This window comes from Lepus europaeus, chromosome 15 (genome assembly GCF_033115175.1).
Source record: "Lepus europaeus isolate LE1 chromosome 15, mLepTim1.pri, whole genome shotgun sequence".
NCBI classification, from domain to species: domain Eukaryota; kingdom Metazoa; phylum Chordata; class Mammalia; order Lagomorpha; family Leporidae; genus Lepus; species Lepus europaeus.
The window spans coordinates 50,816,848-50,888,936 of NC_084841.1; the positions used below are offsets into that span (position 1 = coordinate 50,816,848).

At 39.1% G+C, this 72,089-nt stretch overlaps 1 protein-coding gene across 1 annotated transcript; it reads right to left on the reverse strand.

Moving 5' to 3' along the window:
- Nucleotides 1-1,826: 1,826 nt before the first annotated feature.
- LOC133774290 (epimerase family protein SDR39U1-like) lies at nucleotides 1,827-32,107 on the reverse strand. The gene is given in 3 exon segments (XM_062211936.1): nucleotides 1,827-2,484; nucleotides 2,487-2,824; nucleotides 32,094-32,107. Coding segments are annotated over 3 exon segments (909 nt in total). The 3' UTR covers nucleotides 1,827-1,927.
- Between the last annotated feature and the right edge of the window lie 39,982 nt (nucleotides 32,108-72,089).

Below are 72,089 nucleotides of genomic sequence, written 5' to 3' on the forward strand. Positions count from 1 at the left end.
TGCTTGCCCAGAGCCTGAACTTTACTGGTCCATGAAAATCAGAGACATGAGATAGAGTTTAATGCACAGCAAGGCTTGACCAAGTAGTATACATCTACATAAAGCTGAGACTCCTGAAGAATATGCTTTCAGTACATAAAGCTCATTGTATATACAGAGGATTTAAAAGGCAACAGGTAGAAAAAATTATGATATAGAATTAGAAATAAATAATACCCATAATGCAACATAGTAAAAGCTGACAGAAATATGAAAGAAATGTTGATAATCTAAATATGCTTCCATTCCTCCATTTTCTAATATTAATAAAGACAATAGCTCTCAGATTCAACATTATCAGTATACATCTACTACTAAAAGTTAAAATGGAGAACCTTATGCAGCTATGAGGTATAATTGTAGAACAAAATAGACTAGGAGAATAAACTATAAAATAGCCAGAAACATTACTGAAAATTATGATTATTAAACAGAAACAAACTTTTCTGCAATAGCAGTGAAAGCCAGAAGACATGGCAATGATAATTCCCAAAGCTCAGAGAGAATAAACTCTAATTTTATTTTGTGAAAAAACTCCATCTGAAAATGAGCAAAACATGAAGACCTAATCAAATTTTATAAATGCAGCATGGGTATAATCACAAATGCAAATTTTCCTTTTGTGTTTATTCCTCTCTTTTCTCTTTTGCATATTAATTACATTTTTTACCCCTAATTTTGTTTTCCTCACTCTGAGATATATTTAAAAAAATGCATGTTACATCCTCCCATGTAATAGTATTTTCATTCACTTTTCCTTGTATTCCTAAGAGTTTTATTTTCTTCTCAGCTTTGTTTGGAGTCGTATGGATTTATAATTGATGTTTTTATTAAAGTAGTATACTGTGTTATATTTCTATATTTTAATGTCTTTCACCTTAAAAATCCAATTTCTTTGTCTGTTTATTGGTCCATTCTCCTGGTGTATTGCTTCATTCAAAAACCTTCAGTATATCTTGAGAAAGTATTTTTCAGTAATGTTCTATACTAATTTACCTCAATTTTTGAAACACTCTACTTGAAGTTATTTAGCTTTCATCATTTTTTAAAAATTCTTAGAATTGAGCTAAAAAAAGCTTACATGCAGTAAGAAATACAGCTTTAAAAACAAATTTCATTACTTTATTTCTCTTTTTGAGCCCACAACAAAGAGCATAGAATGTCAATCATGTCACATCTAAAATTTATTTCCTAATTAGTTAAAAAAAAGTACCACCACCCTGGGAGGCAGTGCTGATGGCCACAAACGTGGGAGACCAGGCTGCGGCATGGCCAAGCCCTGACTATCGCTGGCATTTGGGGAGTGAACGAGTGGATGGGAGGTCCCTCTCAGTCCATCTCTTTCTCCCTCTCCCTTTCTCTCTCTCTCTTCAAATACAAATGAAAATAAAAAATGTTTTTAGAATGCCGAATGCACCCCAGGCTCTCTGCTTACCTGGGCACGGATGTCCCGGAGCTGTGTTCTTCAGGGCTCCCTGGATGCAGCCAGCCCACAGCTGTGGCCTGGAGCTGCGGAGCTGGTAGTCAGCGTGGGGCTCCAGGTCGGGGCGGGGGGAGGCTGGCCGGAAGCCCCCAGCTCCACTGGCAGCTTCGCTGTGCAGCACTCAGCAGGTTCCCCCGACCCCAAGCCTCAGCGCCTCCCCGAGTGGGCACAAGAGGACTGCTTGCCCCCTGAGCTGCGAGTCCGCAGGAGCCAACGAACAGGCAGGATCAGGGCTGGGTCGCAGGAGCAGAAGGCTGGTTGCGGTGGGGGCACCGGAAAATAAAAAAAAAAAAAAAAAAAGTAGAGGAGTACTGGGCCTGTAGCATACTGAGCCCAGGTGGATTATGTGGCCAGGAAGCCTTTGCTCGGGGACAGGCCCTTCAGCCCCTGCCATGAGCCTCCCACTTAGGCTACGACTTCCTTCAAGGCAGCCCCGAGCTCTGGGAAGGAATACTGGTAGCCAGCAGCCAGTGTCCGCCGCGGGACCACCTTCTGGCCCTCCAGTAGCATAATGGCACGTTCTCGCCCAAAGATAGCTTGCACCACAATACTGGGCAGAGGGATGAAGGCCGGGCGGCCAAGGGCAGTGCCCAAGGCCTGGGCAAACTCCGCATTGGTAGTGGTAGAGGCTGGGGCTACTCCATTCAGGACTCCCTGCACGTGGTCTGCTTCCAGGGCATAGGCCACGATTCCTGTCAGGTCCCCAATGTGTATCCAAGGGAAGAACTGATGGCCTGAGCCGATGGGGCCCCCCAGGCCCAGGCGGAAGGGCAGCAGCATGTGGCCAATGGCACCACCACCACGGCCCAGCACAACTCCAGAGCGCACCACCACCTGGCGTGTAGAGTGTCCAGGAAGCCTGGCTGCAGCTTCCCACTTGGCTACGAGCTTGGAGAAAAAGTCAAAATCCCCTCCTGGGCTGTCTTCATCATACTCTGCAGTCTGGCTGGGCTGGTAGTAAGACCTGTGACTAAGACCCAGGCCTGGGGGCGTTGTGGGGCCTCGCTGATGGCTTTAGCCAGTATCTTCGTGGTCTCCAGGCGGCTGCTGACAACCTCTTCCTGGAAGGCTTCATTCCACCTTCGGAGAGGGTTGAGGATGTTCGCTCCGGCCAGGTTGACCACGGCGTCGCAGCTGGGCAGCTCGGACTGGGCGAGCGCGTCCCAGGTGATCCGGCCGGGACCCCGCTGTCGGGAGACCAGCGTCACTTCGTGGCCCCGGGCTCTTAGCAGCTGGGCTAGGGCTGTCCCGATGAAGCCCGTCCTGCCACCCGGTTCGTCTCTCCGAAGGCGGCCGAGACTGCTTTGCGCATGCGTATTTCATTCCATCCCGCTTTCCATTTAAGCGGACCTCTCGAGATTGGGCGTGGCTCTTCCCGGTGACCCGGAAGAACTTCTGAAGATAAGTTGTGTCTGTCGCTGGAAGGTGAGGGTGGCACTGTGGCGGACGTGGCGGGACAATTAGACCGTGGGGCGGGGGTAGGGGAAGGCTGCTGAAGAGGGAAGATTCTCCAAATGATGTGTCTCCCAGATGCACTTCCTTCAGGTCTCCAGTGAAATGTCTGTCTTCCTCAATGTTATTTTACAAGCATATTTAAAACCAATTTTTTCTTCACCTCTAGATCTTCCTATCACTTTTGTCCTACATCCTGCTTTATGATTCATACCACTTATTATCTAATGTGTTACACATGTACTTGTTTGCTGCCTGTCTCCCCTCGCCAGAATGCAGTCTCCACAATGGCAGGGGTTTTATTTGCCTTGTTTCTTGAGAACCGAGAAACAGTGACCGTGTCGTGATTGCGTTGGGCCCTTGCTGGCGAGGGTCCGACAAGTGGTGCCGTGACTCGGATAGCTGGACCGGTCGCTGGAAGCAGGGGGCTTCCCAACCGATTTGGATGCCAGAAAGGAGGATTCGACTCCTCGCAAAAATCCCTGACGAACCCTTCCCAGTGGAAACGACAACAGACTCATCGACAATAGAAAGTGACTAGCTTACAAGTGACGAAGAGACTGTTTCTTTGCCTATTGATAGTCCTATTGATTGCCTTCCTCCTAATCAGCACGGTCATCCTGGCAGTAGTCAGGAGTCAGCCACGCACTAACCTAGTGATCCGACAGGCTATGCTTGCTATGTATCGCTCTGACCCTCAGCGACAGATATGGCTTGGCATGATGGAGCAGTAGCCAAAGACGGGTAATCACTAGCGAGTGCCCCTAGCAACCTAAGACAGAACTTGGGACATGCTTTGCAATGTTTCGATGACGGGTAAGCAGGTGGCGCGTCGCTGGGAACCTAAGACGGGCATGACTCCACGCCATAAATAACAAAAAAGGGGAGCTGTGGAGAACCGCAGGCTGGCCACCTGTGAGAACCTCCTCATCTGCATAGCTTGCAGCAATCGGTCGACCACAAGGCCCATGAAAACAGCCAGGTAAAACAGATGAAACAGAATGGACTCTGCATAAACAACTAGGAGGAACCGGGTGAAACAGATGAACTTTCGACCTGAGACTATACGCGCCCTTTCATCTGATTGGACGATACCAGCGTGAACTGCACGTGAAGAGAGCCGCTATTGGCTGTGGAGCGGATGCTCCACGGGACTTGGGGTATAAAGGGACATTGGGAATTGGGCTTGGAGTGCCTCCTTCTTTTCTTCTCTCCCCCCCCCCCACCCCGCCACTCTTTCCTTCTGCCCCCACAATTAAAAGTTCCTTGAGAACCGAGAAAAAAAAGAAATTATCTGTCCACTCAGTGTATTTTGTTTTTTACCTTCATGACATTTGAGCCTATTCATTTAATTTTCTAAAATTTTCCTCACTTCTGTTGGAATATATCATGTCTGTTACCATCCTTGTTATCAACACTTCTCAGTCCAGGTGATCCAAGTGCAGTTGCGTGCTATCACTCTCACAAGAGACTTTAAGATCTTCAATTGCTGCATAGGTAAGCTTTCTTTCCAAGTTAGGAGGTGTGTCTTTGCCTGTGACTGCCGCAATTGGTTGAGTGAATCTAACTGCTGTATTCAGTATTAGGAAGCAATGGATACAGTCCATATTTTCCATAATTCAGTGGATTTTAGTTGCTGACACCTTTCCATTTTTTGGAACCAAAGCATTTGGGAGATAAGCTATAGTTTCCATCCTTGGGTTTCTGAGTTATCTTTCTACCTTTTTGAAGAAGTCCCTCATTTGCCCTTAAGGTGATCTGACTTGGATTTTCAGCAACAACATAAAAGAGACTTACCTGGAATAAGTTTTATTCTAAAGGCATTTTTTTTTCCATGCTGTTTTGACTAAGCTTTCAATTTATTTCCCTTTTCTTCCATTCCAATTGTTAGGTAGTTCTATCCTAAATATTTTGCACTATCAATTTGATTCACCTCGCAAGAAATGCTTAATATCGAGCCTATTCACTCAGATTACTTTTTTACTTCAATTCTACAAATTCAACCCCTATTACTTACTGAAGCTCTGATTTTGGGAAAAATTCCTTTTCATTTTTACTAATTTTTTTAAACCAAATGAGATGACTTTCAGTTACACATAAGGTCTGTTCCAACCAGCTGGATCTTCATGTCTACATTTATTAGTGATTAAAATGCCAGGAAAGCATTTAATTATCTCTCAAGAAATCTAGGTAAATGCTAATGATGGACTGAGTTATGGTCATGCTATCAGAGACACAGATATACAGCAGAATTAAAAGCAAAACAATAACTGCCCACGTAGCCATGGTAACTCATCATTGTGAGAGATTTAGACAGCTGATTATGCACATTTCCCTCTCTTAATTAGAAGTAGGAACTTTCTTCCAGATAATTTTAAACAGCAAATATTTCCAACACCTCTTTGTCCCTGACACATATCTGTGGAAACAAGAATACATTTTCTTTAAGATTTCTAAAATATTACCCAACTATTTGATGTAACATTTCACAAAGTGAGATTTGTGGGCTTCCAGTTTAGGGATTGATGTATAGCACTTATTCAAGTCATTTAAAATATTTTCAGTGTCCTGTTCCGATTTTTGGAATTAAATGTTCAGACTCCTTGTTTATTTTTTGTTTTTATTTTTGCTTGTGTTTGTTTTTACTAAGAGCCCCTGGTGATCCTTCTGCACATGAAAGTTAGAGCCAACTGTCTGAGCTCAACATTGTGTTCCCACTTATTATCTGAGAAACATTGTTCAACTGCATATTTCCTTACAAGTGAAAAACAAGAAAATCTAAACAGGTCACTTAGCATGATTAGATGTCTAATGCTATACAACGATCAACAGATAGCAATGCTTAAAAATGTTATTGCAGTGAAATATTGAAAGCAGTAGTCAGTAAATACCATCAGTTTGTAGACAAGCCCCATCAACTGGCATTTCAAAATACCAGTAGTAAAATTACAATGAGTACACTGGTGATAATATTGACAGAACCCTAAACAAAGACAAGATTTAATGTTCTGGGGCCAAATGGCCTTTAATGGCATGATAGGGTCTGAGAATTTTACTGTCAGTGCCTGAACTGGCCATTGGAGCTGCCAGTCCACAGTGGCAGAAATAGGCTCTGCCAGCTGTCAACTCAAAACGTATGCCCTTTACCTCTGCTAACAGATCCCAGTCTTATTTGATGAGAAAAATTACCCAACTGAGAAACTATATCCCCCAGTCTTCAGTATGCCACCTTTTTCCTATTTTCTTTGCCTTTGAATTCCTAACACTAGCTGGAGGCTAGGTAGCAGCACGTGTCTTGTGACCAAGAAATAGCACTAACGGTGGTAACAGGCACATGTTAGGGTGGCAGAAAGGGAACATAGGGAGAGTTTAACAGTCACTGTTGCAGTAGTTACAGCATCTTTCTTGGTTCCCTGGCAAGTGAGGAAAGTAATTTCATATTTGATTAACTAACAGTGCTTGTATTATTCTCACTTGGCTTGAATATAATCTGTAGCTAACAGAATTTGGAACTTTTAGAAAGCTTTTATAATGATGACATTCCTCACATAGTTTACTAGAAACACATTTGAAACAAGTGTCTTTACCCCACTCTGCTCAAAAAGAGTACATTTGGTTTCATAGATAGTATAGTTCACTCCTATATGTGAGCTCTATACCTAAGAAAGAAAAATTAAATGATAAAATGGAATTATTCTTGAACAAAACAGCCACTCATCAAATCAGTACATTTTTACATATAGATACTATAAAAAAGTCAAGGGAAAATGGAATTAAAGGATAAACAGCATGAAAAGATTTTAGAAATCCAAGCATAGTTGTTGTTGTTGTTGTTTTTTAAATGTAAGCATGCATGGGAACTTGAACTTTGTGAAATATCTAAATAGGCTCTGTGTAAGATCAATCCTATACTGAAGTATGAAAAATTTTATCTATTTCTCACTCAGAAAATATAAGAAAAAACCATTAAAAGCCAAAATCAATCTTACAGAAAGGCTTTACGATTTCATTGTTTATTAAAATAATATTAGATAATAAGTAAAATAATGGAACCATTGGCAAATGAGAAAAAATGAACTGAACGTTGTCATGTGTAAATATTTTTCTCTTTATAAAATTATACAAAACATTAGCACTGCATTTATGTTTTTTCCTAAAAATTATACCAATGTGTTAAATCTAAATGTATGACAAAATGAAATGTTTGCAACAATTAATTCATTTCACAACTTGCTATTCACCTAACCAAATTGTAGTTACTATTTAGAGTACCCCTATTATATGTTAGACATTGGGCTAAGCACTTCATGTACTATCTCTAGTCTTCATGATTATGAACCAAACATCAGTGTACTTACTGATTTAGGAAGGCTTGCATGAGAGTAATAATTCACAAAGAGACATAAATATACATTTGAGTTTCTAACTCAAATGTAAAATTTCCCTTTAATCTAATTTTGATTTACCATTTAGAATGACTGTCACAAATAATTATCAGTTTACAGTCAATTTTCTTTTCTAGGCTGACCCACTTTGTGTACCCCAGGGAAAAATTCACATTATTGCTGATCAAGAAGTACTACAGCAGTGATAAATAATAATTGGAGATTACCTAGGGATAAAAATAGTTCTGTTTTTCAGAAAGAAAAGTCTACAATAATTCTGTTTTTATGGAAAAGATTAAGAGGTATAATTTTCCATTAAATGTCTGGAAGATTCCACAAGTGCAGTCTTCCAGACTAAATGCTTATTGTTGAGATGTAATTAATTATTGATTAAATTTGTTTGATAGTGGTATTTTATTCAAATTATTCATCTTAGTTGTGTGAATTTTGAGAGCTTCCTTCAATTAATTTTTCTGTTTTTGTCTAAGTTATCAAAGTGTTGAACAAAGAGCTATTCTTTACTATAGCTTTTCTTTATTATAATTTTGATGTCTACAGAATTAATAACAAATGTTTCATTTTCATTGCTGATTTTAGTAACTTGTGCCTTCTCTCATTCATCATGGTTAACCTGTGTATAGTTTCAAAAGGTAAACTGATCTTTTGTTTTTATTATTTTTATGTTATATAATTTTTCTTACTATAATGCTACATATGTTAAGATAAGGTTTTCTTAAATACATTTTATTAATTTCTGCTATAAAAATGCATGTTTTGTAATCTTGTTATTAAAACTTTGTTTTTGTTTTCCTAGTAGTCTCTGGGCTATAACCCTCAAAAGAGTTTGTAAGTCTTTTTTGCCCTCAATTTATGTGAGACAGCAAGATCAGGGGTTGCTCCAGCTGGCCACTTGCCTGTCCACTAGGTTAGACCAAATCTAGCAGAGTAGTTTCCCCAGGCTAGGCCTTTTCTAGGGAGAATTTGACTCTTTGGGCCTATTACAAATGGTTTTGCTGTGGCAAACCTGAGGGGAATTCTCTGCAAATTTCCTTTTAGAACCTAGTGGGATACCTGGAGGTAAATCTCACCAAAGTGTGCTGGTCATCCTAAAATGTACCACTCTGGAATTGTTAATCCCAAGGGAGAGCATGGTGAAACCTCCTGCAGTCAGTTACTGCCTAAGTGTCTAGCACTTGCTGGTACTAGCAAGGGGCTTCTGCCAGGAAACTAGGTTCTTCTGTATTCACCCATCTCTCCAGCTTTCAATTCATATTTATCCTTGTGACAGCAATTCTCTGGCTGATTTAAGATTTGCTAATTTTCACTTTCATTGCTTTTTTTTTTTCTATTGTTTTAGTAACAGCAGTTGTGACTTACAAAGCCTCAATCTGTTAGAGAAGAACTCTCCAGTTCACTTTTATGCATTTCCATTTCCACTTACCTATGATTTTATTTTTTGACCAAGTCAATTTTATGGCAAAATATTACCTTAGTGCTTTTATTTATATAGATTGGCTACTGGGACTGGCTATTTTAATTTTTTCCCATTTGTTGTTCTTGCCTATCATCCATAAAGACAAGCAGATATATACTGCTATAAAATTAGGTGAAAAAGCAGGTCAGACTTGAAGGAATCAAAACAAACATATTCCACTGAATAGATTTATAGCAGAAAATGGAAAAAAATAGTATTTGACTTGAGGCTAATAAATAGTATTTGATTTGAGGCTAATAAAACTAAAAAAATAACTTGTGAAAGAGAAAAAAAATTCTTAGAAAAAATCTAATGTTTGTACAACAGAGAAAATTTGAAAATGCTGAAATAAAATCTATAATATAGGAAGGTAATAGATACTGGATACAATACTACATGAACTTTCTGAGGAAGAAGAGACACTTAAGAAAGGACAAAGAGAATAGCATCCTGAAAAATCAGAAAAACAATTATGATCCTAAAATACAAATAGTAGATACCAACGGAAGGCCAAATAACAACAAATGGCATAAAGACCAACCAATAAATAAATTTATTTTTCCCATGTTTGGACATTTTTTAATCTCCAGCCTGAGAGAATTCATAAAGAACCTTTTTGTTGTGATGAAACATAGTTGCCCCCAAAAAATAAGCCCACAAAACTAGCCAAGTTTTCCACTAACTTTTTTAGCATAAGGAAATCTTCTAGTCTGAAGGAAGCAAAAAATTAGAATTCTTACAGAATAGAAAAAAAAGGTATTATTGGTCTTAAATTATCAGTTATCCTAGATTCCAGATCAGAGGAGGGGTGATTGCAGAAGCTTGAAATGAAAAATATGCAATAGGTAAGAGAAAGATGAAAGTTTTTTAAATATGCCAGCTATTAAGAGTCACGTGTTTAACATCCTTCAGCACAGGATGTAGAAATCTGCAGGTGAAAAATGCATAATCCCAAAGTCAATTCAGGAAGAAAAAAACTGGTTTGAAAAAATTGGCATACAACAACAAAACACTGAGCAGAAATAAGAAAAAGAAACATAATGGGGCACTTGCTACATATCAGGGAGAACAGGTATCTTTGGGAATACCGATTCATTTAAGCCTCATCAAAAATCCTATGACATGGTTACTGATATGCTCTCTTTTTACATAGAAGTGACCTACAGAGATGTAAAATACTAGTTATAGCATTAATTCACATTGGACAACACATTAAGGACAGAGATCCCACATGAGGAGTAAGTACACAGTGACTCCTGTTGCTGACTTAACAATTTGACACTCTTGTTTATGGTGTCAGTAATCTCCCTAGGCGCTTGTCATGAGCTGCCAAGGCTATGGAAGCTTTTTGAGTTCACCGGCTTCTTATTCCGACAGGGTCATAGTCAAAGTGGAAGTTCTCTCCTCCCTTCAGAGAAAGGTACCTCCTTCTTTGATGGCCCATTCTTTCCACTGGGATCTCACTCCCAGAGATCTTTCATTTAGGTCTTTTTTTTTCCCAGAATGCCTTGGCTTTCCATGCCTAAAATACTCTCATGGGCTCTTCAGCCATATCCAAATGCCTTAAGGGCTGATTCTGAGGCCAGAGTGCTATTTAGGACATCTGCCATTCTGTGTGTTTGCTGTGTAGCCCGCTTTCCATGTTTTTATTCTATCAGTTAGTATTAGCAGACACTAGTCTTGTTTATGTGATCCCTTTGACTCTTAGACCTATCATTATTACCAAATTTTTGAGGGTTTCTTCCATTTTCTTTTTCAAGCCAATCTCATAACTTCAGTTACTATCTGTATGCTGATAAGTCCCAAATGTATTAGTCAAAATTTATCCTCTGAGTTTCATATGTAGGTATGCAAATAATCACTCAACAAATGTCAATGCATTCTCCTGGAAGTCACACACACAGGAATTTCAAAATCACTACCTCAAAGGAGAACATATTACCTCCCCACCTTCAAACCCCTAACTTTTCTAATTTCCCTTGACTCAGACAACAGTATCAACATTCACCTAGAATGCTATTATTAGAGAGAGTTAAATGATTTCACCTATAGATGTCTGGCATGTAATTTTGTTACAAATTTTAGCAAACAGTTTGGGCTTCTTCTTAATGGTGTATATTCTTATTTCTCTTCATTTTGTTTTATTATATTTTAGGCTTTTTAGAACAACATTTTATGTTGAGGGCAAGGAGTGACAGAAACCTTAACTTTTCAAAATTTAGTAGTAATGCTTCAAAAGTCTTACCATTAATTGTATTACTATATGCTTTTGGTTTACATTTATTTCCAGTTTGTTCATATTTTTAAGAAATACATCAGGGATGTGCAAATCAAAACCATGGTGAGATCATTTGGTTGCTATTATCAAAAAGACAAATCATAATAACGTCTGGTGAAGCTGTAGAGAAAACAGAACATTAAAATCATCTGGTGAAGCTGTAGAGAAAACAGAACGTTAAAATCACAAAAGATATCTGAGTGCTGGTGCGTATTTAAGGAAAAGAGAATTTTTTTTTTGACAGGCAGAAGGGACAGTGAGAAAGAGAAACAGAGAGAAAGGTCTTCCTTTTCTGTTGGTTCACCCTTCAATGGCCGCTGGGGCCAGCTTGCTGTGGCTAGCGCACTGCGGCTGGCATACCACACTAATCTGAAGCCAGGAGCCAGGTGCCTCTCTTGGTCTCCCATGCGAGTGCAGGGCCCAAGCACTTGGGCCATCCTCCACTGCCCTCCCGGGCCACAGCAGAGAGCTGGACTGGAAGAGGAGCAACTGGGACACAACCGGCGCCCCTACCCGGACTAGAACCTGGGTTGCTGGTGCTACAGGCGGAGGATTAGCCTTGTTGAGCCGTGGCGCCAGCCAAAAAAGAGAACTCTTATACACACTCTTGGTAGTAACATAAATTAGTGCCAGCCTTTGTGGAGCAGCCTCAGAGAACTAAAAATAGAACCAACAATATATACTAGCTGTCCCGCTATGGGTTATATAATCCAAGAAGAGTAATATTAGCATGGTGAAGAGGTATCTGCACTCCCATATTTACTGCATCATTATTCAAACAGGTATGGGCTGAAAACAACCTAAATGTTCACCAGCTGATTCATGAATAAACAACATGGTACATAAATACAATGGAATACTATTCAGTCATAAAAGGATGAAATCCAGTCATTAGCAACAACATGGATGGAATTAGAAGTCACTCATTTCAGTGAAATAAGGCAGAGAAAGTGCTGAGTGATCTCGCTTATATGTGACTTCTAAAAATGTTGATCTCATAGAAGTTGAGAATATAGGCCGGCGCCGTGGCTCAACAGGCTAATCCTCCGCCTTGCGGCGCCGGCACACCGGGTTCTAGTCCCGGTCGGGGCACCGATCCTGTCCCAGTTGCCCCTCTTCCAGGCCAGCTCTCTGCTGTGGCCAGGGAGTGCAGTGGAGGATGGCCCAAGTCCTTGGGCCCTGCACCCCATGGGAGACCAGGAGAAGCACCTGGCTCCTGCCATCGGAACAGCGCGGTGCGCCGGCCGCAGCGCGCCTACCGCGGCGGCCATTGGAGGGTGAACCAACGGCAAAAGGAAGACCTTTCTCTCTGTCTCTCTCTCACTGTCCACTCTGCCTGTCAAAAAAAAAAAAAAAAAAAAAAAAAAAAGAAGTTGAGAATATAATAGTAGCTAAAAGAGAATGGGCAGAACAGGTAGAGATATGGATGGGAAAAGGTTAACAGGTTCTAAATTATAGTCAGGCAAGAAAATGAAATTAGAGTTTTTTTGCACAGTAAGGTGATTATAGACAATGGTTATATACAGGATTATTTAACAAAAAGGAAAGGATTTTGAATACACTCACCATAAAGAAGTGATAAAGTTTTGAGGAGCTAGATATGCGCACTCTTATTTGGACACTACCCAATATATACATGTATCAACACATCAGATGGTACCCCAAAATTATGCACAAATGTATGCATCAGAAATTCAAAAAATTAAATCAACACATATTCACTTTATGGAATAATTTTTCAGTTTTTATGTGTATGATTTGAAATTTTTTCTCATTTAATATGTGAATAAGTTAAGTTATACTTTCCAAAATTATGAAATATCTTGATTTCTAGGATACTTTCATTTTGGACTTAAAATAAAATGACTAACCAAGTGATTTATAACAAAAGAAGGCACCAAAAAAGAAAACTTGGGATGCACCCACAAAGATACTTAAGGTTTGTCTCAAAATGTCCACAGCAGTTTTCACTATCAGATGGAACTGGAAAAATGTCTAAAAGTTTTGAGGAAAATAAAATGTGGCCAAAGAATGACACTGCTGGTGAATTGCCATTCATTTACAAAGGGATATGAATTCTCAAGTGTGTGAGAATTCTGGTGACATATACTGTCGATACAACCTATCAAAAAAAGATGAAAAAGTTCATGCTTAAAACAAACTTACTAGAAAATAATCAAAATAAACTACTCAAAAAATGAAAAGACTGTTTTGTCAAAATTTGGCTATTTCACATTATGAGGATAAATAAAGGATTTTAAAGAAATAAAAAGCCATAATTTTTATGATTTATGGCAAATTGATATTTTCAAATTTAAGAGAAATCAAGTAATACTGTTTTATTATTTTATATTAGTTTCTATTGTAAGAACAAAGCATAGACTTCAAATTTTCACATACTCAGAACATTAAAATGAGCAAAAAGATTATAGAGAAAATGATAGAAAATAAAGCAATGAATAAGGAAACGAACATCTTACAGTGACATAGTATAGGATGGTGCTCAAATGGTATAAAGAATTGAGATACAATTTTATGATATTTGCAATAGGTGTTATATAAAGCAGTAACTTAGTGATAGCTTAAAGAGTAGCTTAAACAAGTCAATACCACTTGCCCCAATTTCAGAATATTTATCTTAACTTCACTTGGCTTTATTATTCTCCCCCAAAAGTGACATATATATACAAGGGTATTTCTAAATGTTCATGGAAAGATGGACTTAAAATACATGTTGGGAAGGGAGAGAGAGAAAGCAGAGGGAGAGTAAGAGGATATTTGTCTGATCCATTTGAGTATGTTTCAGTGTTCTGATTTATCCCTAAATCCATCATAGGTATTTACTAACAAGAACATTCTTTTTCACAATACAGTGAAATTGCCTAAATCATGAAACTTAGCACAGGCACAATGGAGTCATCCTATGAACAGTGCATTGTCGATCCTGTCAACTGCACCAATAATGTCCTTATAAAATGATTTTTCCTCAGTTTCCAAGATTCAGTCTCGTGTCTCTTTTATGAATCTTCTTTTAATGTGGTATAGTTCTACAATCTTTGGGCTTATTTTAAGGATTTTTTTCAAGAGCATACAAGTCAGCTATTAAACTTGTTCATGACCTAGTCGAAGAAGACCGAGGATTAACAATGGAAACAGCAGTCAACACCAGTATTATTTCTACAGGTTCAACACATATGATTCTGAATGAAAAATTAAAGTAGAGCAAACATCCTGTTCACAAATGACAAAACTCTTGTGCCTAGGTGGTTTGCATGCAAGAGCAAAGCTGTAAATGGAAGTTTTCTTTTTCTTTCTTTCTTTCTTTCTTTCTTTCTTTCTTTCTTTCTTTCTTTCTTTCTTTCTTTCTTTCTTTCTTTCTCTTTCTTTCTCTTTCTTTCTTTCTCTCTTTCTTTCTCTCTTTCTCTCTTTCTCTCTTTCTTTCTCTCTTTCTCTCTTTCTCTCTTTTTCTTTCTTTCTTGACAGGCAGAGTGGGCAGTAAGAGAGAGAGACAGAGAGAAAGGTCTTCTTTTTCTGTTGGTTCACCCCACAGTGGCTGCCGCAGCTGGCGCACCATGCTAATCTGAGGCCAGGAGCCAGGTGCCTCTCCTGGTCTCCTATGCGGGTGCAGGGCCCAAGCACTTGGACCATCCTTCACTGCCTTTCTGGGCCACAGCAGAGAGCTGGACTGGAAGAGGAGCAACCGGGACAGAATCTGGTGCCCCGACAGGGACTAGAACCCGGGGTGCTGGTGCCACAGGCAGAGGATTAGCCTATTGAGCCACAGTGCCGGCCTGGAAAGTTTCAATGAGATCAAAATGCTGAGAAATTTCTTTGAAGAAATGGAAAAGAAATGAAACATGGCTCCACCAGCATAACTCTAAAGAAAAAGCACAACCAAAGCAATGGCTACCAAGAAGAGGAATTGGTCCAGTCAAACCAAAAGTACACCGGATAAGAGCAAAGGTCAGCTTCTTGGGGTGCTCAAAGCGCTTTCCTTGTTCACATTTTGGAGGGCCAAAAAGCGATAACATCTGCCTGTTAACAGAGAGTTTGTAGCCAAATAATTAGCAGAAAAATGACCAAGAAGAATTCACTCAGGTCTTCATCTTGACAATGCTTCTGCTCATTACTCTCATCAAAACCAGCATTTTTTTAGAGCTTCAAAGTAAATCATGAGGCATTCACCCCAGTCCTAATTTAGTTTCTTTTGCTGTTTTTGTTTTGCTTTATTTCCTAATCCTAAATCTTTAAAGGAAACCCATTTCTCTTCAAAAAATAATATAAAAGAGACTGCATTGTAATGGTTAAATTCTTGTGAACCCTAGATCTTTAGAAACAGGCTATATAGCTGATGTCATCACTTACAAAATGTCTTGAACCTCATGGAGCATCTACTGAAAAATAAAATTTACACTTTTATCTTTTACTTATATTTTTCCATGAATTATTAAAAGTCCCTTTGTATTTATAAAAGTGTATTCAATCATTTTCTTACATACAGTAATTTATTCTTGTCACCAATATTTCTACTTTCTGGGACTTACTGATAATTACAATATAATCAGATATTTGATAAAGTTTTATGAATCTTCCTATGCTTCTGAGTAAAATACACTTTCTCAATCATCAGAATGTAAATACATATTCATAGGACTATCTTTTATGAAGGCTTTTCAAGACACTCAGGTTTGGGGGACCGGTGCTATGGCACAGCAGGTTAATACCCTGGCCTGAAATGAAGGCATCCCATATGTATGCCAGTTCTAGTCCCGGTTGCTCCTCTTCTGATCCAGCTCTCTGCTGTGGCCTAGGAAAACAGTAGAAGATGGCCCAAGTCCTTTGGCCCCTGCATGCACATGGGAGATCCAGAAGAAGCACCTGCTTCCTGGCTTCAGATCAGCGCAGCTCCGGCCGTTGCAGCCAATTGGGGAGTAAACCATTGGATGGAAGAACTCTCTCTTGCTCGCCCCTCCTCTCTCTGTATAACTCTGACTTTCAAATAAATACACCATAAATCTTTTTTTTTTTAATTTTTTTGACAGGCAGAGTGGACAGTGAGAGAGAGAGACAGAGAGAAAGGTCTTCTTTTGCCGTTGGTTCACCCTCCAATGGCCGCTGCGGCCGGCGCGTTGCGGCTGGTGCACAGCGCTGATCCGATGGCGGTAGCCAGGTGCTTATCCTGGTCTCCCATGGGGTGCAGGGCCCAAGGACTTGGGCCATCCTCCACTGCACTCCCTGGCCACAGCAGAGAGCTGGCCTGGAAGAGGGGCAACCGGGACAGAATCCGGCGCCCCAACCGGTACTAGATCCCGGTGTGCTGGCGCCACAAGGAGGAAGATTAGCCTAGTGAGCTGCGGCGCCGGCCTATATCATAAATCTTTTAAAAAAAAGATACTCAGCTTTCTTCTTTTCCACTTTTTTGTACCTTATTTAAAATCTACCTTACTTATCATAGTGTATCTATCTATATCTATATCTATATCTACATCAATATCTATATCTGTATCTATTTCTGTGTGTCTTTCAGGATCTTAAATTTCCTCTAGTTTCCCTTTTCTTTCATCATTTAGTCTCCAAAGGATACTGTTCTCTCTCTTTTTGTCCCCTCCACTCTCAGAAGCATTGTCTTTCAAGACTAACAATTTCAGTTCCATTAACTTTTAGATTCCTTTGGAATAGAATGCTTTCTAAGCTATAAGGATTGCTCTTCAGTATTTTTTTTTTTTTTTGCAAGGAGAGTATATATCTGCTTCAGAAGGTGATTGTAGTTCTTTACTGTGACACACATCTCCTAGACCTATCTAATCCTTCCTAGAGGGTTGTAAGAGGAGGTCTATACATAACTCTACTAAAATTGGTATTTACCTTTCTAAGAAAAAGTTATTTAAAATTTGTTTTATTTCTCTCTCATACTTCGGACTTGGTATCTGAAAGCTATATGGATAGATTCAGAGTTATGTAGCTGCTGCTTTTTTAGCTACAACCCATTAAAACTTAAAGGGCTATTATCAAATGTCATGGCCACTTCAGAAACATCGTTCTTAGTTCTTCTTGGTAATTTAATTTCAAAAACAATTGAGGCAACTTCTGGTCTGTGAGAATAATCTATCATATTTTTACAAAGGAAGCATATTTTCTAGTACTTAAAGAAGACATGCATACAGATCAGTTGGAAACATTTTAACTTCATTAAATGAAAGGAAAAAAAAGAAACTGGATATACTGGAGGCAAAAGCACCATTTTTTATTCTATAACCCTGAATTAGTATTTTCTGGTTGACAAGTAGGCAATTTTTGTGGATCCTGACCTCCCAGATTAATAGTAAGATTCAAGGTCCAAATACTCTTCTCTGGAATTTATATTGAGTTCATACTGCTTAATTCATAATGTGTTCTTTTCCACAAAGACTGAGGGAAAAGGAAAGCAATAAAATTTTAGAACAATCTTATTTTACTTGACAAATTTTTCGTCAAGCTTATAAAGAGTGTAATAGTGATTAATAATGGGACAACCTTGTCAAAAGTTTCCTTGAATTTATTATAAAATGTTTTCCTGAGGAATGTAGACCAACTATTTGTCATTTAGAGAATCTACTACATACATAGATGCTTACAAAATAACAGAGTCTTTGCTTTTTGTGAAAGGGCAAATGATTTATTTTTATCTATATGTCATCATAGTCAGAGTTAATAAGGTTAAACAGGTTTATCTAGATAGTTACATAGTTATAGCAGATTGTAAATAAATACATGGGCAAAATGTCTTTATCTGTAGCTTCCAGAAGTGGACAACTCTATTATTTCTGATTTTTCTCCATAACCTCCCCTCAGCTTCAAGGAATTGTTCAAAGTATTAGGTATGAATTTGTATAGATTCTAGGGCTTCCTTTTTCCTGGCTAACATGAAAAAACAGTGAGCTCTCCTATACAAATGTATGTCAAATAACACCAAAATTATATACCAGATAATATATTTAAATAGGCTGAGTGATTCCAACGAGGCTCCTTAATGAATCATGATGAAAACTAAACTATATGAATATTTAAACTTCACAGAGACTGTTTAATCTGGAAAACCATGAAATATCTCCAACTGGCAATATCATATTTACCCGGGAAGGGTGAGAATTTTAGAGTATAAAGACTGTATTTTTCCAAGTACCTGGTGTATTTTCAAGTCCCCTATAATATTTTAACCATGAACAGATTTAATGCAATCTGTAAATACAATATCTGTATTTCATTTTTATGCATTTTGATTCATTTTCACCTTCCAAAATTTCCATCATCAAGAACCCCTAGTTCTAAAAATTAAGGATTTGGAAAAGCAGTTTTCCTTGGCACAAATAGAACATAAATAGCCTAGACTTTAAATCACTAATTTGCGTATTTGTCAAGGTCTCAATAGGAAACAGGGTACTTTTAGTATATGTGCCGCTGAAGCGAGCACTACAGAAGGTACTTTTTTTTTTTAACTTTAATTTAATGAATATAAATTTCCAATGTACAGCTTATGGATTACAATGGCTTCCCTCTCCCATAACTTCCCTCCCACCCGAAACCCTCCCCTCTCCTGCTCCCTCTCCCCTTCCATTCAAATCAAGATTCATTTTCAATTCTCTTTATATACAGAAGATCAATTTAGTATATATATATATATATATATATACATATATTTTATTTTATTTTTTGACAGGCAGAGTGGACAGTGAGAGAGAGAGAGACAGAGAGAAAGGTCTTCCTTTGCCGTTGGTTCACCCTCCAATGGCGCACTGCACTGATCTGAAGGCAGGAGCCAGGTGATTCTCCTGGTCTCCCATGGGGTGCAGGGCCCAAGCACTTGGGCCATCCTCCACTGCACTCCCTGGCCACAGCAGAGAGCTGGCCTGGAAGAGGGGCAACCAGGACAGAATCTGGCGCCCCGACTGGGACTAGAACCCGGGGTGCCGGCGCCACAAAGGAGAGGATCAGCCTAGTGGGCCCAATTATAGTATATATTAAGTAAAGATTTCAGCAGTTTGCACCCACATTGAAACACAAAGTGAAACATACTGTTTGAGTACTAGTTATAGCATTACATCACAATGTACAGCACATTAAGGACAGAGATCCCACATGAGGAGCAAGTGCACAGTGGCTCCTGTTGTTGACCCAACAAATTGACACTCTAGTTTATGGTGCCAGTAACCACCCTAGGCTCTCGTCATGAGTTGCCACAGTTATGGAAGCCTTCCAAGTTTGCCGACTCTGATCATATTGAGACAAGGTCATAAAAGACAGGGTGAGGATAGTAACGAATGATCCTAAGAGTGGCATTAACGAAGTCTGAACAATTATACAGCATTAAGTGGGGAAGAGGATCATCAGTACACACAGGTTGGGAGTAGAGCCATTGGTGGTAGAGTAGAGGTTATGATTACGAAGGAATGAGGTCCAAGTGCACTAGACAGGGTCTAGAACAAAGGACAGAGTCATTATTAGAGGAGCTACGAAAGGTGCTGTCTAAGCTACAATTAAGTTTTCTGATTGAGAGGCAAATAGAACCTGACAGAAGGGGCTTGATAATAATCTGGTGGGCTTTAGGCCTTGTAAGTTAAGAGGCCCAGACCTATCTATCTCTTCACATGGGGTACATCCTAAGGGAGGTGTGAACCTCCTAGGGGAAGGCACTCTGTTGACTTTCATTACTTGGCTGGCCTGGGAGGAGAGCTGGCCAGGTAAAGGCAGGTGGCATCTCTAACAAGAAATTTACAGTTCTGCCTTCAATGTTGCTGACCCTACTTGACCATACCCTCAGCTGCTGTGGTCACTTTGGAAGTTGGGCTGAGTGAAGGACTTTTCAGCTTAGAGCCAATAAGATCTGTGGCTCTGACCTGGTCGTCCTTCGACTCCAGGGTAGCTCCATTTGCAGTGATCCAACTCTTGGCAGAGCTGCCAGGGCTCTTCACAAGCTGACTTCTGCTGAAGCCCAGGCTTACCACATTGAAAGCCACTGCAGTAGACTGGCCTGTTGGGTCTCCTTGAGGGCAGATCACTGTACAGATCAGCCATTAATAGGCCTGCCACCCATTGCTTCTGATGCCTAGCTTTCTTTTCCTCCTGGTTTGTGTTAAAGCAGACCAGAGGATGCAAGTCAAGGGAGTGCCTGTGTCCCATCTCTAATCTTCGGTGGCCTGAACTAAAAGTCTATAGTCACAGGCATGTTCTGTATTAGTTTTCTAAGGTAGACAATGCCCATGAGGATAATTATATTCTCACTTAAAAACTTTCTTTCCCTTTGGTCTGAAAGGGATTTTTTTTCTACTTACTGTTTACTTCGCTGATGGCAAAGTAAATCTAGCTATGAGATTATGATTTAAGCTCTTATTTTGGCTATGCTATTACAGAAAAATGTTAGCCACCTCTTTTATAAGGTCTAAAGATTAAATTGTGCATCCTACAGATTCCTTCATAATAGAATTACTTTCCTACCTTGAGGACAGAAGGTACTTTTAAGTAGGAACTCCTTTACAAAGCTGTGGAAAGTGTTCAGGGAAACCCACAAGGGATTATTAGAAACCAGAGCCTAACAACAGCCATCAGCATCCCCAGATCTGACTGGGCATGGCCATGTCACAGTTATTAGAATTCCCAAAATGGTTTTAACGCAAGAGAAGGTGTGCCAGACTGAATGGTGAATCTCCCAGGATGAACATGGCTATTGCAATCATATCCCTGGCAGAGAGGGAACCAGCGGAATAAATGCACCTAGTTCATTCGCTGTCCTTCTGCCCAGAATCCGGAATGAAGGGAATTGAGGGATGTCTTTCATCATGGTCAGCTTACTTAAGCACAAATCAGGATACAGACTGGTAGAGAACAGATCCTGAGAATCCAAAATGGGGAATACACAGCACAACAGGACATGAGAGGACAGCCCCTTTTATGGCTCCATTATTTTTCTCAGAAACATATTTCATGAATTTTTAAAATAAAGATTTCACTATCGAACATAACTGTTTTGAATCTTAACTCTACTCCATAATAGCTATAAAACCTTGCAAATGTTACTCTGATGCTGCTAAATTTAAGCTTAATCATCAAGAACAGAGGGTAATACCCTAGTATAACCAAATGTGTAATCAGTACTCTTCCTTTGTTTTAGTAGAAGCCCCAAATGTGGGATGTGAGAGTCATTGCCAGATTTTCCCATATCCTAAAGCAGGGTTTGTGACCCCTACATAAGAACTTCCACAGGAGATCAGCTAAACTGGTTTTGTGACCTTTAAATCTTCATTAGCCTTGAGAAATTAAAAAGGAGCAACATATGAAAGGGAGCGTTCTCTGGAGAGAAATGTTGGTTTTCTGTATATCTTTCCTCCCACCACAGGGGTTGGACAGAAACAGACTGTGTTCCCCCCTAACATCAGACAAGGAGAGCTTGAAAGGATCCACACGAGGTTGGCATGCACCTTGAAGTTTAGGGAGCGTAAGGTCTGGCATAGTTCATTGTGGCTAGGCCATCAGGAAATCAACTACAGATGAAGAAACCTGCACTTGGAATGAACTGAATTTGTGCCAATAGTGAGAAAAAGAATGTGTGTGTACTGCTTAGGACCAGATGTGGGTTTCTTTGGAATAAGCCAGCCTGGAGCTATTTTGAATTCCGTTAAACAAGCCACTGCCTTGAGCAGTTATGTGGATTTTTGGATGCTGAGTGCTTGAGGAGGAATTAAAATTGCCTGCTGGTGAAAGACATTGCCTCCATCATGTGGAAAGGCAGTTCAATTTTCCAATTTTCCCAGAGGAGGGAATCTGAGAAACTCAGAGTATCACGCGCGCGCACACACACACACACACACGCATACACACAGTCAGCTTTGAACATCTCAAAAACCCAAGAAGAATTAATGCCAATAATAATTACATTAGTCAAATGAACTCTTTCTTTTAATACACTTCCTTCTAATTCTAAAATCTTTAGGTCTCAGGATTTGCCAGCTTTATGGTAAGATACTCTTAATTTTTTAAACACACAAACAAAATTTGTGTTCTGAACTAATGGTACATCAATAGAATGTAAGGGTTAAAGTAGATCTATGGAAACATTCTAAGTTTTGTCCGGCATCTGCCCAACCTTGTCTTCCTCTCTTGTCAGTTTTTCAAGGGGTTGCTCCTCATACATCCTAGTTTTTGTTTAATGAGTCCATAGTCATGGTATTAATGTCAGTACATAATTTACAGACTGGTCACATTCCTTGGTAATGGCTTCTAATACTTTGGCTCTCTAACTGGATTCCTTTACTCACTCTTACCCTTGTTGTTGTCCATCTCTAGATCAGCTATAATTCTACCACAATTTTTGTAGGGTAGGAAGAGTAAGGGCACTATGGAATATGGATGTCTTATACTTCCACTCTCCATCCCATCAAACACAAGAAAATTCCAGAGGATTACTCCAGCGGGATTCTACAACAATTTGCCAGTACCCGGAATATCTACATATGTGCTAAAGAGGACTTCTGTAATCAGAAAGAGATAAACAATAAATGAACCATTATTTGATAGAAAAAAAAGGAAGCAAAGTGAAATAAATAAAAAAATCCAGTGAATCTAAAAACATCCCAAAATTCTTTTTACTTCCTCACTTTCTTGAGTTCTCACAACTGGAAACCATCTCCAACTGCTTTTGACATTCTACATAATTCTTTATGCTAGAAGCCATTGATAGGATGACAGGCCATCTCTGTGACATAAACACACATAAACATAAAGGGCAATAGATTTTTGGTTTGACATGTTACAAAAACACTGAACTTCAGTGGCTGTCAAGTGTCATCTGAGCTTACGTAACGAGCCCCTTAGAAGTCTTACAGGACCATCCTGCAGTATTAGTAAAGCTATAAATATTCTGTTAGATTGCTCTATTTTTATAATGTTTGGTTAAACTATTTTTGATTTATTTAGGAATCTGGAATAACTCTTTATATTTCCACAGCATAACTGGCAATTAACAAAGAAGCTCAAATTATTTCATTACATGTATGACAGAATGATGTGACATGATAGTCCTCAAAATCTTCATTTGAATCACAGCAGTCACATTTCAATTTATATCTCTCATGCTAGTGAACAACTCTCTTTTCTTAGCTCTAAGTATTCTCTGCCTAGTAACTAAACTTCCTAGAACACCGGAGTTATTCTCCTCTATAATTCTTCCTCCTTTCACCTTTTGGCATTCTTCATCTTCCTCTGCACAAGGAAATTAAGTAATAATAACATCTCAGGGGAAATAGTGGAAAAGTTATTGGAGTTCTTTGTTAATAAAGTATTTGACACAAGGAAGCCCTCAACCGCTGAAATTTCTAGAATTTTATTTAGAGTATAAACATCTAGATTAGACTCCTGTCACTATATTTAAGACCCTTGTCAATATTTATTAAATGGCCAATGAAGTGAAAACTAGCTTATTAAGTAAGTGATTTATTCCAGTTGAATTACATCGATGACTCTGCTGTAATTAGGAATTGAACTAGATGAAGGAAGTTTATAAGAATCTTAGAACTGGAAATACAGACCTAGACTTGGCTCCCAATACTTTAGGAGCCCAAGTGTTTCTTTCAGATTATAAGGGCACATATTTGACAGCAAACACATCATATATAATTTTCTGAGATTATTTGATTTTGAGGAAAATAAGTTGAAAAGCAGATTATACTATACCAAAATGGCCAAAACAATACTTTCCATCCCACAAGCTCTTTTTAATTATGACCATGCCATTCTTCAAATAAGAGGTGGAAGAGTTCATTTTCTTCTTAAATTTGGGCTGTCTAAAAGGATGGTATTTGGGACAATTGATAAAGCACCGTTCAGATAAAGCACTGTCAGAGTGCTCAGGGTTGAGTCCTGACTCTGCTTCCAATCCAACTTCCTATGAATGTGCATCTGGGGAGGTAGACAATGATACCTCAAGTACCTGGATACTTACCAGCCATATAGAAGATCAAGATGGAATTCCTGACTCCTGGCTTCTTCCAGGTCCAGTACTGGCTGTTGTGGGCATTTGTGGAGTGAACTAGCAGATGGAAGACCTCTCTCTGCCTATCTGTTTGTTTGTTTCTCACTATCTTTAAATATAAATACATAGATAATTCAACTTGTGCTGCCTTAGTCACTTGGATGAACAATGGACTGAAGTGAAAGTAATGGTTTAAGTTTGTGAAACATCCCTTCCTAGGGCACTTTATCTAAATTTTATTCTGTTATTACAAAAAGCCCAAGCTACATGGACTTCTATATGTGTTCCATTTAGCCATAACTGAGCCTCCATCTGATAGTAGCAACTGCCTCATAAAATGCAGCCTAAGATAACTGTGTCCCAAACATCTTACTGTAACTATGTGAGAGGCACCAAACAAAAATAACCCAACTCATTTCAGTGAACCCAAAGAACAATGAGAACTATTCTGTTTTAAGCCATTGAACTTTGAGGTGGCTTCTTGTTTAGCAATAGTTAACTAAAACATGTGGTTAAGGAGTAAGATTTTTCTTCTTATTCTATTTTTTAAATTCAGTATGCACCATGGGGACATGAATTTCATTTGAATGACATCTAAATTATTTTCAATATTCTGGTTGGGATTTATATATTCTGGAAGTTGTTGCTTTCTGATCTTTCTGATAAAGGCTTATCCCTCATTTACTATTTTTTTCTTTTGTGTTGCATCATAATATTTCAAACTATAAATGTGAAAGCAATATATTTTCTGACAGCTCTTTCTGTCCTAGATGGGATTTGGAAAACTATCATTTGCTTTACTATTTAAAAAATTTCGACTTTCTTTGAAATTGCTTCCATTTTGTAATTTTTTTTTTTAGTCTACACTGCTGCTACAATTCCTTACTAGATATCACCTCTGGAAAATGTAGCAACAATAGAGAGGTAAACCGTAAGGGAACTTTTTTGACATTTTAATATAGATAATGTACAACATGTTCAAAAACTACCATGATCTAATAGATATGTCCATTGTTCTACCCTGAGAGTACTCAAAATTATTTTATTTACAAGAGTAATAGAAGCAATCATTTTATCTGTCGATTTATACACATGTACCCACCCATGCTCAAATTTATACACATCTCCAAAAATACTGTACAGTTTAAACTACAAGTTATGATAAAGGGATCAACTGTTCCTGCCCTTACCAATTTCAACAGTGGGTATTAATATTCACTTATTGATAGAAGAAAGTGGCACTTCAATTATAGTTTCAGGTGTATTTTTTGTACTTTTCTAAGAAGAAGATCAAAAGTTTCTTTTCAGTATCTCTTGACCATTTGTAGGTTTCCTGTATTCATGGGAATTCTCCTTAAACAAGTAGTTTCAAAGTTTTGAAGTTTATATTTGAATATAGTCTGAAAATTGGGTTACATAGAGAAGCACAATAATATTTCCTTGAGTTTTATTTTATTTTGAAAAACAGAGGCTGGAGAAAGAGGAAGAGACAGAAACAAAGAAAGAGATGTTCCATTTACTGGTTCACTCCCTAAATAGCCACAAAGGCCAGAGCTTGGGCCAGGCTGAAGCAGGACCCTGGAACTCCAACGAGACCTCCAATGTGGGTGGCAGGGTCCACCAAGTACATGGACCATTCTCTGTGCTGGCATTTCAGGCCATGGCTTAACTCATTGTGTCACCCCCCCAAATGCCAATCCCCCGAAATCACGATTTTTACCTAAGAATAAAGTAGGCTAGGTGACAGTCCTCAAAATCTCTGTCCCATCATGCTTCCTCGTAGACTGAGCTATAGAGAATACCATTTCTGGAGAGAAGGTTCGAAGATGAAATAAGGCAGACACCAATTTGTAGCATACAAAATGTAGCATCATTTTTATTAAATTGGATCCTAATGTAGGTACTACTGCATAGAATTTTGCACGTGACTCAAGTCTCTAATCAGTTTACTTCAAGTAAATCAAATGTGAAAGTGTAGGTGGGCCTCACTTCACTGGTTGAAAGACCTTAAAATAGCAGAGTACTCCCCTGCAGGGAGGGATACTCTCCTCTGGTCAAGACACTTCAATGGGCCAGTGTTGTGGTATAGTGGGTGAAGCTGCCGCCTGCAATTCTGCATCCTATATAGGGGCCAGTTCCCTGCTAATGGACTGAGAAAGCAGCAGGTGACCCAAGCATTTGGGCCCCTGCCCTCACATTGGAAACCCAGATGAAAATCCTGGCTTCAGCCTGGTTCAGCCCCAGGCATTGCAGCCATCTGGGGAGTGAATGACCAGATTGAAGATATCTATCTTTGTACATACCTCTCTCTTTCTCCCCCTACGTGTGTGTGTGTGTGTGTCTGTGACTACATTTTAAATAAATCTTGAAAATTGAAGAAAAAAAGAAGCATCAGCTTCAGCTTGTGTTTGGGGTTCCAGCTGGCTTATGATCTCATATATGGTCCTCAAAGGTTTTTTGGCTAGCACAACTGCCTAAGTGAATTTCCTTTAATAAATCCATCATCAATACCTTTATCTAATCTGTCTTAGTATCCATAGCCCTACCTATGTCTCCCTCCGGATCTACTGATCTGGATGAGCTCTGACTGAAAACAAAATTTGATATTGGAAATTGTTCCAAGAGACTAAATCTTAAGGGCATATTTTGTGAATTGGTTCTTGGTTTTCTGGAATTGATGCTCTTATTCAAGGAGATTTAAGAGCAAAATGACCTTGTTTCTGGTGATGAAGAAGACATAGGAAGTTCGTGACAGAAGCGTTTTAATTATGGACTATGGAGATATGTAACTGAGTAAATCAGGAAAATGAGACTCTGGGTGAGCACTTTCTAACTGACACGACTGTGGTCAGAGGAAGGGGTAGAAAGCTTTTTGTGATGGTGGGGAGTTGGTTTCAGCTGTGCTGGAGAAAGGTAAAGAAAATGGAACTCAGGGCCTTGAATTCCCAGCTCTAACTTTTTATCCATAAGTTGAACTTTTCTAGCACTTCGCCGAGGCATAAGTAATAACCATGGAGGAGTGGCTTCAATGACCACAACCTCTCAAACTGGTGCATTGCATTCTTTTCCAGCCCACATAGAAGGATCACGATGAGCTCCCTACAATCTTGAGGAAGACTCGAGGTCTGGTTTGTAGTACTCTGTGTGAGCTGGAGGGACTACATGAAAGTCAGTAGCAAACACTGCAGCCTCACTCGAAGAGTGATGGTGAAGGTGATCTCCCCATAGGACATGCCATCAAGTAACGCATGTGGTTTTCCATTTTGTGTGCAAGTAGAGATACCTAGAAGAATAAGTCTGTACTGCTTTATAAACTGCCCTCGTCCATTTGGGCTGCTGTAACAAAATATCATATACTGGGTGGTAGAAACATAAACAGCAGAAAACTATTTCTCAGTTTTTGAGGCTAGGAAGTCCAGGACCATGGTGTCACTAGTCTAATGAGAGTCCATCTCCTGATTCACATGTGGTGCCTCCTCACTTTTTTCTTACATGGAAAAGGGGTTAATGAGTTCTGTTGGAGCTATTTCATAAAAGCACTAACACCATTCACAAGGGCTCCATTTTCTTAATGTACTCACCTCTTAAAAGCCCACTCCCCGCTTAAAATCATCATCTTTGTGATTAGTATTTATAAATTTTGGTGGAACATAAATATTTAGACCATAGCATGAAATGTCAGTGGTTTGGTTGAATGATCAAGTCTTTAGAAGGAATACAATTGGAAAACCACTAATACGGAGATTTAGAGAAGGATACACAGAAAGACTTATCAACTGGCCAAAAGAATTTGAAGGTATTTGTGTCCCGTATGAATGTCCATAGTTAGGTGACTGTGGCAGGAAAAGATTTACATTTTAAAAAAGTGGATGGCATGACCTGTTCTTTGAACATCAGTCAAATCCTTTCCTCAGTGACTTGTGGTATTGCCTAATGGTCTCATGCTTAAAATGGCCACATGGAAGGGATGGAAGTCATGATGGGATCAGCAACAGATACTCATGGACCAAGGCCAAACTCCACAGCCACTGCTGATCAGCCAGGTACTTGGTAGCAGATTGATTACATTTGTCCTCTTCCATGATGGTAAGAAAGCAATTATTATAAAAACAAACATTGAATTCAAATGTATATTTGTTTTCTATCCCAGGGATGCTTTTAACAAAACTACTACACATGGATTTATAAAATATTTTATCCACTGATATGTTATTTTGAACCCTGATGGACATGCTATATAAACTTTCAGCCTGCTTGTTTTCATATGAAAAGCTGTTAGTTTTTATATGCTTCAAGATATTTAAAGTGTAAGTGAATTATCAGTTCTTAAGCTAATTAAATAGGTCTCTAATATTCTCCTACCAGTATTGGCTGAGTCAGGTGTCAACTTGTTGTGATTCCTCCAACACTGAATCAGCAAAGAAATGGATAAAAGCAATCTAAAAAGGTTTCTCAAACTTCCAACTTTTATGAAGAAAAAGTTTTCTGTGTAAATTTTTCTCTCTGCTGTTACACATTAAGGGTCTTCTAGAAGCTCATAGAATATTTATATTATGAAAAATTGCACAGATTTCAGCAATTTTTGCAAATTAACAAGCTTACATGTTAATGCCATTTTCCATGCAGTTTTTGAGGTATCCTCATAGTCCTTCCTTTTATTCCTGTAATGGATTGAACTGCACACTCCATCTTCAATCATACATGGAAGAGCTAAGCCCCTGTGTCTCCTAAGTTGCCTTAGTTGACTTTTATTAGAAAAGAAGATCATTGCAGATGTAATTAGTTAAGGTGAGGTCATGCTGGCATAAGATGGGCCCCTGAGACAAGGTGACCAGTGTTCTAAAAAGGGGAAATTTGGACGCAGGCAGGCACACAGGGAAACTGCCATGTGACGATAAAGGCAGGTGACGTTCTACAAACCAAGGAGCATGAAATTGATCGGCAACCCCAGGGAGTCAGGTGATCAACAAGGAAGAGTTTCTTCCTCATGACCTTCCGGACTTCCAGTCTCCAGCACTGTGAGGTCACACATTTCTGTTGTTTAAGCTCTGTTTGCAGTGCTTTGTCACAACACCCCTATAGAGGCCCGAGCAAGGGAAAGTACTTGACCTCTAGTTTCAAGGGTTCCACAAAGTAAACTCATCAATGAACCAATGAACAACCCTGTTGTTAAATACTTGGCATTCAGATCTCACAGAACATAATCTCTAAGTAACTGTTCTCATGAATGACATAATTCAGACTTGAGGAAAACGCATCTCCACATCTCTTTCATGTATTTTGGAAAGAAAAAGTAACTGTCCAAATGAAAAGTTTGTGAGTTCTATGGACAAAGAGCATTGAGAGGTAGAATTACTTAGGTTAAAGCGAAGAAAAGATGAGGACTTATCAAAACACTTTTCTCAGCTTCGGTGTAGCAAATTTTAAACATATGCTTATTTTTGTTTTCTTTCATGCTCTATGTATGGTTCCAGATGTATGCATTTAAGAAAAAAGTGTCAAAATAATTTCAAATACAAAATCAAGTAGGAAAGTTAATATTTACTAAACAGGAGAAAGGAAATCATAGCAAATTACATATAACAAGGTACACATATAACAAATATTAATATATGTTTCATATTTAAATGTATTTAAATTTAAAAATATTAAATATATTTTGTTTATTAACTAACTGCCTAACACAATTCTATAATACATTTATTCTTGGGGCTGGCATTATGGCATTGTGGGTAATGCCATTGCACAAATTCCGGCATTTCGTATGAATTGTCCTGACTGCTCCACTTCCAATACAGCTCCCTGGAATGGGCTGGGAAAGCAGTGGAAGTACTTGGGCTCCTGAACCCATGTGAAAGACCTGAAAGAAACTCCTGGCTTTGGCTTCACCCAGCCCCTGCCTTTGCGGCCATCTAGGGAGTGACCAGAGGATAGAATATCTCTCTCTCTCATCCCCCTCCTCTGAACTTTCAAATAAATCAGTAAATCTTAAGAAAATTTTTAAAAATGTTTTCAATTTTTACTTTTGTCTGTTTGCATTTTTAAGCAACTCTGACAACACACCTGGAAAATTATAGAAAATATTTAAATCACTGTCTGATGGAGTTAAACATCTAAAAGAAGTGTTCAGAGAATAGCTTCTTTCATATTGATAATATAATTGAATGCTAAGATTATAAAATTTGAGAAAATTTCCATCACTTTCATATTCAAGTGATAAGTTTTTAAGATATTCAAATGTTTCTTATATATGAATTGGTCTTAAATTTTCAATCAACAATGTTTACTGACGTATTTGCCTCACACCTTCTTTAGAAATTCTTATGAGTCTTATATCATTAAAAACTAAACTGCCATTGGTTATATCAATGTTCATTAATCATGAAATTGTTGTTCTTTCTATCAAACAGTTAAGAAAATCTTGGAGATAAAAAATAATTTATGGAAACAGAACAGTTCTCACATAAATAAAAATTGTTTTTTTTTAATATTTTTTAATTTATTTATTTGACAGAGACAGTGAGAGAGAAAAGAGACAGAGAGAAAGGTCTTCCTTCTGCTGGTTCACTCCCCAAATGGCCTCTATGGCCAGAGCTACGCCCATCTGAAGCCAGGAGCCAGGTGCTTCCTCCTGGTCTCCCATGCGGGAGCAGGGCCCAAGCACTTGGGCCATCCTCTACTGCCCTCCCGGGCCACAGCAGAGAGCTGGACTGGAAGAGGAGCAACTGGGACTAGAACCCGGCACTCATATGGGATGCTGGCGCCATAGGCAGATGATTAACCAAGTGAGCTATGGTGCTGGCCCCACAAACTGTGTTTTTCATTAGTGTTTGTTTTCCTTTTTTCATGTGGTCCTGTTTGTGAATATTCTGATTTTTAAGAAATCATTAGGCCGGCACCGTGGCTCAGCAGGCTAATCCTCTGCCTCCGGCGCCGGCATCCTGGGTTCTAGTCCCGGCCAGGGCGCCAGATTCTGTCCTGGTTACTCCTCTTCCAGTCTAGCTCTCTGCTGTGGCCCGGGAAGGCAGTAGAGGATGGTCCAAGTGCTTGGGCCCTGCACCCGCATGGGAGACCAGGAGGAAGCACCTGGCTCTTATCTTCAGATCGGCGCAGCGTGCTGGCCGTAGCGGCCATTTGGGGGGGGGGGGTGCACCAACGGAAGGAAGACATTTCTCTCTGTCTCTCTCACTGTCTAACTCTTCCTGTCCAAAAAAAAAAAAAAAAAAAAAAAAAAAAGAGAGAGAGAAATCATTATACTTTTTGTTGTCATTTTATTATCTTTATTTATTTGGCAATAATAATTCTCTTTATAATCAATATTTCTACCATCAGAATTTTAATTTCTCTTGTGCTATAATAAAAAGTTTGATGTACTTTAATTTTCTTTCTATATTCTTTATGTTTCCTTGTTTGATGTCTATTTTTAATACACAAATTTTTATATAATCAAAAAATCTGTAAGAACCTATAGTTGTTTGGACATTTTGGCAACTTAGTGACACTGAAGTAGTCATTGTTAACGTTGGTGAAAGGTAGATACAGAAATGCTATCAATCTTCAGATAATATTTACTCTTCTCTGCTCCAAATCCAGCTCTTCCTAAGACTGTGTGCTCGGGACCGACACTGTGACATAGCGAGTAAAGCCGCTGCCTGTAGTGCCAGCATCCCATATGATGCTAGTGCTAGTCCCAGCTGCTCCACGTCCCATCCAGCTCTCTGCAATGGCCTCTGAAGATGGCCTAAGTCCTGGGCCCCTGCAGCCACGTGGGAGACCCAGAGGAAGCTTCTGGCTTTGTATTGGCTCAGCTACAGCTGTTGTGGCCAACTGGGGAGTGAACCAGCAGATGGAAGACTTCTCTCTCTTTCTCTGCCTCTCCTTTCTCTATGTAACTCTGACTTTCAAATAAATAAATAAATCTTTAAAACACACAAAAAAAGATTGTATGCTCTGTTGACGAAAACAGGCCCACTACTCAATACCTCAGAGCAGCCATAGTCACAAAGAACCTCCCAGAATCCTCTACACCAGTCCCCTTCAGAATCCCACTTGAGTAGCTATGTTCTTCATTTTCAGATTTGTTCACCTGTACCAAGTATGGTAGGTGACTTTTACTTATCTTTTCATTTCCATTTTTTGGCCATTAGTTCTCTAGCAATTCCAAAAATCATGTAAGTTCTAAGTCCTATAATGAATTCCACATTCCAAATATGCACAGTATTTCTTCCCTGATTAAACTATGACTAGTATATAAAGTGAAGAAATTATGATATAAACAAGGTCAAATGTTTTTGTAAATTAATCTTTTTTGTAAATGTTTTATAAATTTTAAGCTATATACTTTTGTAATCAGATTTTTGTCCTACCTACTTTGACTTACTGATAAATATGCATAGTAATTTTCTCTTTGAAAAACTTCCAACATAGGAAACTATTCTGTGTTAGTGATATTTTCACATGTCATTTCATTAGGAAATTTTACACCTCATCAAGATGCATTGCATCATATATGCTAACATGCAATCCACATGTAAGATGCATAAAGCTAATTTTTATGCAGGAAGATATACTATTCAGTACTGCTACTGGTTTGGACTGTACACATAGCAAAGTGCTAATGCATCTCTTTCACATCTATTCTCAATAAATGGTGAAGAATTCTGACTGAACTTACACAGTGTGTATTTATGTATATTCCTGTTAATACAGAATATATAAATTAACTTGTTTCAATGGGATCTAAATCTTGCATTTTCATATATTTTATAAAACCTATCACTTGAAGAATTTTCAAAGAATTGGCTTAGCACACTTCTAAGTCTCTTTCTTTTTCTTTGTTCACATGTTCCTGAGACAGGTGTCATAGGAGACCTTCATTTCCCAATACTACCTCTGGCCCCTTCCTTGTATAGGCATGAAGTTATGAGAGTCAGCATGAACATTAGTGGCATTCTGAGAAGCTATGCTGACACTAGGAAACTAAGAGATTGCTTCACTGGGTATGGGCGTGTTCTGTGGCCCACTCCATATAAATGCCAGAAACCCCAAGGAAGCTTGTTCTCATCTCAACAATTAGCCACACTGCTCTTGAGACAACACATGGCAAGCCCCAGCTCTCAGCTCCATCTCAGGAAGCGGGCTGAAAAACAAGTGCAAGATCTTCTGCCAGCAGGACGGTGGCAGGAAAATGACCCAGCAACAGGCTCAAGCCATAAAAACCACGCCTCTTTCTTGCTGACAAGTTACAATTGCCACGACAAACTACAAAGATGACCACATAGGAGATAAAAGAGGGAGATCCTTAAGTCCCGGCACTTGCTGCCTATTTCCTAGAAAGAAGATGGATATTTGGCCTGGATAGTAACGTACATTAGCCTAACCCCAAAAAGGAGGAGCCAGAACACACAGCACAGCTTTGTATGTGGAGCAGCCTACTCTTCGTCACATTCTTTCATAAAAACCTCTTGCTTTCATTTCGCTATCTTGCAGCTTTCTATTTAGGTATTTTCTAACTGACTTCAAACCCGAGGACCTCCTGAGGTCGTGGTGGCCCACACAGAGCCCCTGCTCTTCATAACAACTGTTAATGCCTAACGATGTCCCTATTAAATATTGCTATAGGATTCCCATCTTTCATACGTCTAGCTGATTATGTATTTCTTCTTTCTTTCTTTCTTTCTTTCTTTCTTTCTTTCTTTCTTTCTTTCTTTCTTTCTTTCTTTCTTTCTTTCTTTCTTTCTTTCTCTTTTGACAGGCAGAGTTAGACAATGACAGAGAGAGAGTGAAAAGTCTTCCTTCCATTGGTTCACCACCCAAATGACCTCTACAGCTGGCATTGTGCTGATCCGAAGCCAGGAGTCAGGTCTTCCTCCTGGTCTCCCATGAATGTGCAGGGCCCAAGCACTTGGGCCATGCTCCACTGCCTTCCCGGGCCACAGCAGAGAGTTGGACTGGAAGAGGAGCAACCAGGACGAGAACTGGCGCCCCGACAGGGGCTAGAACCTGGAGTGCTGACACCAGAAAAACATTTTAATTAATATAAAAGGATTATTTTTTTCATTAACCATTTCTGTGAGGAATCTCCAAGGTACCTAGGCTACCATATTTTGAGAACTGGACAGCTCGGCTCTGTTTAAACACATCTAATGTGTATTGGTTGGCTAGATACACATGGTTCCGTGCTAGGATGGCCAATGGGAAATTAAAGCCTCCAAGAGTACAGAGTATAAAATAGATCTTAAATAAGTTCATATTGACAAGCGTCTGTGAAAGATCAGTAAGAGCAGTAAATTAAATGCTAGAGGCCAGGATTAAATACCGTTTTGTACATTTAATCTAGCTCAAAGTTACTGATTGAATGCACAGCTGGAAGGGTTCCCCTGGGATTTCTACATCTAGAAAAACATTGCCCAAATGCAGCCACTGGATTTTTATGGTATGAATCATTTCTTTCAGGCATCAGAGAATTACTGCCAAGTTCCCTATCAAACAGGATAGCTAAAGAGCAATGGTTTCCCATCATGCATTAGGGAAATCACAAGAAAGGAACTCAGGCTCCAGGCGTAGTGTAGTAGAGATCAGCTGCATAAACAGCCTTGCTCAGAACTCCTCTGAACTAAGAAGCAAGTCTCTCTAGAACTGCTCCTCTCCACTTTACAAATCAGGGAAGATCATTTGGTTTAAATTTACCAAGACTGTTTTGTAAATGTGCAAATCAAACTGGTCATATTCAGTCAATATACAGGAATACAAATGCTTGATGCCTATAATTGCTTAAAATTGTTTTTGTTTGTATACTGATAGGAAGCAGTAAATTTTAAGAAAAATTCAAACCTATTTTAATACATTTGAGCTAATCAAATTGTATGCCCCTTTGTGTCATGAAAAATATTTACAAGTCTTGCTTCAATTTCTTTACCAGTGAATGTGATAAAAATATATGCAAAACATCAAAACAATTTTATAAAAGCATTATATGTTAATATGGTGCCACATTCATGTCTCTCAAAACTGAGTGTTGAGATTTTTCAATAAAATGCAAATTGGCTTACAAATCAAAAATACTTATTTTAAAATTAGCAAAAGAAATAGACATTCATACATAGATGCACACACACAAAATCAGATATAACAGAGAGGAGCATGAGCATATATGAAAAGTATTAAGTGGAGGCTGGCGCTGTGGCATAGCTGGTAAAGCTGCCATCTGCAGTGCCGGCATCCTATACGGACACCAGGTCAAGTTCCGGCTGCTCCACTTCTGATCCAGCTCTCTGCTATGGCCTGGGAAAGCAGTAGAAGATGGCCCAAGTCCTTGGGTCCCTGCACCCACGTGGGAGACCCAGAAAAAGCTCCTGGCTCCAGATCGTGCAGCTCCAGCTGTTGCGGCCAATGGGGAAGCGAGCCAGCAGATGGAAGACCTCTCTCTTTTTCTCTGCCTCTCTTTCTCGCTCTGTGTAACTGATTTTCAGGCAAATAAATAAATCTTTAAAAAAAGTATTAAGTGTTTAGTGTCACAGAAACTTAAATTAAAACTCAGTGATATTTCTTAACCACCACAATGATTAAACTTAAAAAAACATTGATAACACCAAGTGTTGGAGATGAGCAGCTGTAACTGTCATACATTTTTATGAGAGCATAAAATTGGAGAACTTCTTGAAGTTATTTATAAAGTTGAATGCAAGTATACTCTATCAACTAGTAATATCACTACTAAGTAATTATCCAAAACAAAGGACAGCTTATCTACAAAGATATGTTTGCAGAAATGTTCTGAGTCTCATATATAATAACCAAAAAATGGGAACAGCCTAACTGTCCACCAGCAACTGAATGCATAAGAAACTTTAGTGTATTCATACAATGGAATGCTACCCAGCAATAAAAAATATACATATACACAGATACACTTAATAACAAGTCTGAACCTTTCTCAACTGAGTGAGAGAAGCTGGATAGAAAAGATTACATACTTTTTTGTTCAATCTATACGAATTCCTAGAACAGATAAAATTTCCCTAATATGATGGGATACATAAGGGACTGTCTCTGGGTAGAGGAATTGGACAGAAAAAAAATGGTACAGGTAGGTTCTCTGGGGCAATGGAATTGTTCAGTATCTTATTTGGATGGTGGTTACATGGAGGCGATGACCTTCAAAACAGTACTTGAAGACTTTAGTGATACAGAACTCTGATTATCTCAAGGTAGTCCACTGAATATTTTTATTTGGAAAAATCAAAATACATACAATAAAAAAAAAAAGTCTTCCAGCAAAGATCCCGACACACACACACACACTAGGCAAGTGCACCAGAGAACATCAGAGTCACTTAGAGAGTTTGTTTAAAATGTGGAATGAAAGTATACTATCTCCAGGGACGCATTTTCCAAGCACAGGATGGGAATCTGGTCCCTTCATTTTTAATTGGCACCTACCTCAGGAAGTTCTGAAACAGATGGATCACAAACTTCAGTTTGTAGACAGCAGGTTACGCCATTGCCTGCAATGCTGGCATCTCCCATGAGCAGTGTCTTGAATACATTCTGCTCCACCTCCAACCCAGCTCCCTGCTGGTGTGCCTGAGAATGAAGCTGGAGATGGCTAAGTAGTTGGGCCCTTGCCACTCAGTGAGAGACCCAGATGTAGTTCCAGGCTCCTGGCTTGAGGTCACCTGGAGAGTGAACCTGCAGATTTGAGATTTTTGTTTTCTTTTCACTCTCTTTCACTGTCACTTTAAATCTTTCAACTAAATAAAATCAATCTTAAAATGATAAAATTATATATGATGATATATATATAGATATCATTATATATAATTATAATAGCTCACTAGGCTAATCCTCCACCTGCGGCGCCAGCATACCGGGTGCTAGTCCCGGTTGGGGCACTGGTTCTGTCCCGGTTGCTCCTCTTCCAGTCCAGCTCTCTGCTGAGGCCCTGGAAGGCAGTGGAGGATGGCCTAAGTGCTTGGGCCCTACACTCATGTGGGAGACCAGGAGGAAGCACCTGGCTCCTGGCTTCGGATCGGTGCACCGTGCTGGCCTTAGCAGCCATTTTGGGGGGGGGGGTGTGAACCAATAGAAGGTAGACCTTTCTCTCTGTCTCTCTCTCTCACTAACTCTGCCTGTCAAAAAAGAAAAAAAAAAGGGAAAAAAGATATAATTAGAGGCCAGTGCTATGGTGTAGCAGGTAAAGCTGCCACCTGCAGTGACAGAATCCCATATGGGTGCTGGTTCAAGTACCAGCTGTTCTACTTCCCATCCAGCTCTCTACTATGGCCTGGGAAAGCAGTAGAAGACGGCTCAAGTCCTTGCGTGGGAGACCCAGAAGAAGCACCTGCCTTCTGATCAATGCAGCTCTGGCCATTGCAGCTATTTGGGGAGTGAACCAGCAGATGGAAGACCTCTCTCTCTCTCTCTCTCTCTCTGTCTCTCTCTCTCTCTCACTCTCTGTAGCTCTGCCTTTCAAATAAATAAATAACCTAAAAATTTAAAAATGGATCAGAATTGGTATGCTGGAAATGAGACATAAAGCAAAGATTTACGATCTAAGTGAGAAATTATAAGAGTCTAAACAAAACCATGAAAATTGAATTGGAGGAACAAAAATGCAAGTATTTTTTAAGAGAGAATCAATAGGAATTTCTAAATGACCAAATATAAATAGAGAAAAATATGAAGGACTCTACAGTATGAGTCCAGAAAAATGTATAGTAATGATGTGAAAGGAAATAAAACAAATTTGGTGCACACAAATTGGAGAAAACAAAGAACGCTTTTAAAAAACACTGTTTTTGAGACTCTGTCATAGACATCCACATCCAACAAGCTGTGAGAAACCAAAGAATGCAGTGACGGGCCAAAGTAATAACAATGCATCCATTGACCACCCATAGAGTACCATCCCTGAATTCTCTGAACATGCTATTTGTCCCACCATTGACCAATCAAAGGACAGCCACAGTCACTGTGGACCAACCAGAGACCCACATAGGAGATGATGTCGCGGCTCAATCCCATCTTGAATCTCCAAGATTCAGTACCCTTAATCTGTTGAAGTGTCCAGGGATTGAGCAAAAGCCGACCAGCAGACCGTGTTTCTTGCTTTGTACTTTGGAAAATAAACACTTATTTTATTCTACAATCACAGTGTCAGTGATTGGCTTACTGCTCTTTGGGTGGAGGCCCAGGTTTTATTTGGGGTTCAGCAAAACTAGTAGAAAGGAGAACCTCAGTCCATAAACTAGGCTAAGATAATTGACCACGTTCACACTCTGCATTCTCTCCTTGTGGAATATCCATGTTCACTGGGGCAAAAGGGTGTCTACAAGTGCAATGAAAATGCAGATAGATTAAAACACTAATCTTGGTAAATCATCTCTCACATGATTCTTGATGCAAGAAGAAAAAGAAAAAACAATTGTTAAAAAATGAAGAAAGGGAATTAAGGACCTAAAGGTCTTTTTATTTTTCAAAGTATTGACAAAAGTGGTAAAGTTTAAGATTGCACAATAAGAAAGGCTTAAGAAACTCAATAAGCAGTGTCTCAAATAAGAGATAATAAGCAACTTCAATTCTGCCCCATATACAAATTAATGCATTTTGTGAAGAAACTTGGAATCAAAGGCATTGAAATAAGAATAAGTCCCAATCTATGCAAGTTATGAGGTTTTAAAACTCCTAGACTTGAAAATGATGCCTATATCTCCTACTCATTTTCAAAAGTAATTCCACTGAGTTTTCTTTCTATTCTGCATATTCTTTTTTAGGCCTAAATGAAAGGGGCAAAATAAAACACTTAAATGGGAATTATATTTGAACCAACATTGTTTCTTAAAATAATGGGTCCAATCAATTCATTTTCTGTACAAAAGTGGTCCAAATGAGAAAAATTATTTGATAGAGTGGGACTTTAAGTTAAAATGAAAATTAATGTTTCTTTTTAAAGGCTAGCAAATTTCACCCTGTATTGTTTGGTCTCATTTCTATCTTTTATCAATTCCAAAGAAATGCTTAATGATAACTAATAGCCAAGCCTTTTGTGAAACATGTAGTCTAATATAACTGAGACGAATGTCCAGTAGGTTATTGAAAATCACAGAACCTTGACTTTGTCATTTCATTTTTGTAATTACCACTGGCTATAATTAAGCTGTTATGTAACTGAGAGGCAAATTTTGGAATAAAAAGGATGGTAGTGTTTAAACCTTTAGCAAACAATAATGACTCCTAGCTCTCTTCATATTAAGGACACTTTGTTTTTCAAAAAAATCGTTTTCTTCTCAGTGATGAGGAAGTCATCTCCAAAAGGAATTACTTTGTGCTTTTTACAAGTCAGCCAAGGGGGAAAAAATGAGCGAATTATAAACATTGAAGCTTAGCAATTTTCAGGAGAAAAAAAAAGCTGTCAACTCTGTCTTGGCTTAAATAATTCTAATAAAACATTATCATAGCTACTGAAACCACATAGTCACATATATTGTCAAACAGTACTAGATAATGGTATTCTGAAAGTTTGCAGTTATTATATTTGCATTTGAAAATAGGTTTTAGAATTTGAAAACAGACAAAAAGAAGTATGAAAAGCTGTTTATGCAAAGTATTAAAATGAGCATTGTGGCCTATAAAACACAAAGTCTAAAAAAAGAACTCCAGAGTTTTGCTGCCTTCCTCTGGCGTGCAGGTGTGTTTTGCAACAGCGCTACCTGAGCAACTTTTAGCTGCGTGATTGAGGAGTAAATGTTGTGCATCCATGAAACAATGGAAATTGGACCTGTTAATTTTGCCTTACTGGAAGCAGAGAATAGATTTTAAGGAAGCAGAGTGAATAGATAGTTGTTAGAATCCAAAGATAAGGCAGGGAAAATTTTAAGTTGGCCTTTATCATTAATCTACTCTGATGTTCTAAATCACCAGGAACCGCTGGAGTCTCCTCCAGTGTTAAAATGGCACCTCAAATACTCACTTCACCAAGGGGGGCACACTTTGCTAGTAAGTTTAGAATTTAATGTATACAGCTACTTCCTGGTTCCCCGTGGTTTTAAAACAAGGTACTATTGCTTTCGGTATAAAACACAGCCTAAAGTTTCCAGCTTTCTGAAACCAAAATACTAGAGTTTATTTTCCATCAGAGTAATGTTCCCTAGTTAATCCAGAAATAATCCCATAAAGACTAGTACAGTATATATTTATTTTTCACTGACATCATAGTGCGATGAAAGTCTGTGGCACTTCCACAAATGTGGCCCTGACATTCTGAGGACCCTTGACTCCAGCTGCGAAGAATGGGCACAAAGGAACTCCCAGGCCTGGCAGTGACAATTATATTTGTTCCTAGTCATCTCTACTGGACAGAACATAGTCACCTGGTCCCAATCAAACTGCTCAGTAAGTATGTGTTGTATTTTCAAAGAAACATTAATATTCCTTGATGAAAACATAGCATTATTTCTGCTGCTAAGTAAAACTAAATATAAACCCTGTCACAATCCTAAATGTTTTAATTGTGTCCAGTAGATATTGATGGCAGTTATATATTGAGACTGAATTCTTATTGCGTAGCCACTGCCAGTCCAGACAATGTCAACCACAGCCAGGGAGAAGCTGGTGCTGTAAAACCTGATACTAACACAGAGGAAGTAGTGGTGGTGGAGGTCAGTCAGCAATGAAGTTACAGCAGCTTGGTTGGTGTGAACTCTAAAATAGTGCATTTTCTTTCTTTGGCACATTTGTCTTTACACTGATTACTGTTCGATTGTTTAAAGCATAGTTCCATTGCAGAAACAAACTGGCAAACTGACAGCCTTCTGAGTAGCTGGTGAACATGAGCATGTTGAACCATTACTTCCTTTTCACTCGCTTTCTCTGTTCATTTTCAGAAATTTTTGCCACTGAATGACTATTCAGGCCATCGTGTATGAAACAATTTATAATGTATAACACTCTCCTTCAATTCATTCCTTTATTCTGAGCTCATTTTCCTTGATATCCCTGTCAAGCTCCTGACACCCAGCAAAATGGTATTGAGGGAAAATGACTCCTCAAAATCCCTTTCACATTATACCACGGGATATGGAGAGTTCACCAGTGATGTAGAGACTTACTTCCTCTCGGATTTAAACCAGTTGAAAGGGACTGCCACTAACCATTTGATGCTCCAAGCAAATGCCAGAGAACGGACTGTTTGGTGCTTCTGGGATTCCTAGCAAAGCTTCACACCATTGTATTCAGAAATCAGATCTCTCATGTGAACTGAATATTCCTTTCTGCACAATACAAAGAGACATGGGAATCAACTCAGAAATGTCATCCTACATTCTGAATAATGGTAATTCTGCAGTCAAGCAATGAGAGCAAAATAAATGCTTCAACACACTGACGCACGTACCAAACTGATAAGCTGGCATGTGAATGTGTGTCAAAATACTCAATGCTTTGGAAAGTACTCAAACATTAAAACTACAATCATTATGTTCTCATTTTCTGATTCTACATGGAGAGATTTTGGAAGTTGTCACTCCAGTCTTCACAACAAGAAAATATCCAAAGAAACAGAAAACCAACATCTCTTCTTACATGTGTCAGAGAAGTAAACTGGCACAGCAAATTAAACTACCTAAAATCAAACTACCCTAAAACCTGTAGCAAAAGGCAGGCAGATAAGGAGAGCAATGGCTTGCTTACTAGATCAGAAACCACTGTGGGAGCCAGGTCCAGGCTAGGGAAACTTCAATTACAACCAATGAGGTGCTGAAAGTGCAGTGTGGCCAGGCTTGAGAGTTGAAAATTCCAGGGGAGGAAGGGGTGGGCATTTGGTGCAGCCATTAAGATGTCACTGGCTATGACTACACACCTTACCAGATGGCCTGGGTTCAAGTCCCTGCTCTGCTTCTGATCCAGCTTCCTGCTAGTAAGCACCCTGAGAGGTATCAGGTGATCACTCAAATGCTTGGGTCCCTGTCATCTATGAAGGAGATCCAAACTGTGTTCCTGGCTCCTAGATTCACTCTCAACCAGGCCTGGCTGTTGTGGGCCTTTAAAAGGCTACCCTAGGGGGTTGGGGGATGGGGGTGAGGGCACTGAACCAGCAGATAAAAGACCTCTGCCTCATTCTGTTGCATTTATTTTCCTTATTCTTAACAGTTTGTTCAAAATAACAACATATCAATGCATATACTTATGCATAAACAACATGAATGACATAAAATGCTATAAGAAACGGGAGGAACAAAAAGGTATTGGCATTACCTGTGGACAGGTGTTCTATTATTTGAAAGTGTACTTAGATTACTTAAATTAAACATTTATTGAAAACTCAAATGCAGTAACAAGATAAGTCTAATACATAAGGGAAAAATGTGTAAATGGTAAATTCAGAGAGGAGAAACATTGGAATCATGAAAAAACTCAATGAAAATCAGAGAAGTCACAAAAAGAATGGAGTAAAGAAGAAAATACCAAAGAGTGAAAGTTATGGTATGCACTGAATTAGATCAATAGTAATTAAAACATTAATGACTTAAATACAACAATCAAAAGACAGAAGTTAAGAATGAATAAAAACAAGACTCAGCCCTAAGTGTTTTAAAACATCAATACCTCAAATAAAAAGACAAAGATCAATTGAAAACAAATAGATGGATAATGATATTATGTTCATGCTAATGGAAATTTGGCATTGGCTATATTAATGACATAGAAAGCAGGCTTCAGAATAATAAAATTATCAGGGATAAAAGACATCGTGACTTAATGATAAAAGAAGCACTTCTCCAAGGAGACCTTACCATGAATACACCTAATAAGAAAACATTGAAAAGCCTATGAGGTGGGGCCGCCGTTGTGGCTCACTTGGTTAATCATCTGCCTGTGGCACTGGCATCCCATATGGGTGCCAGGTTCTAGTCCTGGCTGCTCCTCTTCCAGTCCAGCTCTCTGCTGTGGCCTGGGAGGGCAGTGGAGGATGGCCCAAGTGCTTGGGCCCCTTCACCCACGTGGGAGACCAGGAAGAAGCACCTGGCTCCTGGCTTTGGATCGGCACAGTGCTGGCCATAGCGGCCATTTGGGGAGTGAACCAATGAAAGGAAGAACTTTCTCTCAGTCTCTCTCTCTCACTGTCTATAACTCTACCTGTCAAATAAATTTTAAAAAAAAGTCTATGAGGTAAAACTGGAAGAATTGCAGGGATAAATGAGTCCACTGCTATAAAGACCTCAACATTCTAATATCAGTAATTGGTTGTTAATTTGTTGTAGTAGCTATTTTTGTCATATTTAAATTTTTACCCAAAGTATAGATCAAATTTTCCTTAATGTTTTATTCTATAAATTTTATAATCTTACATTTAGGTCTCTTATTTATGTTGCATTATTTTTAATAATTTAACAAAGATGCAGTATATTTTATTTTTGCAATGCCATCCCAATTTCCCAGCACCAGTTGCTGAAAGTTTCTTTTCTCTATTTAACTGAATCTGCATCTATGCTGAACATCAATAAATTATAGCCATTGGTATTTACTGCTGGATACATTCTTCTGTTACATTGACCTATGCGGGTATTCTCTCCTGTTGCTATACTCTGGTTTACAGTAGCTATGGTGTAAATCTCAAAATAGGATAGAGTGAACCCTCATACTTTGCTATTTCAAAAATGTTTTGCTTATTCTAGCAACATATATATATATATATATATATAATTTTGAAGTAAATTTGTGATTTAGATACTGTTTGTGTGGTTCACATATGTAAAATTTGAAGGTTTGGCATTTAACAATGTCATACCTTCCGAGTCACTAACAAGGACTATATTTATACAGAGCTTCTTCGCTGTTTCAGAGAAGTTTCTTTTGTTTGGTGTGTGTGTGTGTGTGTGTACAGATACTGATATGAATCACAGAATAAGCAGGGGCTTAGATAAGACTAAATAAATTGAAAAATTTTACATAATTTCTGTCTCTAGCACTGTACCTTAATACCACTCCCTTACATGCCAATCAGGTAAGTTCACTTCCCCATGATGCACCTGACTCTCTACAGGATGAGGGCGTGAACACCAGAAGGAGCTCATACATAGAACTCCATATGGAGACACCACGGAACTCCTAAAAGCACCACGTACACAGTAAACCCTGCTCAAACTCTGTATTCAATTAAGGCACCCCTGCTCCATAAAGGGGATCCTTCGACATGGAGGTAACTCTTGGTCTTTTCCTCTTGCTCTCTTCTCATGGACAGCCTTATCTTTCTCTCCGTCCCTCTCATGATTAGTATCTCTCCCTATGGGATTGCCTGCACTCATGCCTGAATGGCTACTCACTCCCTTACTTTAAATAAATCCTGCTCACATTTGTGTACATATACTTCTGCTTTAAATTCCTATCGCATGCACAGGAAAGACTTAGAATAAAAAATTGCAAAATAAAATAAAAAATCTGCAATAGCAATATATATATTTTATGATCTTTGCAGTTAGAATTTAATTTGATACTAACATAACTCTTCTTAGTTCTGATAGCCTTTTCTACATTCATTTGGATTATCCATATTAACTATTTTTCTTAAAATGGAATAAGTTTTATTTTCATTAATTTCTGTGCTCCTAATTCTTTTTCTTGTCATATTGCAATGGTTAGGATGACCACTATAAAGATGACCAGGAATCTGTAGCACTAACCTCTTTGCTTTGTCCATGGTTTTAGGAGGAAAGCATTCAGCATTTCATTACGTCTGATAATAACAAGTTCTTTGCAGAAACATTTAATTAAGTGAAGTAATTTACTTTCTATTGCTAGTTTGTTCGTGTTTGATGAATGATATTTGACATTTTGACAAGTGCCTTTTCTACATCTGTTGCTATAATAGTTTTCTTATTTTGCTGAGTAAGGTAGTAAACTACATTGATTAATTTTCTAACATTGAATGAATCATGTTTTGAGGACAGGCCCTACTTGATCATGAGGTATTACCCTTTTTACAGGATAAAAGGTGCCCAGTTATACAGACTATAAGAGTGAGTATGGACACTAATTTAGCTAAGCTCTGTTGAATGTTTTGTGAACCTAGGGCTGAAAGATTGCTGATCCTTCCAGGGAGCATTTTTACACACCACTCATACCTTGGGTTATTCTTTTTATAAATCTTCCAAGTGCATCTTGCTACTTTGTCAGCTGCTATTCATTTTTAATTACTCAGGCTTTTCAGCGTGAGGGAAGTGGGTACTCAATAATTTCGTCAGCCTTACAGCAGGCTTCTCTTGGGGCTGTGTGGCCTCCACAAGTATTTCTGTCTCTTTCTCAGGTATAAATTTCTGCCTCTCTTTCCCCTATTTAATTTTCTTGCTACAATATTTTGAGTCTGTTGCAACACCTGTCCCTGATTGACTATGGATGTACTTATTCACTTTTTTTTCTGTCCTTACTTGGGTACAACAGGAAAGCAAATGCCTCTGGAGAAGGGTAGTGTCCTCTTCCTCCACCTGGGGTAAACAATAATGTTCCAGATGCATTGTTTGGTGAAATCCTTCCTTTAGTAAGGTAGGCTTTACTAGTAAGGATTTTTGCAAAAGAGAAAGATCTGCGAGGACATCAGCATAATTGCTTTTTCCCTTCCAGCTCCCAATAGATAAATGTCTGGGACCGTGCTTTTGAAAATCTGGGAAAATTGCTATCAGAAGTGCCTGCTAAGGGTCTGACTTCCTTTGGACTTGGCCGTCAAAGTGTCATCCTTGCTCCAGGCCTCCCTTAGCCTCCTGTGTTTTGAAAGGACTTTTCATGGATCCTAAGAGATTCAACTACTCTTTAAACTGGTAGGAGTCCAGAGACTCATAATCCGAGTCATCAACTCTCAGGACGTATATCTCCCTGGATACACGTGATGATCAGGTATCTGAATGGCAGGAGCTTGGTGCTCTCAGTTCTCAGATCAGTACGCGGAAAGTCACTGGTTCTCAATCTGTGTGTGTCTTTCATGTTGTATTGACAGAAGGAGTAACTTTCAGCCTCTTTCTTTACATGATGGAACTGAAATTAGAAATTCACAGAGGGCTCAAAGAGAAACTGTTTGTTAGATAGCTTTAATGCAGCTTTGTTTTTAATTTATATGCTTTCATTTTCTTTGAAAAGCAGAGAGAGAATGAGAATATCATCCATCTGCTAGTTCACTCCCCAAATGCCAGCAACACCTGGGGATGGGCCAGGCTGAAACCGGGAGTCTGTCATATCAGTGACAGAGTGGAAGTACTTGAGCCATCACCTGCTGACTCCCACGGTGTGCATTATCAGGAAGCTGGAACCTGAAGCAGAAGCTAGGAGGCAGAAATGTTGTGGTGCAGAAGGTTAAGCTGTGGCTTGGCATATACACATTGAATATTGCAGTGCTTCTTGGAATCCAATCAAGTTCCCTGCTAATGTGTCTTGGAATGCAGATGATAGACGAAGTACTTGGATTCCTGCCACCCATGTGGCAGACTCAACAAAATTCCCGGCTCCTGACATTGGCTTGGCCAAGCGGCCAAGCGCCTACCATTGCAGGTATTTGGGGCATGAATCAGTAGGTGGAAGATTCATTCTCTCTCTCTCTCTCTCTCTCTCTCTGTATGTGTGTGTGTGTGTGTGTCTCCCTCTCTCCCTCTGTCTTGTAAATCAATCTTAAAAACAAGACAAAAGAGCAGCAACAATAACAAAAACACAACTGAGATTTGAACATCGCCACTGTGTTAGAGAATGCAGGTACTTCAAGCAGCAGCTTGACCACTGAGCCACATACTCATCCCTAAGCCCCCAGTGCTGAAATTTTAAAGCTCCCTTGCACTATCAATTAGTCCTTTAATTTTGATCATTGGTCCTATAATTTCATGGAAGATGTTTAACACCTGTTCCAAGCAATGTACTTCAAATACCTAAAGATGGGTGTTTATGCCCTTTTCACCTGTTTTTCCCACTCTGGACTGTATTTAAATGCCTTCTTCAAAATCAGCTTGTCTGAAATCATCATCTCTTCATAATTTCCAAGCTTGTTTGTGATTTGTTTAAAATTAAGATAAAAATATTATCTTTTGGGGTAATTTGTATCTTATCCCTCATATTCAATTAAGCATATCTCCAAGTTATTTCTCAGTTTTCACTTTTCTTTAAGATATAATTATACTATCATCTCCTTTCTGACACTCTTAATTCATAATGAGCAATGAAATAAATTGCTACTTACAAGTCCAGGTGTGACCCAGTGGTAATCAGTACAGGGGGCAGGTGATAATTTTTCAAACTCTGATTTTCTTTCATACTTCAGTCATTAACTCCAGCGTATAGTTCAGTTTGGAATCATGTGTGGGAAATGGAATTAGGAAAGTGCAGGTGCCACTGTGAGTACTTATGAGTTGGACTATAAAATGCCAAACTTCAATCAAGATGAAAATGGTTACTAAGATGACATGGCACAATTTTAAAAATCAGTAAACACTCTTATTATTCAAGTATCTGGAAACGTTCAGAACTTTAGTATAAAAATGAAAAATTTCCTCATGACCAGCTTTTCCTGATAAGGAAATTTTCAGTTAAAGCATTAAATAGTAAAGTCTGCCACCAAAAGATAGTCTAATTTGTTGTTGTTTTTTTTTAACTTGTATTTAGTAAATATAAATTTCCAAAGTACACCTTATGGATTACAATGGCTTTCCCCCACCAATAACTTCCCTCCCACCCACAACCCTCCCAACTCCTGCTCCCTCACCCATTCCATTCACATCAAGATTCATTTTCAATTATCTTTATATACAGAAGATTGATTTAGTATATATTAAGTAAAGATTTCAACAGTTTGCACCCACACAGAACATAAAGTGTAAAATACTGATTGAGTACTAGTTATAGCATTTATTCACAGTGAACAACACATTAAGGACACAGATCCTACATGAGGAGTAAGTGCACAGTGACTCCTGTTGTTGACTTATCAAATTGGCACTCTTGTTTATGGCGTCAGTAATCTCCCTAGGCTCTTGTCATGAGTTCCCAAGGATATGGAAGCCTTTTGAGTTCAGACAACGGTCTTATTTAGACAAGGTCATAGTCAAAGTGGAAGTTCTCTCCTCCCTTCAGAGAAAGGTACCTCGTTCTTTGATGGCCTGTTCTTTCTACTGGGATCTCACTCGCAGAGATATTTCTTTTCTTTTCTTTTTTTTTTTTTTTTTTAATCTTTTTGCCAAAGTGTCTTGGCTTTCCATGCCTAAAATACTCTCATGGGCTCTTCAACCAGATCTGAATGCCTTAACGGCTGATTCTGAGGCCAGAGTGCTGTTTAGGACATCTGCCATTCTAGGAGTTTGCTGTGTATCCCGCTTCCCATGTTGGATCGTTCTCTCCCTTTTTTATTCTATCAGTTAGTATTAGTAGACACTGGTCTTATTTATCTGATCCCTTTGACTCTTAGACCTATCTGTGTGATCAATTGTGAACTGAAACTGATCACTTTGACTAGTGAGATGACATTGGCACATGCAACCTTGATGGGATTGTATTGGAATCCCCTGGCACATTTCTAACTCTATCATTTGGGTCATGTCCGCTTGAGCATGTTTATCATTGGTACTAATGGGTAGTAAAAAGATGATTCTGTAGTGACATATTTTTTTCTTTCAAACACTTTTTTTTTTTTTTTTTTGGACAGGCAGAGTGGACAGTGAGGGAGAGAGAGACAGAGAGAAAGGTCTTCCTTTGCCGTTGGTTCACTCTCCAATGGCCACTGCAGCCGGCGCGCTGTGGCCAGCGCACCGCACTGATCCGGAGGCAGAAGCCAGGTGCTTATCCTGGTCTCCCATGGGGTGCAGGGCCCAAGCACTTGGGCCATCCTCCACTGCACTCCAGGGCCACAGCAGAGAGCTGGTCTGGAAGAGGGGCAACTGGGACAGAATCCGGCGCCCCGACTGGGACTAGAACCCGGTGTGCTGGCGCCTCTAGGCGGAGGATTAGCCTGTTGAGCCAGGGCACCGGCAAAGTATATCTAGTACTCTTTTTAAAATTTTAGTTAACGTATACAAATTCCATGCATTTTATGTATACAGATTTAGGAACATAGTGATTGCTCCCACCCATGCTCGCACCCTTCCTCTTCCTCTCTCTCCTATTCCCACTCTTACTTTTTACAAACAAACCTAAAAACCAAGCACACAAAAACATAACAAAAAAGTTTTTATGAAATAGGACAAAACCACAAAGTTAAGGTTACAAGTGTTAATTCTTCACTGAAAATTTCAGTGGGGCCATCATTGTGGCGCTTTGGGTAATCGAGAGTCTCGCTGCCTGCACCCTGTGTGAGAACTGGTTTGGGTTGCTGCTGCTCCATTTCCATTTAATTCAATTTCACATTAGCTGTCTGCTAATGTGACTGGGAAAGCAGCAGAAGGCTCAAGTACGTGGACCCTTGCCATTCATGTGGAAAACGCAGATAGAGTTCCGTGCTCCTGGCCTTGGCCTGGCCCAACCTGGTTGTAGTGGCCATTTGTGGAATGAGCTAGTGGATGGATGATCTCTGTCTCTCCATTTCACTCTATCACTCTGCCTTTCAAATAAATAGAATAATTTTCTTTTTAAAAAAGTTTTGGAATAACTTTTTGTTTCAAAGCAATAAAGAAATTTCAGCTAGCAAAATTATATTTCACTTAATAATAGGGCTTCCACCATAGTTTAGGAGTCTACAAATATTTTGATCTAGGAGAAAGAAATGTACAAAGGGATTTTGTATTTTTCAACATTATGACTTCTTAAATGTATTCTCCTAATCATATTTCTGAGTTCTAGAGAATAAATTAATATTTGAAACAAAGAATACTTTATAAGTGCATTGCCCAGAGATAATTTCAAACATTTATTTGAAATGATTATAGTCAGTTAACCAATGATGTAAACTACTTTAATAGATTTTCCATTGATAAGACACATGTCTACTTTATTGACATTATTGCTGTTTAAGAAAAAGCAACAAAATAGATTAAGCTTTGAAGAGGCTATTAAAGAAAAAGACAAGCCTGAATAAAGACATAGCCATGTGCGGTGGACATAACTGAGGCCATAAAGATAATTGTGAGTTCATCGGAAAATAATCTGTGTAATGATATGCTATTTTAATCTCACTGAAAAAAAAAATAAAGTTTATGGAACCCTTGAAGCAAATTAATTCTGAATCTTAACTGATTCTTCTGGAAATCATAGACATGAGTGATATGAAAATTTTGAAAATAATAAATACCTGTATTTTCAAATAAACTGGAAAGTAGAATAAATTTTCAAAATCTAAATGCATAAATGCTACCAGCGATCAGGGCAAAAGGAAAATCCATGAAATTTCTTGACTTCCAAACCAACGCTGAGGACTTTGAGTAATCAAACTAGTTCATAATATTAGATGAGACAGAAGACTCCAGGGATTATTGTGACATAACGACTGGCTTATTTGGTCAAGAAGCAGATACTGATTAAGAGAGTTCACCTAGGTGATCAGTGAGTTCATGGAAATTTAGAATACAGTGGTGAGATATAGTATATAAAATGAGAATTGATTTTAAAAAGGTTGTTTCAAGTTTGTCTATATTTTTGAAAATATTTTAAAGGCAGGGCAAAGGATAAAGATAGAGAGAGAGAGAGAGAGAGAGAGAGAGAGAGAGAGAGCACGCACACAAATATGAGAATGATGAGAATGAATATTTCCATCCTGTGGTTCGCTCTCCAAATGGCCACAAGAGCCAGGATGGGACCAGGCTGAACCCAAGAGCCTGGAACTCCGTTTAGGTCTCTTAAATGGATGGCAGAGGCCTAAGCACTTGATCTATCTTCTGCTGCTTTTCCAAGCATAGTAGTAGGGATTTGGATGAAAAGTAAAGCAGTAGGGTCTCTAACCAGAGCTTGATATGGTATGACAGAATGGCAAGAAGTGGCTTATTACACTGTGCCAAAACACTGGCCTCACAAGCTGCTTTTCTTCCTATGAATATTATCATCCGGAGAACAGAGAACTAGAAAGCCATGTTCCCTGCCAAATATTGAGATACTGTTCAGAAATTAGTATTATTTAAGTACAAAATAAATAGAGATCAATGAAACAATACCCTTTAAAAAGACTATAGTGTAGGGGCCGGCGCTGTGGCGCAGCGGGTTAAAGCCCTGGCCTGAAGCACCGGCATCTCATATGGGTGCCAGTTCTGGTCCCAGCTGCTCTTCTTCTGATCCAGCTCTCTGCTATGGCCTGGGAAAGCAGTAGAAGATGGCCCAAGTCCTTGGGCCCTGGCACCCACGTGGGAGACCCAGCAGAAGCTCCTGGCTTAGGATCAGTGCAGCTCTGGCTTTTGTGGCCAATTAGGGAGTGACCTCTACCTCTCTCTGTAACTCTTTCAAATAATTAAAATAAATCTTTTAAAAAAGACTGTAGTATATATGGTATCTTACTATATGACAAAGGAGGCATTACAAATCTTTTACAAAGGATCAAATTATGGAATATACTGTGTTTGGAAAATTAATCAGCTTTTGTTAAGAGGAAGAAATGTATCACTGGCATCCTCTGTCCAACAAGCAAAGATACAAACCAGATGAAATTATAGAGTGATGTGAGATACACAGAATTTAACATTACTATTTTATAGGTAATAAAGGATTTTATATGATCAGCCCTGAATCAGATACAAAAAAAAAAAAAGGTCCACTTTGAAAAGTCCATCCAACTGAAATTGATTGCAGTAATAATGTTGGCCTCATCTACTTGAATTTCTACAAAAATCCACTGAAAAGATATAGTGTCATGAGATGAAAATCCATATTTGGTCAGATCAGGTAAAGAATTAAGGGAAACATGGAGGGGAACTGAAGGCAGGCATAGTAAAAACAAGAAGTCATCTGTGTTTAAACAGAAATCCTCCCACACAATTTGTTTTTAAGTGCTTAACAATTCAAAGAAAAAAATTCTGTTCAAGAAAGCCAAGGGTTCCTGAAAAAGTTTTATTTGCATTACAGGAAATCTGAAAATTATCTCAATGCTGTTGCTGGCAGTCTTAAGCACCTCAAGGCATATTCTTTAATATTGCACCTGTCATTCTTGGGTAAACTATTTTAAGCTAAAAAATAAACTTGGAGCACATCAGGCATTTATTGGAAAATACAGCAATAAGGACCAGTGTAATAGGCATAGGATAGAACTGACCTACTTTCACCAAGCAGAAACATTATTTTGTTAAACAACACTTGTGCTTTTCCAGAGCTGGAGTCCAAGTAGCTTTACGGACATAAAGTAAAGCAAGATTGTTGGGTAAAGTTTCAGTGGAATACTTGCTAAATACTTCCTGAGTCAATGTTTTCCAAACAACAGGTCAAAATATATTAAAATATTATGAAATCTATTAAATAATGGTGACTCTCAACCAGTACTTTAAAAAAAAAAAAAGAGCAACAAAAGGGACTAAAACACACACACAACCACGATACCTTCAGGCTCAGTGTGAAGTGCATTTCCTTTTGTAGATCAATAAAAGCGTCTTGAAATTTACTCTCTGAGATCTCCTACTCTTCTTTATGAGTGATTCTTAACTTATCTGCAAATAGTACTGAGTGTGCTTATGTGTATTTGTGTATGATTGTATGAATTTGCAGAGGACCATTCATATAAAAATCAAGACGTATCTCAGATAGTGAAACGTGGAAAGCCTGGTAAATACAGGCTCTATAAATATACTGGACCTCTCATTTCTGCTACTAATGGGGGTTAAATGTTCCAGCTGTGTAGGCTGTACCTTTTCCACTGAAAAATGCTAAATCCAATTTCTAGCAGTTCTTATACACTGTCAAAGACATGACACTATACTTCCTAAATCATTGGAACTGCTCAACCCTTTGTGTACACTTTGGAGGAGTAATGTGGGGCCCCACCATACAACCCAGCCATCCCACTCCTTGGAATTTACCCAAAGGAAATTAAATTGGCAAATAAAAAAGCTGTCTGCACCTCAATGTTTATTGCAGCTCAATCCACAATAGCTAAGACCTGGAACCAACCCAAATGCCCATCAACAGTAGACTGGATAAAGAAATTATGCGACATGTACTCTATAGAATACTATATAGCAGTCAAAAACAATGAAATCCGGTCATTTGCAACAAAATGGAGGAATCTGCAGAACATCATGTTGAGGGAAATAAGCCAGTCCCAAGGGACAAATATCATATGTTCTCCCTGATCAGTGACAACTAACCAAGCACCTAAAAGGAAGCCTGTTGAAGTGAAATGTACACTATGAGAAACAATGACTTGATCAGTGCTTGTACTGACTGTTAAGGGACAACTTACTACTTTATTCCTTTTAGTATTTTTTTGTTCTACTTAATACCATTGGTTGAACTCTTCAATTAACACACAATTATTCTGAGGTGTTGAAATTTAACTGAAAAGTGATTCCTGTTAAATATAAGAGTGGGAATAAGAAAGGGAGGAGATGTACATTTAGGCACATGCTCACTCGGACTTACCCCTAATGGGAGAGTTAGAAACGTGCCAGGGGATTCCAATTCAATCCCATCAAGGTGGCATGTACCAATGTCATCTCACTAGTCCAAGCGATCAGTTTCAGTTCATAATTGATCATAATGGTAGGATTAAGATTCAAAGGGATCACATAAACAAGACTAGTGTCTGCTAATACTAACTGATAGAATTAAAAAGGAGAGAATGATCCAACAAGGAAAGCGGGATACACAGCAGACTCATAGAATGGCAGATGTGCTGAATAGCACTCTGGCCTCAGAATCAGCCGTTAAGGCATTCAGATCTGGCTGAAGAGCCCAGGAGAGTATTTCAGGCATGGAAAGCCAAGACACTCTGGAAAAAAAATGACCTAAATGAAAGATTTCAGTGAGTGAGATTCCAATGGAAAGGACGGGCCATCAAAGAAGGAGGTCCCTTTCTCTGAAGGGGGGAGAGATTTTCCACTTTGACTATGACCTTGTCTAGATACACCTGAGTTGGCATATTCAAGTGGCTTCCATGGCCTTGGCAACTCATGACAAGAGCCTAGGGTGATTGCTGACATCAAGAATAAGAGTGTCAGTTGTTAAATCTACAACAGGAGTCACTGTGCACTTACTCCCCATGCAGGATCTCTTTCCTTAATGTGTTGTACTATGTGAATTAATGGCATAAATAGTACTCAAATAGTACTTTACACTTTGTTTTTCTGTGTGGGTGCTAACTGCTTAAATCTTTACTTAGTATATAGTAAATTGATCTTCTTCTGTGTATAAAGATAATTGAAACTGAATTCTTGATGTGAATTGTATGGGAAAGGGAGTTGGATATGGGATGGTTGTGGGTGGGTGGGAGGTTATGGGGGGAAAAAGCCACTATAATTCAAAAGTTGTACTTCAGAAATTTAAATTCATTAAATAAAAATAAAAAATAAGAAAAAATAAACATTGCCTCTTATTAGTATTGACATAAATTTCAAAAAAGATGTACTAATGTTTGCTTTTCCAATTAGTACTAAAGAAATAAGGGTTGAAATCTGGGACATATGTCCAGCTCCATTTAATAAAATTTTGCTCTCAGTAATTATTTCCTCAGCTAAATATTTTGTCCAAGGCTTTAGAATTTATAATCTCATTTAGCCTTTCAAGACCTAAGTAACAGATAATTTATTTTATCTTTCATGTAGACACTTTCATATAGGACTTTACATTCTGAGTGTCTCCTGTTGTCATAACAATTTGAGAGGTGGCTCCATTTAGAAATGAGATGAATGAAATTGCAGAATTAATAAATGCATTAGGCAAACCGGGACTCAAACCCCAGTTTCTGGTTCTGGGAATTCCTGCTTTGTACTTTCCTACATCAGATCTTCATCAAAGCTGTTTCTCCCAGTTTGGATATAGAATCTTGTCTCCAGCTATGATCTCTTGATTTACATATTTCTGAACATGCCACACAACCTGAAGAAACAGTCTATTTGAAACTTTTTTTTTCATTCAGTGAAACAGAGAGTATAATGGCAACAGGACAGAGATGACCAAAAGGTCAATTCAGGCACAGGGAATCAGTCTGTTTTCCAAGCAGTTTTACTTAGCAGGTGTGTGGAGTACAGATTCTATATATAGGGAGTGGTCAAGATTCAGAAAGACAGGGTAAGACTGTAGACTGAATAACTTAGCATCTGCTACTTGCATAGCAGTTCTTGTGGTTTCGTGCATCAAAAAACCAACCAGGGTGTATGTGATAGCCTTATAGAACTACTCGGGTGTTTGCAGAGAAGTCAATTCCAGATTGTGGCAGAGACACGGTCGGTGGGATTGCTCCACTGGTCATTTCAGAGTGGTGTATCCAGCGGATCTGAACAAATAATACCAACAGCAAGTACTTACACAAGCTTGTGATACGCTGGGCATTGTTTTAAGAAATGTATGTCCTTAAATCCATTTAAGCTTAATGAAAGCTACCCTTTGAACAAAATGTCACCCAGGATCACTTAATAGTGGGGCAATTGAGATAGATATTTAAGCAACTTGCCAAGGTTGCACAGGTGTGGAGTTGGGACCCATGCCCTACAGCTCCAGAATCCCTGTAGTATCCATTCCATAACCTGCCTGCCTAGGGCACAGCCAGCTGCCATGCTGTCAGCAAAGGTATCTGCTCTGCCCTAAGTGTGGGAGACTCCACCTCACTTTCAGCTGCACAGTAGATGCTGCTTCTGCAAAGGATGTACAGTAAGAGGTTCGTCCTCAGATATCCCTGGAAGATACTAACACACAGCTCCTTCAACTAGGGAGAAATGCAAGAAGCTATAGAGAGAAATTGTTTTCATTACGTATCAGAATGTCACACTTACAGTGTGAGGATGGATTAGGCAATAAATACTAACACCCTAACAGACTGCCAGATCCAGTATTTGTTGCAAATCCCAAGATTTCACACACTTCGTAATCTTCCCTAATTTTAATTTGTTTGGGACAAATATTCAAGCATCATAAACCTTGATTGGCTCCATTAGCCAGTGAGTTTAACTGCATACACAAGGAGGCCACTTACAACATCAGAGCAGGTAAGCACCTGATTACACCCCTTAGCCGCGCAGAACACGGAATTCAGAAGCACAAGCTCCACAGGAAGCCCTGTTTATAACTAAACCTTCGCTCTGATAGTTGTGACTTTGCCTGGCACAGCATCAAAGTCAAAAGCTCCTTAATATTTAGTTAAATTATCTTCTTGAGCTACTCGAGGGGTTTACTGTTTAATATTGCTTTAGTTTGTGTTTTTTTTTTTTTTTTTTACTTTTAATGTTATTTTAAGAGCAGAGGGAGAGGGGGAAAGAGAGAGAGAGGGAGGGAGAGAGAGAGAAGACAAGATGATGCAAGATAAGATAGAGGGAGCTCTTCCATGCTCTGGTTCACTCCCCTAAATACCTACAAAAGCCAGAGAAATAATTATTATTTAATACTATTTTATTATTATTTTCATTTTATTATAGGGGTTTGAGTCCCAGTTTGCCTAATGCATTTGTTAATTCTGCAATTTCATTCATCTCATTTCTAAATGGAGCCACCTCTTAAATTGTTATGGCAACAGAAGACACTCAGAATGTATTTTATTATTATTATTTTTATTATTAAATAATATTAAAAAATAAAATTGTATTCACTCTAAGGAATGAATATATAAATTCAGGTGAACAGATAAATGCCATATTTATAATGAAATTATCGACTCAATAAATTTCTGTTGGTGACAAAAGTAAACACTACCACTGTAGAAAACAAGGGAGTAGGCATTCATCTGGACCATAGACTTTGGATGGAGCATTTAGCGGTTAATGATAACAAACTAGAGATGTGTGCTAGATATTGTTCTGTCACCATATCAGTATTGACTTGTTCTCTTAGGATGTGATTCACATAGTTAATGGCACATTAAAATTAAATTACTAATATATGTTTGCAGAACATGATAATCAGCAGAATAACTCTAGTACTATTATATGAAAACTATTACTGTGAGAACTATTAAACCCATTAAAGAAGATACTAAATATCTGTTTAATAAGATAGCCTGTTATTAATAGGGCATTATATTGGAATCTACAGATTTCTTATAAAGCAATCTTTAATTTTTATTATTTTATTTATTTATTTTACATGAAAGGCAGCATGCAGTGAGAGAAAGAGAGAAAAAGACAAAGAGAGAGAGAGAGAGAAACAAACGAGAACGCTTTCATCCAGTGGTTCACTCCCCAAATGGCTATAATGGCCAGAGCTGGGCTCATCTAAAACCAGCAGCCAGGAGCTTCTTCCAGGTCTCCCACATGGGTGCAGGGACCCAAGCACTTGGGCCATCTTCCATTGCTTTCCCAGGCTCATTGGCATGGAGTCAGATCAGAAGTGGAGCACCTCAGACTTGAACCTGTGCCCATGTGGGATGCCACCACAGCAGATGGCAGCTTTACCAGCCATGCCACTGTGCCAGTCCCAGGTCGATCATTATGATTAAAAAAAAGTGATGAGCAAGAAAAAAAAAATCCTGACACTGATCCCATATGGGCGCCAGTTTGAGATCCAGCTACTCCACTTCTGATCCAGCTCTCTGTTAATGTACCTGGGAAAGCAGCAGAGATGGCACAAGCGCTTGGGTCCCTGCACCCATGTGGGAGAAGCAGAAGATACTCCTGACTTTGGCCTGGCCTAGTCCCTGTTGCTGCAGCCATTTGGGGAGTGAACCAGTGTATGGAAGATCTTTATTTGTCTGTCCCTTCCTTTCTTTGTGTAAATCTGACTTTCAAATAAATCTTAAAAAAGAAAAGAAAGGCTGGCGCCATGCTCACTTCGTTAATCCTCCACCTGTGGCGTTGGCACCCCGGGTTCTAGTCCCGGTCGGGACAACAGGTTCTGTCCCGGTTGCTCCTCTTCCAGTTCAGCTCTCTGCTGTGGCCCGGGAGGGCAGTGGAGGATGGCCCAAGTGCTTGGGCCCTGCACCCGCATGGGAGACCAGGAGGAGGCACCTGGCTCCTGGCTTTGGATCGGCACAGCACGCCGACCGTAGTGGCAATTTGGGGGGTGAACCAATGGAAGGAAGACCTTTTTCTCTGTCTCTTTCTCTCACTGTCTAACTCTGCCTGTCAAAAAAAAAAAAGAAAGAAAGAAAGAAAGAAAAGAAAAGAAAATCTATGGAACCTTATGTGATATTTAAATAAACAAGAAAATGCAACATTGCTACTGAATAAAGTGGTTGCATAATATTAATGTCAATCGTTTTCTTTTTTAAAATTTATTTATTTGACAGGTAGAGTTATAGATAGTGAGAGAGAAAGACCAGGTAGGTTCAGGGTTCAGGGACCCAAGGAGTTGGGTCATCTTTCACTGCTCTCCCAGGCCATATGAAAGAGCTGGATGGGAAGTGGAGCAGCTGAGACTTGAACTGGTGCCCATATGGGATGTTAGCACTGCAGGTGGTGTCTTTACCCACTACTCCACAGTGCCAGCCCCTGTCCTTTTTTGTTAAAGACAATAATTTTCTAAATAAATTGAGGTTAATCATTTTACTTTAAATGTCATCACTTCTGGTTCCACAGCTGTAGTACAATAGTGGGAAAAGCTGTTTCCTGCAAAGCAGCATCCCAAATGGACACGGGTTCAGTCCCAGCTGCTCCACTTATGATCCAGCTCCCAGCTAATGTGCCTGGGAAAGCAGGGGAAAATGACCTAAGTGCTGCTTGGGCCCCTGCACCCACGTGGGAGACCAGTAGGAAGTTCGCGGCTTCTGACTTTGACCTGGCCCACCCCTAGACATCACAACCATTCGGGGGTTAACCAGTGGATGGAAGATCTCTGTCTCTCCATCTTTCTCTCTGTAAGTCTGCTTTTCAAATAAAGAAATCTTTAAAAATTATCACTCCCAATTCCAACATTTTTTTTATCAACAAAAGTATCTCCTAACAATAAACATGAAAAATCTGGTAGACAGTTTGAAAAAGCCAGGGGATGTAAGAGACAGTTCTCTTTCAAATATTAAATCACAACAGTAAGTAATGCCCTGTGGTACTGTTACAGAAATACACTGGCAAAGCAGGCAAATCAAATTGAAAGCCCAGAAGTATATAAAAGTCTCACAGACTCCGATTTTTAGTATGTATCAAATACAATGTTTCTCAGCTGTTAGGAAAATACCACTCTTGGGGCTGACTCCCTGCTTCTTGTTGACAGTTTTTAAGAGCACACCATTCAGTAAGGGTATTATCCCTTTAACTGCCACATATGCAAAAAAGCCTTTCTATGTCAATGCTTGCAGGTTAAAATGAATAAGGTTCAAGTCTATTAATTTGTTTTCAAAAATTCATTTGAAAAACAAAGCAACCAAGAGAAACAGAAATTTTTCATTCCCTTGCAGTTCCCTCCTCATATGCCTACTATATCCTGGGCTGGGTCAGGCTAACTCCAGGAGCCCGGAGCCCCACCCAAGTTTCCTATGTTGGAGGCAGGGACCAAGTACTTGAGCTATCACCTGCTGCCTCCCAGGGTGCACATCAGCAAGGAAATGGCATTAGAAGTAGATGTTGGACACAATTCCAGGCACTCCAATATGGGGCAAGGGCATCCCATGCTTTGCCACAAGCCTGCCAAGAAACATGTGATTTTTAATGTATCTTCTTTGAAAACCATTTTTTAAAATTTTAATTTATTGTGCTTTCCCTGAGGGTAGCTCTCACTCTCTTTTCTAGAATATGTAACTCCCATAAGAACTTGTACTTCTGTTCAGAAAGGCCACGTCAACATTTAAGTCTTGTCATTCCACTGCCCTCTTCCCTCCCCTGCCCGTTTCTTTGAAACTATTCATGAAATTACTAGAAGTTATTTTCCACTTTTATTCTAAATATTTCTTCACTGCAAGAAAGGGAAGGAATGAAACTAGATTAATTTTGAGAGGGCTGGGATCCAGGAAAAAAAAAAAAGAAGATGAAGCTAAGAATCTTTGACTTTAATCCAATCAATACAATACTGAATCTTCCGCTCTACCTATTACTCTCCTAGACACAGAATATACCAGTCTCAGTTCTTTGTGTTTCACCAGCAATCTGTAGCAATTACTATTTTTATCACAGATTTATTTTTAAGATTTGTTTGAAATGCAGAGTTTCAGAGAGAGAGAGAGAGAGAGAGAGAGAGAGAGAAAGAGAGAGAGAGAGAGAAACTTCAATCTATTGTTTCACTCCCAAATGACTACAACAGCATAGCTTGACCCAAGCTGAAGCCAGGAGTGAGAAACTCCTTCTGGGTGTCCCAGGTGGGTGACAGGTACCCAAGCACTTGCACGGATTCCCAGGTTAGCAGGGAGATGGATCAGAAGTGGAGCAGCCAGGACTGGAACCTACATTCTGATACGGGATGTCAGAGTCACAAGTCCACTGTGCCACAATACTGGCCTCAATTCATCCAGATGTTTCTTCATCTATCAAATTCTTTCTTCTGTACCTTAAGCCTCTTCATCTCTGCTAGTTCTTATACCTCATAATATAAACACTCATTCCTTCCACTGTCCAATAAATCCACCACCAACAAAATCCTTTCTCCTCATGTTCCAATCATTCTCCTACTACAACTGAGGCTTCTTTTCTCTGAAACTTTTTGTTTAAAAAAAGATTTATTATTTATTTAATGCCACAGATACAGAAAGACAGAGAGAAAGAAAGATCTTCTGTCTGCTGGTTCACTCCCCAAATGGCCACAACAGCTGGATTGGAAGTAGAGCAGCTGGGACTCAAACCCATGCCCATACAGGATATGCCAGCACTGCAGGCATCGACTGAACCTTCTCTGGCACAGTGCCAGCCCCTATTGGAGCCTCTTCAAAGATCATCTTCATGAGAAAATCATTTATATAAGTGTTTACAGACTTGAATGACAAAAAACTCAGGAATGCTACATGTACCCATCTAATTCTCCCATATCTAGCCAGATAACTGAATTCAGAATTGTCCATGGGTCTGGAAATACACAGGCCATATATGGTACATGGATAGAATTAAGTCTCTAGAAATTAGAGGATTCTATGGGAACCTTGGAAAATTACAAAAATACTTGAAAACCTAAACTGACTAGGGGTTAGCAAGGAAATAGAGTGGAGAATATACCCTATTAACCACAGTTCTCTAATGCAAGCATTTTTGAAGATCACAGGAAGAATATTGAATGAACATTGCTTTAGAGAGCAATCAATAGACTTAAGGTTACATAAACAAGAATGAGTCAAGATGTGCAAGGTATTATGGGAAGTCTTTTAAAATGTAGAATTTTTTTTTATTAAACTTTTATTTAATGAATATAAATTTCCAAAGTACAGCTTATGGGTTACAATGGCTTCCCCCTCCCAAAACTTCCCTCCCACCCACAACCCTCCCCTTTCCTGCTCCCTCTCCCCTTCCAATCACATCATGATTCATTTTCAATTCTCTTTATATACAAAAGATCAGTTTAGTATATATTAGGTAACGATTTCAACAGTTTGCCCCCATATAGCAACACAAAGTGAAAAAAAAAATACTGTTGGAGTACTAGTTATAGCATTAAATAAGAGTGTACAGCACATTAAAGGCAGAGATCCTACATAATATTTTTTAAGAATTAATTAATTTTCTATGCCATTTCCAATTTAACACCAGTTTTTTTTTCATTTCCAATTATCTTTATATACAGAAGATCGATTCAGTATATAATTAGTAAAGATCTCATCAGTCTGTACCCACGCAGAAACACAAAGTGTAAAAATACTGTTTCAGTACTAGTTATAGCATCACTGCACATTAGACAACACATTAAGGACAGATCCCACATGGGATGTAAGTACACAGTGACTCCTGTTGCTGACTTAACAATTTGACACTCCTGTTCATAAATGTAGAATTTATATTAAGAGCAAAGAGGGGCCGGCGCCACGGCTCACTAGGCTAATCCTCCGCCTGCGGCGCCAGCACCCCGGGTTCTAGTCCCAGTTGGGGCATCGAGTTCTGTCCTGGTTGTTCCTCTTGCAGTCCCGCTCTCTGCTGTGGCCCGGGAAGGCAGTGGAGGATGGCCCAAGTGCTTGGGCCTTGCAGCCTCATGGGAGACCAGGAGATGCACCTGACTCCTGGTTTTGGATCAGCGCAGCACGCCGGCCGTAGCAGCCATTTGGGGGATGAACCAACTGAAGGAAGACCTTTCTCTCTGTCTCTCTCTCTCTCACTGTCTAACTCTGCCTGTCAAAAAAAAAAAAAAGAGCAAAGAGAAGATAATGAAGATTTAAGGGACTAATATGACATTAAATGTTTTAAAAGATCACTCTGGCTGCAGTGTGAAAAATAAAGGGAGAAATAATGCCCAGCAAAATGTCATCTGAAAGACAACTGATAGAATCCAAGTTAGAACTGTTATGTGGAGAAGTCAAACCTTAGGTGGCTGAAGGGCTAAGGAAAAGGAAAAGCAACAGGATTTGGGGACTGATTTTATTACCCATCAAATCCATTAAGACTCCCACCATGGCCAGAGACTGCAGCCCCACAATAAACAAGGTTGGTGTCCCAAAAATTATTTTAATCAAATCCCTATGGCATTCATTGTTAGGTACTAATAATAGATTAATATCAATTCATTCTTATATTTTTGTCTGTTCTCCAAATTAGTTAATATAACAGAAATCACCTAATTATTCATAGAACTCTATTAACAGGGTGATTGACAAATGAAATGAGTGAACTCCCCTCCCAAAAACAAAGCAGTTACATTTACAATTCTTGAGTATATTTAGATATTTCGATCCTGAATATCCTTTGATAATCATAATTTTTCCTGATTTGCAGAGATAACCTTCTGCATACAGCTTCAAAGAATTTGCAGCTCTCTTAACACTCATCCCTGGAAAATTCTCCCTATTGAAACATTGGCCCCAAATTAATAAAGATTTAATAAAGATTATGGATTTGAAATATCAAAACCTATCAGGTGAATGGTTTAAAAAACTTCAGCATCTGGGCCCTGCAGCTCTGAGACTGCAGCTGTAGGTGCAACAAACCCGGGAATAACTCCAACTCAAGGGTGAGACCTCAGCGTCCTATCTGCATTTCTCTGCTTCAGGCTAATGGCTGTGAGTCCACAATCTTCAACATAAACTGCATTAAACTGTGAGACGTGGGTAAGGATCCCACTGCATCCTACAACTTTAGGTCTGTTGACTGTTGGTTCTATTAGTCCCAGGGACACCTATGCCCTTCTGTTGGATTGGAGGAAGGCCCTATTTGCATTTCTTTGCTCCAGCTCCGTAGCCATAGTATAACCTGAGATCACTTTGTGGGACTCAGTCAAAGTACCCTCTGAGGCCTGAAGCTCTGTTACTGGCATTGTCTGTTCCCCAAATCCCAGAGACACCTGTGCTCACCCGCATTGGGCTGGGAGGAATCTACAGGATACTCTTAAAAAACCCAACATTCGGGTTCTAGGAGTTCCTGAAGGCATGGAGAGAGAGAAAGGATTAGAAGGCCTTTTTAGTGAGATACTAGCAGAAAATTTCCCAGGTTTGGAGAAAGACAGAGACATCCTAATACAGGAAGCTCATAGAACCCCTAATAAACATGACCAAAAGAGATCCTCACCACGACACGTTGTAATCAAACTCACCACAGTGAAACACAAAGAAAAGATCCTAAAATGTGCAAGAGAGAAACGCCAGATTACTCTCAGAGGATCTCCAATTAGACTCACAGCTGACTTCTCTTCAGAAACCCTACAAGCTAGGAGAGAATGGCGAGACATAGCCCAGGTGCTAAGAGAGAAAAACTGCCAGCCCAGAATATTATATCCTGCAAAGCTCTCATTTATGAATGAAGGTGAAATAAAGACCTTTCACAGCAAACAGAAATTGCAAGAATTTGTCGCCACTCGTCCAGCCCTGCAAAAGATGCTTAAAGATGTGTAACATACAGAAACACAGAAACACGGTCACCAATATGAAAGATTTTAGAAGTTCTTTCTCAGCCGTGGCATTGCCTGTGTATACAAAGGCTGTTGATTTTTGTGCATTGATTTTATATCCTGCTACTTTGCCAAACTCTTCGATGAGTTCCAGCAGTCTTTTAGTAGTTCTTTGGGTCCCCTAAATAAAGAATCATATCATCTGCAAAGAGGGATAGTTTGAGTTCGTCCTTCCCGATTTGTATCCCTTTAATTTCTTTTTCTTGCCTAATAGCTCTGGCCAAAACTTCCAGAACTATATTGAATAGCAGTGGTGAGAGAGGGCATCCCTGTCTGGTACCAGATTTCAGTGGAAATGCTTCCAACTTTTCCCCATTCAATAGGATGTTGGCCGTGGGTTTTTCATATATTGCTTTGATTGTATTAAGGAATGTTCCTTCCATACCCAGTTTGCTTAGAGTTTTCATCATGAAAGGGTTCTGTATTTTATCAAATGCTTTCTCTGCGTCTATTGAGAGAATCATATGGTTTTTCTTCTGGAGTCTGTTAATGTAGTGTATTACGTTGATTGTTTTGCAAATGTTGAACCATCCCTGCATACCGGGGATGAATCCCACTTGGTCTGGGTGGATGATCTTTCTGATGTGTTGTTGCATTCTATTGGCCAGAATTTTATTGAGTATTTTTGCATCTATGTTCATCAGAGATATTGGTCTGTAATTCTCTTTCATTGTTGCATCTCTTTCTGGCTTAGAAATTAAGGTGATGGTGGCTTCATAGAAAGAATTTGGGAGGATTCCCTCTTTTTCGATTGCTCTGAATAGTTTGAGAAGAATTGGAGTTAGTTCTTCTCTAAATGTCTGGTAGAACTCAGCAGTGAATCCATCTGGCCCTGGGCTTTTCTTTGTTGGGAGGGCCTTTATTACTGTTTCAATTTCTGTGTCAGTTATTGGTCTGTTTAGGTTTTCTATGTCTTCCTTGCTCAATTTAGGGAGGTTGGTATGTGTCCAAGAATCTGTCCATTTCTGATAGATTTCCCTGTTTGCTGGCATACAAGTCCTTGTAGTAATTTCTGATGATTCTTTTTATTTCTGCGGCGTCTGTTGTTACGTTTCCCATTTCATCTCTGATCCTATTGATTTGGGTCTTTTCTCTTCGTTTTTTAGTTAGTTGGGCCAATGGGGTGTCAATTTTGTTTATTTTTTCAAAAAACCAGCTCCTCGTTTGGCTGATTTTTTGTAATGTTTTTTTTGGATTCAATCCTGTTGATTTCTTCTCTGATTTTAATTATTTCTCTTTTCCTACTGGGTTTGGATTTGGTTTGCTGCAGATTTTCTAGATCCTTCAGATGACTTGAAAGCTCATCTATTTGGTGCTTTTCCAATTTCTTGATGTACGCACCTATTGATACAAACTTTCCTCTTAACACTGCTTTTGTTGTATCCCATAGATTTTGGTATGTTGTGCTGTTATCCTCATTTACTTCTTTTGAATTTGCTGAGACTTGCTTTATGGCCTAGTATGTGGTCAATCCTAGAGAGGGTTCCATGTACTGCTGAGAAGAATGTAAAGTCCTTAGATGTAGGATGAAATGTTCTGTAGATATCTGTTAGATCCATTTGGGCTATAGTGTCATTTAAATCTACTGTCTCCTTGTTGATCTTCTGTTCTGTTGATCTGTCTATCTCTGAGAGTGGAGTGTTGAAGTCCCCCAGTACTATTGTGTTGGGGTCTAAGTCTCCCTTTAAGTCCCTTAACAAGTCTTTTAAATAAGCTGGTGCCCTGTAATTAGGTGCATATACATTGATAATCGTTATATCTTCCTGGTTTACTTTGCAAATGTCCCCAGCAGCTAGGGCCAGGCCAGACTGAAGTCAGTATCTAGGACATCAATCCAGATCTCTCACACGAGGAGGCTGGGCCCAAATACGTGAGCCATCACTACTGCCATTATTTATTTAAAAGTAAGTATATTGCATTCTTAATTTTCTAGGCATTTTTAGAAAGAATTTATTTTTATTTATTTGAAAGAAATTGAGAGATTGAGATCATTTGATCAGTCTGTTGATCTTCCATCTGCTGGTTCATTCTCCAAAGGAATTCAACAGTCAGTGCTGGGCCAGACAGAATCCAGGTGTCTGGAACTACACCTGGGTGTCCCCTGCTGGTAGCAGGGACTCATTTGCTGCCTTCCAGGGCTGCTGCTCCTAAGTAGGAGGCTGGATGGAAAGCAGAGTAACTAGAACTTGAACCAGGCTCTCCAATATGGGACATGAGCATCTCTAGCGGTGATTTAATCCAATGCCCCACAATGCCTGCCCCTTGCTGAGCTTTTTAATTATGAGGGGGTACTGGTTACTTTCAAGTGATTTTGCTATGCCTATTGAAATAGCCATGTGCTTTTTCTCCTTTCATGTGTCAATACTGTTAATTACACTGATTAATTTTCGAAAGGTAAATTTGTAATTTTAAAGTAAACTTGGCCATGCTACATTCTACACACACACGCACACATACACACGTACAGAACTGCTTGTTTTCAACTAAGCACTGACCCAGTTACAGCTCTAGTTCTTTCACTTGTAACCCATGATTAAGTACAATTGTACTGTGTGTTTTTTATAATTATTAGTGATTTATTTCGAGTGAATTTTAATTTAATTCCACTGTGGTCAGAAAATACACTTTGTAAAACTTTAATATATTTAAATAAGCTGACATTTGTCTTTTGACTGAATATTTAGTTTTCATGACAGTTTTAATTTTGGTTTATCTAATTATTTACAACAGTAAATTTAGCCATAATTTTTCTTCACTTTGCCACCAAAACCAGTATGTATGGGATAAATCATTATCTCTATGACTGAAAAACTAAGACCCCAAGTGACTAAGAAAGTCAGGTGTGATTTGACACAAAAGTGCAATTCCACTGACACCCCGTCATAAATTTTGATTCTGTCTCCTAGTGATTCTGTTTTTGAAATATCAGATTACAACTTTGTTCATGTCCACATTAGCATAAGGTGGTAACAACGTTTTCACATTAAGTATTTCTGTATAAGTGCTGCATGCTAACCGATTGCACCACTGGAGCTCCTGCAATTTTTTTCATACAAATATTTCCTTCTGCTCTCAAGCTAACCCATGTTTCTTACTCACCCACACAAAATATTCTACAAAACCAAGGTCATTTGCGCTTGACTCCCAAAATGTGATTCTATCTATATGAGCACTCTAGTGTCCTTCCATACACACATACCCTATGAAATCCACATGCTGTTCTCAGCCCAGCCTTAGGCAGCCTGAGGGAAACCCATTACCAGGAGGGAAAGAAGGGGCGGCATACTATTATTTATTGTCCTAAAGAAGTGGCTTCAATTGTGATAGGCAGAAATAATTTTTAGATGCAAATGAGTCAAATTGTTATATGTGTATTGAGCTTCCTCAATATTATTCACGTAGTAATTTCTAATTATGCTAACAAAGCCTTCTAGCCAAATTAATTTCTGAAATAGTGAGTCTTTTACAAAGTGACTGCCCAACTTGTCTGCCTTATTTTCTTTGCAGTTATAGAGGTTAAGACATCTTTGACATATTAGAAAAACAGCAGTATCATGAAGTTGACAGGTAACCCAGTGAGCATTGTTTACTAACCCACAAGTTTAATTGACATGTCCATGGTATATGACCTTCTTATGTCCTACACATGTTCTTCCGCATGTTATCAAAGTTAGCAATTATGCATGTGTCTATGTATGCCAAAGGTTTACATTCTAAGAGGAGTAATCCCTAGATTTGTCATATTTCTTGTAATATGATTTCTAATGAGGCCCATACCTGGCACATTTTAGGCATGGAAAAACATGTTGAAGGAATATATTTGCCATTCAACTTTACTGTGAAACAATGTTTCCAAAGGAAATTCTTAGGGTCTCTAAGTGGTAGAACATCTTTCCCAGAGGCTGCCTGCAAAAAAGAATAATCCTGAGCCGGCGCCTCGGCTCACTAGGCTAATCCTCCGCCTTGCGGCGCCAGCACACCGGGTTCTAGTCCCGGTTGGGGCGCCGGATTCTGTCCTGGTTGCCCCTCTTCCAGACCAGCTCTCTGCTGTGGCCAGGGAGTGCAGTGGAGGATGGCCCAAGTTCTTGGGCCCTGCACCCCATGGGAGACCAGGATAAGCACCTGGCTCCTGCCATCGGAACAGCGCGGTGCGCCGGCCGCAGCGCGCCTACCGCGGCGGCCATTGGAGGGTGAACCAACGGCAAAAAGGAAGACCTTTCTCTCTGTTTTCCTCTACTGTCCACTCTGCCTGTCAAAAATTAAAAAAAAAAAAAGAATAATCCTGGCCAACGTAGGGAATATACATGGGAATCCATGGGACCACAGTGAAATAGGGGGCTTTTAAACAATGGCACACTGCAATGATCAGGAAATTAAGGAGAGGTTGCTGTCAGGAGGAATCTTTGATAAAATTAGGGTTCTTTTTTTTTTTTTTTTTTCCTCTAAATCAGTCTTTTTGTGCTAGAGATCTGAGAATCAGTGAAGTATCAGCTAGAGTAAGGGATTCCAGATCCAGGAGGAGTGAGGACTAACACCCCAAAATCTACGAGAAACATTGTAGATTCAGTGAGTTTTTGCAAATGTGAACAAATAAGCTGGCATTAAGAATAAGAGCATGGGGGGGCCATCATTGTGGCACAGCAGATAGTAGCATACCAGGTCAAACCTCTACCTGGGGGCGGGCTCTGTGGCTCAGTAGGTTAATCCTCTGCCTGCGGCGCCAGCATCCTGTATGTGCGCTGGTTCTAGTCCCGGCTGCTCCTCTTCCAATCCAGCTCTCTGCTGTGGCCTGGAAAAGTAGAAGATGGTCCAAGTCCTTGGGCCCCTGCACCCATGTAGGAGACCAGGAAGAAACTGGCTCCTGGCTTCGGATCAGCACAGCTCCGGCCATTTGGGGCATGAACCAATGGAAAGAAGACCTTCCTCTCTTTATCTCTCTCTCTCACTGTCTGTAACTCTACCTCTCAAATAAATAAAATCTAAAAAAAAAAAAAAAAAAAAAAAAAAAAAAAAAAACAACTCCACCTCACCTGAGGCACCAGCATGCCATAAGGGCACAGGTTCGAGTCCTGATTGCTCCATTTTGATCCAGCTCCTTGCTGATGCACCTGGGAAAGCACTGGTAGATTCCTGGGCCCCTAAACTCCACATGGTAGACAAATAAGAAGTTCCCGGCTCCTGAATTCGGATTTGCCAACCTCCAGCCATTGTGGTCTTTGGGGAGTGAACCAGTGGATGGAAGATCTCTTTGTCTCTGTCTCTAACTCTGCCTTTCAAATAGGTAAATAAATCTTAGAAAAATATAAGAGAATAGAGTCATTTAGAACTGCTATTCAGAAAGTGACATATGCTAAAAAACTTGACACAAAAACAAGGCAATCTATAAATTAAAAGTACTACCTGTGGGGCTGGCACTGTAAAATAGCAGGTGAAGCCACCACTTGCAGTACTGGCATCCCATGTGGGCACCAATTCAAGTCCTGGCTGCTCCACTTCCAATCCAGCTGTCTGCTATGTCATGGGAAAGCAGTAAAAGGATGGCCCAGGTCCTTGGGCCCCTGCACCCGTGTGGAAGACCTGGAGAAGGATGCTGGCTCCTGGCTTCTTACTGGTGCAGCTCTGGAGGTTGCGGCCATCCGGGGAATAAACCAGCGGATGGAGATGGAGGCTCTCTCTCTCTCTCTCTCTCTCTCTTTCTCTCTCTGCCTCTCTAAAACTCTGCCTTTCAGATAAAATAATCTTTAAAAAAAATAAGTACCACCTGTGCTTTCATTCTACATGGGACAATTTTTGTTTTAAACACACGTACTGCTTTGATATCTGAATGCTTTCAGTAAATAAGTCTGTAATCTCTGAAAATTTCTATTTCTCCTGGACAAGAGAAAATAAAACAAAATTATTTCCCAAAGCAGGAACACAGAACAAATCTAAAAGCAAAACTAGAAATCCTGCTGTTTCTTATTCTTAGCATTTCTCCCCTCCACATTTCACAGTACCTTTTACTATGCATTTTTATTTTTGTGAATCGTGTTGCATTAGAGAGTATATGCTTGCATTTATATACAAATAAATGTTGTCAGCAACTGACCTATTATTTTCTAAGACAAAGTTATCGCATAACTCTCTACCTTTCATATAGACATGGATCCGATGAAAGAGGCAGGTTTCAAAAGCCTGAAAAAACAGAAACCCTTTTGAAGTAGATTCCTGTACACATAACCAAAAAACGTATCAATTCAATCCTTGGAAAATCATCATGGTCTACTTTTATGAGTGTTTGCATATAAGCATGAGTTTATATTTTTTGTTCATAATTGTCACATTTCTCATGTTCTAGAAGTCTCTTTTTTTCAAAATCAAGAGAAGTGCATACTTAACTAAAGACCTAAGGCTAGCATGTAGTGTTTCAGGAATTTCAAGTGAGTAAATATACTAACAGGCAAGAAAAAAATCATTTATAGGATTCCGTAGTATTATGCTGTATTTTGTTTTGGGTAGAAAATTGATACAAAATTGTTACTAAAAATAGATACAAAAATCAGATACTTCAATAAATATGGCAAATAATGTCATTGTTCTGTATGTCTCAACTCTAAAACTTCACAACCTTAGGTATCATTGGCAGATAGAATTAGAGACAAAAAAAAAATTCAAAAATTTTCTCCTCTGTCTCACTGAGGGATTTTAAAGATCCAGATAACAAGTAACAAACAGTTTAATTGTTCTCAAACCAAAAGCCACACTCTGAAAACATCGTCTTCAAATTACATAGCTCATTTGGGATCAGAAATATTACATGTAGTTGAAATATCAACTCCATAACGCAAATCATGACTCCTGCAAGCTCCGTGAAGGAAATCTGAAGGAGATTTCACAGTGGTAAAGTGCTGTTGAATTCTTGTTCTCCACTTAAGCTGTTCTCATTTTTAAGGATAAATCCATTCTGAAACCAAAAAAATGAGACTACAAATAATAGCTTAGTTGAGGAGCATTCTTTTGGCCTTATTTTTCATTAAAAAGAGTAATTTAGCACAGATACTGTACAATGAAAAAAACTGCCACATAACTTTAAACTGTTTTTTCTCTGCTCATCAACATCAGTGTTAATCAGATTCTTAAGGAGAATCACTGCAAATGCTAAAACTTTTTAAAAAGTATACTGCAGCACTGTCGTTATCAACAATTACAGAGGAAGTAGAGAAAATCTAACATCCTGGAAGGTTAGAGGGAGTTTGGATTCTCACTTACATCATTGTGGTTTTACAAGGCCATACAAACAGTCCAGAGAGATCAACGCAGTATTGTGAAAACAATGAAATAAAATTGAGGTCAATTTTCTGATTTTGCAATGGCTTTATATCATGTGTGTATATGCACATTCATGCAGTTTATTGAATTACAACACACATAGGGAAAGACATTTATATTTAATGCTTACAACTTGATGAATTGCTATTACCACAATCCATGCAATAAACTTAGTCATCACCTCCAAAATCACTTTTACATGTACTAATAATACAGTAATTATAAAAATTTTGCAAAATGAAAGAATACATAAGGAGACTATTTGAAAAAAATCACATGTGATGCTACACACGATGGTTAATGTTTGAAGATTTCCTTTAGGGGTTTGGTATAGTGAATATCTTTTTTTTTTTTTTCAGCTCCAGGAAACTGGAATTAAGTGAACTCATTATATAGGCCTGTGCTTGGTCTTAAGAATAATTAATGCTTGTTGAAAGAAGGAAAGAAATATACAAGAATAATATTTCATAGGTAATACAATAAACATAAATTTTCTCTCCCTGTCATTTTGAATTAGCAGGAAAGCTGTTTATGTTAATAATTTTGGAAAACTACAGGTACAAAAATAGAGGTAAATAAAAGGTACTATGACCATAAGAGAAAAAAGGTTATTTGTATCTCTAAAGGAAACTAAAATTGTCCAATAGCATAAAAAA